Raw genomic sequence first — 72,089 nt, 5'->3', positions numbered from 1 at the left:
TCTCCAGCTCCATCACACTGAGCACCGGCGCTCCCCAGGGTTGCGAGCTCGGCCTGCTGCTGCTAATGTTACTGCCGTGTGACTGCACAACTAGGTCCATTTCAAACCAAATCATTCAGTTTGCTGACGACATGGTCGTGGTTGGTCTCGTCGGCAATGACGATGAGATGGCATATAGAGAGGGGTTAGAGCGGCTGGTAGAATGGTGCCAGCACGACATCTTGAGCTTCATCATAGACAAGACCAAAGAGGTAATTGTGGGCTTTAGCACCCTGTTCTAAACAATCTTTACTGGAGCACCCTTGTGAGCATCCTGACCAGCTGCATCACTGTCTGTTATGGGAATTGTAAGGCAATCGACCGCAAGTCCTTACAAAGGATTGCGCGGACTGGAGAAAGGGTCACCGGGGTCTCTCTCATCCACCCATCAGAGACGTTTGTCAGAAGCACTGCATACACAAGGCCTTGAGCATTGTCAATGATCCCTCCAGCAATCTCTTTGACCCGTCCCCTTCCTTCAGTCTGGAGGTATCATAGCATTAAGACAAGAACTGTTAGAGCAGGAAACAGCTTCTTTCCCCAGGCTATAAAACTACTGAACTCCCAGCCACCACGCAGATCTCTTGGTGCATGAAGTGCTGGTAGCACTATACTGTGTATTATTCATTTGTTTTGTAAACACACCTCATTATTTGTTAATTTATTTGTGGCAATATCACTTTATGTGTCACGTATGTGAATTATTTCTATTGCGTTGTACACCTTCGTCCAGAGGAGTGTTGTTTGGTTTGGTGCTATACACGTGTGTAGTTTGATGACAATAAACTTGAACTTGCACTTGAACCTGAACATGCTATTAAATACTAACAAATCAGTATATTATGACCTATTGCAATTAATCTTTGTTTTTAATTATGTTTATTGTCATGGTGGTCTGCCTGAACTTACATTCATTAATCATGTTATCGCTAACTGTCAAAGCACTTGTGACAGCCCTTCCCAATAAAATAAGCTTCAACGTGTAGAATTCTGTAAGCAAGTGCCACCTTCTGTCAAGAAATGAAATCCAGGAAATTAATTTTAAGCATAATTAGGTGAAGGCAGCCCAGTGGCAGCAAGGTGATTAAACCCAGTGGATTGCTTACTGGAGAACAGCTCGATTGCCCGAAGACCAGAGAAAAAGGCAATAAAGGAAAACAAAGTTGCATGTTTTTTTTAAACAAAGGTTCCATGTGATTCTATAAAGTGATACATGGAAACCATATAGATACAATGCCTGCAAGAAAGAATTGGACTCGATGAATGAATACAGGCAGTCCCTGGGTTACAAACGAGTTCCATTCCTGACTCCATCTTTAAGTCGGATTTGTACGTAAGTCGGAACAGGTATATCCGGTATTTTTTAGCGTCAGTTAGTCAAACGTTTGTCTTAGTATATAGTATATATTTTACCTTTCTATGCATAAAACACTTAAGAAACGTATGTATTTCAATAATTAAACCACTGCGTTGCTTAGTAATAATTGTAGCTTTCATCGGGGTGAGGCCTTTCACATGCTCCATTATTCTCACTTTATCCTTTAAAATTGTTCTGATTGTTGACCAACTGTAGTCTAACGCTTTTCCAATGACTGGTGGTGTTTCACCTCTTCCTGATGGCTTTATTATTTCCATTTCATTTTCAATCGCGATCGTTTTCCATCAACGGAACAGAAAGCTGCAGATTCAGCAGCAGCCACAGGTCCTCTACTGCCCTGGGTCCTAAAGTCCACCAGCACTGAGCTGGTTAAATGGGACAAGTGGGAACAGTGCTGACTGGAAAAGTGGGGGGGGGGGGGGTCGGGGTGAATCTTGATAAGAAATATTTAAGCCAAACACTCAACACACTGTTACGGCATCGACTTAAAATGGTGGACAGTATCATGATCCAATTTAAAATGGCAGATGGCGTTCTCCTCCCTCCGTTCGTAGGTTGGACATTCATAACTCGGGGCCTGCCTGCACTTCTTCGGCCCCAGTGCCTGCCCCCAAGCTGCTGAGTACCCTTGTTGGAGCCTGGATATTGGATGATCCAGGAACACACAAGGATATGAAGGCCTTTGTAGCACTAATGCCGGTCAACATGAACCACACCGTTTGCTAACTAACTGTTCAGTAATCCCAACGGTGCATCATAGATGATTTTCCCTCACTCCCTTGAAACGGAATGGGAGGCCCAGTTCCCACACACCTCCCCACTCACTGGGGTCCTGCTTCTCTTTTCACCGCCTGAAGCACTGCTTTTATTCCAATAGACCTGGGTTTTAAAACTACGTTAAAACTCTCTTAGAATTGTGTAGCCTTTCAGGTAAATGAGGCACACAGCTCAGACCTCATGTGTATGCTGGTGAGAGAGTGATTTCCATACATGCATCTGGAAATTGCATCCAAAAAGGACACTTGCCCTGGTAGTTGAGGAGACTCCAAACACAGGTACCCATTGTGTTATTTCCCTGTCCATCACCCTAGCCCTCAGTATCCCAGGAAACGGAATAACAGGGGCACCTTCTCCTTGCAAAGAGTGGCACCTATTGGGAATTACCTGTCAGAAGTAGTGGATGAGAGGGACACACTGGCAACACTTAAAAGCCATCTAGATCAATACACTATGTGCACAGGCGAGGTTTAATTAACTACAGGCCATAAGGGGGATGGGACAGACTCACTGTCATGTTCTGTGGTTACAATATTTCCATCTGTAGGGCTTCTCCTCAACACGGATGGCATGTTATGTAGCACTAGATGTTAATATCCCTCATTTGCCCTCCTGAGACATGCTGCCTGGACTCTGCGGGGTAGCCAAGTGGTGGCATCTTCTGGGTTATCAAGTGGGCGCCCCCTTTCCTCAGTGTTTTGCTGAACCTCCAGAGGGTTCAGCAGCGAACCCTGGCATCCCGGGCTCATCCCCTAGATGCCACTCACTCACTCAGGGGCCCAGATGGAATCCTTTCTCGTCATCCAGAGCCACTGACTACCCTTTTCAGCAGCTCTGGAGAGGTCTTCGACTGCTTGTCGGTGTGTCTCCCCTCGCACTCCCAGCTCCCGGAGTAGCCTTGATGTTGATGTGGCTACAAATCCTCTGCAGCCTTGCTTTCCAGCCACGTCGCTGCACATCGGCTGCAAGCTCAGTGTACCTCGGCTTCTTGAGCTTGTAGGCCTCCTCCACTGCCTCCTCCCACTTGGTGTTTATTTTAGACAGTGACTCAATAGAACAGAATGACACAAATGTGGTTTTCGCTTGATTACAAACATGAGCAACACTGATACAAGTTTATAGATGTGATAAGGCATTATAGTTGCACCGGGAGTAAATGTTTAAGCAAATACATCAAAAGGGATGAAATGCTTGCTCAGATTCATTTCGCTGTAACGAGAGGAAGTTCTTGATGCAGAAAGCATTTGAATCCATGAAAGTGGGCCAGCAAGAATGCTATCAGTTTAAGGATTTGTTACGGTAACAAATGCAACAGTCTCAGTATAATTCCATAAAATACAAATTCATCAAATAAACCAGAATTTTGGTTGAATAATCCAGAAAACAAAATCAAATTCCCACCCCAGCTTTGAGATTTTGAATTCATTGTTTAAAAAGTTAATTATCTGCAAAAGTCACAATAATGTTGCTGGATCGAATACGCAAATAGTTCATAAGTTTTCTTTGACAAAATAAATCAGAGGCGGAGTCATATAACCACACAAACAGACCATTCGGCCCACAGTGTGAATTCCTGTCTTCAAATACCTGTCTATACTAATCTCATGTTTCAGTACTCTACCCATAGCTGCAGTGTTTCTAAATAACTCTTCTCTTAAATATTGTAGAATGCGCCACCACCTTTTAGACGATGTTTTCCAGATTTCAACCGCCCTTCTTTCTCAAATCCCCTCTAAGCATTAAACCTTTGCCGAATGGTTACAGACACCTCAGCTAGAGGAAAGCTTTCTCACCATCCTTGTAGCTCATCTTTCGTATGCCTGTCAGGTTCCTCCACTCTGAGGAAACAAACTTCGTCCTCATGACTGCCATCGGCCAACTCACAAATCATACAGCCTGGATTTAAATTCATACTGCTGAGTTAACAGCAAGTTCCCAGCACCAACTCCTGCAATATATCATTGGTCATAGGCTTCCCATCATAAAAAATAACATGCACATTTACCTTAGATTGTTACTCGTTAGCTGTGCAGTGAGTCAAATGGAATGTCCAACACTGCTAAGTAACATGGGATGGGCACCAAAATCCATAGCCAACTTTGAGAAACTAAGAGAAAACAGTGTTCCACAAATGGAAGAGTTGACTCACGTAGGATTCAGTTCCAGGAGTGCCTGTTTCTTCCCACTATCTCTCTCCCTGACAGCCCTCATAAGCCCTCACTCAACCTCAAAGCTAAGGTCACTGCACAGGTTGATAGGATAGTTAAGACGGCCTATGGGATGCTAGGCTTCATTAACAGGGGGATTGAGTTCAAGAGTAGAGAGGTCATGTTGCAACTCTACAAATCTCTGGTGAGACCGCGCTTAGAGTATTGTGTTCAATTCTGGTCACCTCATTATAGGAAGGATGTGGAAGCTAAGGAGAGGGTGCAGAGGAGATTTACCAGGATGTTGCCTGGTTTGGAGAACAAGTCATAGGAAGCAAAGTTAGCAGAGCTGGGACTTTTCTCCTTGGAGCGTAGAAGAATGAGAGGGGACTTGATAGAGACTCTCAAGATTATGAGAGGCATAGATAGGGTGGATAGTCAGTACTTGTTTCCCAGGGCACCAATAGCAAACACCAGAGGGCATACGTACAAAATTAAGGGAGGGAAGTTTAGGGGAGACATCAGGGGTATGTTGTTTCGTTTTTTTTTGGTTTTTTTATACACAGAGGGTTGTGAGTGCCTGGAATGACTTGTCAGGGATGGTGGTGGAGGCTAAAACATTAGGGGTATTTAAGAGCCTCTTGGACAGGCACATAGATGAAAGAAAAATGGAGGGTTATGGGGTAGTCTGGGCTTAGTACTTTTTTTAAGGATTATATGGGTCTGAAGGGCTGAAGGGTCTGTACTGTGCTGTAGTGCTCTATGGTTCTATGTCTACTCATTTACAGAAACCAGGAATAATTAGGAGTAGGGAAGCTGGTGATGATTTCCATTGAACTTAGTAATGCAAAACAATTAAAGATGTTTTCAATTCAGGTAGAGATGAGGCAAGCTGAGCTACTGCAAGCAGATAAACTGTCCATCCATATACCTTTCTAATTAATACATCATAATAGCAAACACAGGAGTGTATCACCCATCTGGTCTAACTAAGTTGTGTAGTACACTTGCTTGTTTATATGTATAGAATTGAATAAATACATCCCAGTAAACTCCTAAGGTCACACATTGGTCTATGCATTTCAAATTTTGTTTATGGTGTTCAATCTTAAATGATTTGACTTTGCATGATCGAATTCAAATCAAACCCATCCCCTGACAGGAAAACTAATTTCTCATTTTAAATTGGTCTACAAAATATAATTAACAGATGAGATTTTCCCCAGTCTCAAACATAAAAAAGTACATAGTATACCAGCATAGAATTTGATTTATGCAATGAGGTGGAACAAATGGAAACAAAAAGAAAATCAAACAGCGACTGAGTTCCAAAATTACACTATGGTGGGTTAAAGATAATAGGAAGTAGGGTGATAAGATAAATGGAATAGCCAAGTACCGGTCAATGATATGTTGTCCATAAACAAACTTCTCTTGCACCATTAATACAATATATGGTACCACAATGAGGGCAATGCTTTCCAGACAATGTCAGGTCACACTGCTTGCCAGTTTCATCATCTTACTTTCCTTCACCACTCTACCTGCCTCTCCACCCCTCTGTCTCTTCATTTTCTTCTGCAAGTATTAATTCTTATTTCTTATTGTTTTCAGGGTATGCCATGAAGTTCCTCTGCAGATTGGCTTATACTATGACAATATCTCAAGCCATACAAGTCTTCGTATTATCTGATGTAAAGTGTCCTACTAAAATCTCTACTGCACAGATTATTACCAGCTGATAAGTTGTTTATTTCCATCACTCACTGAGATCAAGCATTTCTACAGAACTGGACTGGGAAAGACTTCAACAAGGGGAAATAGTTACAAGATAAGAGAAAGGTCATTTAAAATCAACGCGCAAAGAAAGTTCTTCTCTCATTCTCTGCTCCAGATGATGGTGAAGGTCAGATCATTAGATATCCTTAAGGTGGTGAACATTTGGAAGTTTGAAGATCCAGGGACTGAGACAGAAGCTGAAGCCAGCATTGATTAGCCATGATAATAATGCATGGTAAGGCAGGCTTGAGGGGCTTGGTGGCCAACTCCTATTCCTGTTTTTTGTGTGTTTGTATACATCGGCCACAAACCTGAGATGAATGGAATGTTTCTTCCAAAGATTAACACATTAATATAATGTCATTTGAACTTTAAACTACTGAGGAGAGTAGGAACTGTAATTAATTCCCTGTTGACACTTGATTAATCATAAACCATGATCTAGTAATGTCTGATTCACTAACCTATAGACACTTGGCTGCTTTCTCTTTAATCCTGTGAGCCTCTTTCAGCTCCTAAACACAACTTAACAAAGAAAATGTAATCTTGCTGCATAATTGTGGCAAAAGAGAGCCACTGACAAACTCAGAATTCATTGCACATCCCTAATTGCCCTGGGGAAAGTGATGGTCAGCCATGTCCTTGAAACAATGTAGTGGTAGCAGCACAACTAATTCGCTAACTTCACCATTTCAAAGGACATTAAAGTTAGGGCAAATCTGAAGTCACTCTAGGCAGACCAGGTAAGGACCTCAGATTCCCACCCCAAAAGATGCTAGTCAGCCAGATAAGCTTTTACATGCAGCAGATGTATTTTTCCAATTTCCATATTATTAACTGAATTTACATTTATAGTTGCTATGGTGAGATGTGAATTCATATCATCGGATCGTTAGTCCTAGCCTCTGGATTGCTAGTCTGGTAATTTAACTGCTGCACTACTTCCATACCCATTGCAATGGCCTGAAATCACTGCTGTACGTTTGATCAAGAATTGACTTATTCAGTGCAATTTGAATGAAATAGAGGTATTATTTTAATTTTAGTTTACAGGTATAGATGAGTTTCCACATCAACTGCAAGTACGTTTTATCTCATACTTTCATAGGAATGAAGAGCACATAAATGGCCTATTAAAACAATTTTGGGTTCCGGTCCACATTAAAGAACTATCTGTAGTTTCGTTCCATTCTATTTCTTAGCTATGTCATGCAGAAATGAACAAAGAAAAACAATGGAATATAGAATCAGAAGTGGTAGAATGCAATTCAGCAAGTCATGCAGGATCCTTGCAGAACATGAACCTGACAAAACTGGTATACTGTTCTTGCCTCTGAATACCACAGAAGCATTAATCAGAGAGGCTACAGAGAAAACAAATATGGCCAATTCTTAATATGAAGTCATGAAAAACTTCAGATAATTTCGGGCTCTATGGTCTAGAAAACAGAGTAAAAGAATACTAGGAGCACAAAACAAATAATCAATGAGCTGATTTTAAAAAAGGATTTTAAATATATCTAGAAAACCAACAGTAAAGGATACATATTTAAATTAATATGGATCTCAAACCACAAATTCAAGATTCAAGATTCAAAAACTTTGTCATTCTAACCGTATATCAGCTCAGCAGGGCAGAATGAGACAGCATTTCCCAGGAGCAGTGTAATCATAACATAACAAACACAACACTAAATAATAAACATAACAATAAATAGTAAAACACAACAGCCACATGTCTGTTAAAAACAAGTTATAAGTGTCCAGTGCAAGTTAAAAGTGTCCAAAGCAGAGTCAGGTAGAGCAGCTGTTTAGCAGTCTGACTGCCTGTGGGAGGAAGCTGTTTAGTAGCCTTGTGGTTTTAGTTTTGATGCCCCTGTAACGTTTACCTGATGGCAGAAGAACAAACAGTTCATGAAGAGGGTATGAGGGATCTTTAATGATGTACTGTGTCTTCTGGAGGCATGGACTCTGAAAGAGGTCTTGGCCAGAAGGTAGGGAGACCCCAATAACCTTCTCTGCTTCCCTAACCACCCTCTGCAAGGCTTTTTTGTCGGCAGCACTGCAGCTGGAGTACCAGGTTGTGATGCAAAAGGTCAGCACACTCTCAACCACGCCTCTGTAGAATGTAGTTAAGATGTTCGTGGGGAGTGATCCTTGCTTAAGCTTCCTCAAAAAGTGTAATCTCTGCTGGGCTCGTTTCATAATCCCAGTGGTGTTCCTGGACCAGGAGAGATTGTCCAAGATCTGCACCCCAAGGAACTTGATGTTTTCCACTCTCTCCACTGTGGAGCCGCTGATGCTGAGGGGTGTGTGCTATCTGCACCCCAAGGAACTTGATGTTTTCCACTCTCTCCACTGTGGAGCCGCTGATGCTGAGGGGTGTGTGCTCAGGCTGAGACCGTCTGAAATCGACGATCATCATCATTCTTTGCTATAAACAAAATTTAGAATGAGAAGCTGGCTGATGGAAGCAAAATACTATGGATATTCTAAATACTGTAATGGGAGCTAGCCATGTTTCCCTTTTGTCTTTGAAGTTATTTGCTGACAGCAACTTTGCAAAATCTTTAAACCATTGGGGGTAATGAAAAATCTCCAATCTATTCACCTTGGCTGAAGTTCCTTTAAAGATCATCCTAATTTTAAAATAGTAATCTTCCCTTGTACAATATCACTAGCATTCAAACAAGACAAGGAGTTACCTGAAAATAATAATGAACAGTGAAGTGATATCACAACTTTAATCATGCTAAGATTTCATGAATGCACAATGAAGTAAAATAACATGTGGCAAGATGAAATCAGCACATTGAAAATTAAAGTAATATTTTCACAAAATTATTGTATCGTAATGAAGCAAAACTCAATGAATCATAATGGTGATGATGTAAAACCTACAGATATTAACACACTGGGAAGCACGATACAATGGCCCTGAATCAACATGAGTGAGAGCCATTTCCCCCGTTTTGTTTTCACCCTTATTCTACTCAAAAAATATCGGCATTACAAGTTGTTGGAAGTTCATAATTACAGCATGATTTGAGATTTGATTATGGAAAATAAGGAAATAAATATTGATAAATAAGAAAAAGCAATATTGAAAGAAGCAGTGGGAAAAGCTCGAGCAGGAGGCCCACCGTTAGTCAGGGTCCCAGCTCTCTACGTGATACACAAGCTGTCATCCATGTTGCAAGCTCCCCCTCTCCACACAACTGATGAATCCAAAGGAATGGCAGAGGCTGAAACAGTTTGGCACCAGCGGCATTGCAGGCGTTGCCAGTCAGCGTTGAACTCAACCTTACGGACTCAAGCTCCGGATTTTACCACGGCTTTTCTCTTGAAGCCTTTCCCATAAGTGGGTATAGCCCCAAGGCACCAGAGGTTTGAGATCAGATTTTTCCTTCTCTTAAATGAGCTGCCAACCATAGATGATGAGCCCATCTGCCTAAAGGTGCCAGTAACCCATTTTTGCCCTTTGGCCTGTCAGTAGAAACAGTTCTTCCAGTCTTAGTAGCTGAGTCACATATTAAGGCCAGGAGCTGAAAGTGATTGTCAGAGGTTATTTGAAACACACGCCATTGGGAGCATTTACTAAGTAGTGGGAGCTTATCCCCGCCATGAGGTTATATAGCTCCTTATAGGCTTAAGGAACCATACGAGAAAAAAAAGGAGGAAAAACAATCTATTTTTAAAGTCACAACAATTTACTACCTGTAGAAATGAGGTAACATTTGAGGTAGAGAGATAGATGGGCATTTCAGGAGCAAAATCTCCCATTAACACAAGTGCTACGGCTGTCAAATACCAGCCTTCTGCCTCTGATAGGCCAGTACTAAACAATATGAGGAGAATAATGCTCAGCATTTTCAGGTCATCTGTTTTGTAACAGAGTCCGCTGTGGATAACTCAAGACATTTTAAGAAGTAGAATAAAAACATTGAATTAAGCAACATAAACAACAATGAATTGAAAGTTTCAGAGAACCACCCAACATGGCAAGTCATCTGGTGGGACTGAATAAATCAGTGTTTGCCACTATAATCCACAATCATGTCTCCGAGGTGTAGCTTAGGCATCAGAACCTAGGTGTCTGCTAAAAGTGCCTGCAACTACCAGGCAGCATCCCTGTAACTATTGCCTGAAACCTGACTGAATCTCCAAGCAGACTATTGAGTTGCTACCATGGAGCAATAATAATCATTCCCTTTTGTAACAACACCCGGAAAATCAAACTCAAGTTCAGGACGTAGGATGCGCCTGATTGAGGACAGGCTCTTCTCTCTCCTAGTTTTGTCTTATGATTTATCAGTTATTCTTCTACTTCTGACATGCAAATGGCTTCTAAGAGAAGAGAATCCTTTTCACAATGTATTCTCATATAACAATGCTTCTTAATTGTTTCCTTGCATTGTAAATTCTGCTGGTACCAGCAGTGTGTTCCTGGACCCAGGGCACAAAGGAAAAGCAAACGGAAAAGGAGTCTAAACAGAAGTCCAAAATTCAACTTGACTTTCACGTCTGCCACAGAAAAGAATACCAGTTTTAAAAGGATCTTGAAATTAAAATGAATAGCAGAACATGGTGGAAAAGCTTAGCAGCTGTGTCAGGAGAAACAGTTAATATTTCAGGTCTGGGTCCTTTCATGAGAACTGGGTAAGAGAAAGAAGAACTTAGTTTATAGCAGAGAAAGTGGGAAAGCTGGGTGGCAGGATGAGGGGAATTTCTCTGATAGGGTGAAAATGATAACTTTGTTGTCCAAAAATGACCATTAAGACCAAATGAAGATTCTTTGTAATGTGTTTCTGATATTGTATAATCTGCATGACTGAAACATTCCAGGCAAACCAGACTAGACAATGAGGAGAACAAAGGGACGGCCAGTTTCCATGCAAGCAAGACACAAAGGTGGCAAATTATTTGAAGTTGGACCATTCAGCATTGAATCCTGCAAGTTGCACTTTGCCCAGATGAGGTGCTGTCTCTTGGGCTTGCATTGGACATCATTGTTACAGCGCAGGAGGTCAGCGTGGTGTTGGAGTGGTGCAGTGAATTGGCTGGGGTTCATGGTTACTTCTGCTGACCGAACACAGCTATTCTGCAAAGTGATCACTCAATCTACGTTTGGCAGAGGAAGCCACATTGTGAACACTGGGTGCAATATGCAAGATTGAGAAAGGTGGAAGATTGGTCCCTGCACGGTGTTACGTGAAGAGGTGAGAAGACAGGCATTGCTCCTCCTGTGGTTGCTTGGGGAAGTGCCCACAATGCACAACGGAAGGCGGAGCTGGAAAGGGAGGCCAGAGAGCCACAACAGGACTGATCATTTTGAAATGCTGGGAGTGGGATGAGAATGTGTCAGGTGGTGGAATCTTAATGAAATCCCGCCAGACTCCAACACTTTGGCTCGAACCTCTTCTACCACTGCAAGGAGGCCCAATGCGAGCTCAAGGAATGACATCTCATCTACTGTCTGGGCACAGTGAAAGCTGCCGGACTCAGTATCAAACCCTCCAACTTTCAATCATGTACCTTCTCTCTTGTTTTCTTCCAACCCCTCCCCCCGATACAGCCTGGCCTGATGCCCGAGTAATACATATTATACATTAGCAACACAATAAACAAAGAAGCTTTCCTGCCATGTTACATGATTTAGTTTCAATCAGTCTGGGAAATCCCTCTTCCAGCTATCTGCCTTCCTTCCACACCTCTCTACCTTAACCAAAAACATAAACTGCTTCTCTTTTTGCAGATGCTGCCTTACCTGCTGCCTATTTCCAGAACTTTTCATTTTTATTCCAGTAAAGAATAAGATGGGGTGAAGGTTTTATTTTAAAATTTTAAATCCTAGCATACTGAAATTCAAATTCTATTACAAACTGCACTGAGAAAACCAAGCCTTGAACCACTGAAGCACCTGCCCTGCAGACTTGAAGGTGAATTTGCAAATTCAAGAATATGAGGAAGTAATGAGCAATAAAAACAGCCACAGATACCAGCTGGATCTTTGTAGGTTTTTCTGCTTGTTCTAAGTTTCTGTTTTATTTTCAGTGGTGTCAACCCAGAAATTAGTGCCTTGGATAATTGAGCCCTGTCATATTGCCAATAAATTTGTAGAATAAAAGTAATTGAACTGCACCTGGCTTCCAAATTTGGGTCATTTTGAGCCAGCAGAATTGAAATTCTATACTAAAATTGAAGTCTGATAGCTGCCTACCCACTCATCTAGCAAATGGAAATAGTGAAAGGAAGCACTTTCAACTTAGAACGATACCCACAACTAAAGGAATCTTGGCATTAATTGGCAAAAATATTATGCTTTGGAACTCAGTATCTCCCTATGGGGATGAGGGCACAGTTTCAACTTCTTTCAAAATAAGCACACAGACATGTTTTCCTAAATAGTTTCCTTCTGTTTTTGCTTCATAATCACTTCCTCATCACATATCTCCCTCCATTATTCTTCCTGTCTCTGTTGACATCTGTGACCTTTTAAAGCTCAAAGTACATTTTTTAATCAAAGTACATATACCTTATATAGAGCCCTGAGATTTGTCCCCTTACAGGCAGCCATGGAATAAAGGATCCCAATAAAATCCATTAAAAATGAAACACTGTCCAAACACCTAGTGTTCAGAGAGAGAAAAAAAGCAAAGCTCACAATGAAACCAAGCATTCTGCATTCAGAACTAAAGCTCACAACACTAGGCACCACTGCAGCTGATCCAGAAGTCCACTTGCTTCAGACCACAGTCAGTTCAGAGATCCCATTCACTAATGCTATTGCACATATCTATTTTTATTGAACTACTTGTTATAATTCATCTCCTCCTCTCTGCTTTCTCCTATACACCTTTCTGATATCCACACAAAAGGAAGGATGTGGTTTCAGTGAAGAGAAGGCAGGGGAGATTCACCACAATGTTGCCTAGATTGGAGGACTTTAGCTATAGGCGGAGTTTGGCTTCCTTGGAACAAAGGTGGCTGAGAAGTGACCTAAAATTGTAAGAGGCACTGATAGGGTAAGATCAGAATCTTTTCCCCTTGGTGGAGGCATCAAAAACAAAAGGTGAGAGAGGAGAGGAAGGAGTTTAATGTGCAAGGCAAATTTATTTTTAAACAGTGTAGTTGGTACCTGGAACTCAGTATCAGAGGAGGAAGATACAATGACTATATGTATGAGATGTCTAGATAGGCACTACAATAGGGAAATCACAGAAGAATATGGTCCCTAATCAGGCAGATATGATGAACATAGATGGGCAAATAGGTCAGCATGGGGCCTGGTCTTGTGCTATGCAACATGTTACTATTAGTTAGTTAGTTTCAATTTTAGCACATGATAAGCCTAATGATTAAGCTGCCAGACTGTCTAGTACACTTCCTAATGCTAACATAGATGATTGCCCAACCTATTAAGCCAATGTTATGGTAAAACCATTCGACATTACCTATGTAGAGTCATAAAGTTAAGCTCAACTTTTCCCTGCCTACCTGGGCTAGTTCCAAGTGCCTACATTACCCCTCTAGACCCATACAATCTAAGCCGTTACTATGCATGTACTTGATCAATTATTTTTTAAATGTTGCAGCTGTACCCAATTCAATCACCTTCTCTGGCAATTCATTCCATATACCCACCACCTTGTGAAGCAAATCTTTCCCCTCAAATTGGCTTTAATATACTTCTCCCTCGCTCCATTCCTTTCTCACAATCCCACATTATTTTATATATATGGTCACTTCACAGTCCCCCATGGTCAAGGGGAAATAGTCCCATCCTATTCAGCCTCTCCTCATGACTCAAGCTCTCCAGTCTCGGCAACATCCTTGTGAAACTTTCCTGCACACTTTCCAGCTCAATGTTGTCCTAGAGGTTAGATGGCCAGACCTGCACACAATACATCATATCTGTGATCTCACCAACACCTTGTGCAGTTGTAACTTAACATTCTAACTCTCATACCCAACTTTGCCCTACCAATGATAGCAAATGTGCCAAACACATGTTCACCACTCTACTGTCCATGTAACCACCATCAAGGAACAATGTACATACAACACCAAGATTGTCCGTTCTACAAAATTCTCCAGGGCTCTGCCATTTACTTTGCAGATTCAGTTCCAGTTTAACTTGCAAAACTACAACATTAAGAAGCAAGATTCTTTAACATCATTTCCTGTATAAGAGAACAAAATAATTGTTCCTCCAGATCCAATGTAGTACAGAAAATTCCACAAAAAATAAAGAACATAATAATAATAATAATAATAAACACACAATAAATATAAATCCATAAGATTGCTTATATATTGTACATCGACTGATTGTATACCCATAGAATGACTCTAGATTTATGTAAGTTGACTGGCAGGAAATTATATACTAGTGGTGAAGTTAGTGGATGGAGGTGTTGATCAGCCTCACTTATTGGGGAAAGAAACTGTTTTTGAGTCCAATGGCCCTGGCATGGATGCTATATAGCCTCCTCTCTGATGGGAGTGGGACAAACGGTCCATGAGCTGGACTGGGTATGGCTGGTGCCAGTGATGCGTTGGTCAGTTTTGACTACCCATTGTTGAGCCTTCCTGTCCATCACAATGCAGTTTCCATACAAGCAGTGGTGCAACTTGTTAGGATGCTCTCTACTGTGCATTTGTAGAGTGACATGAGAATGGATGCGCGAAGTCCTGCTTCTCGGAAAGCAGGGGAGTTGGTGAGCTTTCTTGACTGTTTAGGATATGTTCTGGAACCATGAGAGTTTGTGTGAGGTATGCACTTGCAGTGTCCACTGGTGTGCTGCCGATGTAAGAGGGTGTGTGTGATTGGTGTAGGTCCTCCTGAAGTTGACAACCACCTTCTTTGTCTTGTTGATGTAAAGGAAGAGGTTACTTGTCTGGTGTCAGGCTTCAAACTCTTCTGCCTCCTCTCTGTAGGCCATCTCATCATTGTTGGTGGTGAGTGTGTAATTGGCGAACGGAACAATGAGATTGCTCGGGTGCTTGGCCATGCAGTCGGGTGTGAGCAGCAGTGGGTTCAGCACACAAGCCTGGGGTCACCCGTGTTGGGGATGACAGGGAGGGAGGAGCAGACGTTAGGAAGGCCAACACACAGTTGCATTTCGACTGAGGAGCAGCTGTTTGTTTACAAAGGCTCTGGGGATAATCGTGTTGAATGCTGACCTGAACTCCGGAAACAGCATTCTGATGTAGGTGTCCTTGTTTTCTCAGTGTGCCAGGGCCAGCTGTGTTATAGAGTGGTTCTGTCAGTAAGCAGAAGTGCTTCATGTGGCAGGAATGGAGCTTTTGATATGTGCCATTATCAGCCGTTCAAAGCACTTCATCGACATTGGCGTCAGTGTCACTTACTCCCAGAGGTGTAGAGTTCTTTGCTGCAGAGATGATGGTGGCTGATTTGACGCATGTGGAGACAGCAGCCTGGATTAGTGTTGTGGAAACATCCGTGAAATGGGCAGTGAGCTGGTGTGCTCACTTCCTGAGTACTCAATCTGGGATGTTGTCTGGTCCACCCACCTTATGGGGTTTAACTCTCTGTAGAGTCTTACCCTCAGTGGCTGCTCTCCTGGGAGAGGGCTTTCGTGGCTGGTGTTTTGTTGTATGCCTCGAAGCGTGCAGGAAAGTTGTTTAGAGGTTCAGGGAGGTACAGTTGACGCTGCTTATCCTTGTATAATCAGTAATGCCCTAGATACCCAGTCACATACGCCAGGGACCGTTATCAGACAGGTGTTCCTGATTTTTTTTTGTGCATAGACAGTCTTTGCCTTCTTGACACCTAAACGAGGTATCTCCTGGCTGCTCTGTCACCAGACTTGAAGGCAATATCCTGGGCCTTTAGTAGGGAGTGCACCATTGAGTTTAGCCAGGGCTTCTGTTTGGGGTGGGAGATGACCATTCTTGAGGTACAAAGCTATCAACGCATTTTGTGTTGTCCATTTTACCTGCCATGGGAGATTTCAGTGATCATTTAGTAGCAGTGTATATTCTACCTCATACCAATATCAAATAGGCTCCAGATGATCTGAGCACATTTTGATGACTTCCCCATCATTTTAAGGGATTTTAATTAGGCCAGCTTGAAAAGGTCGCCAATTATTACCAGAGAAAGCAGCCCACTATTACATCAAGAATGTCTACCATGCTATTCCACACCCACACTTCCAAAAGTCCGATCACTTAACTGTACTTCTACTCCCTGAATAAAGGCAGACACTGAAGGCCGCACCAGTAGTCAGGACCAAGAAGGTTTGGACAAGGGAAGCACAAGAGCGGCTACAGGACTGCTTTGAATCTGTGGACTGGACTGTATTCAGGGATTCATCTTCGAATCTGGATGAGTGTGCTGCAGTTGTTACCGACTTCATTAAAACCTGTGTGGAGGAGTGTGTGCCTATGAAAACTTGCTGTACATTCTCAAACCAAAAGCCATGGGTGAACCAGGAGGTTTGTACACTGCTGAGGGCCAGATACGTGACATTTAAGTCTGGCGACCCAGGTCTGTACAAGAAAGCCAGGTATGACTTTATATGGGCATTTATAAGGCATTTGACAAGGTTCCGCATGGAAGGCTGCTTAAGAAGGTTCAGTCGCTCGGCATTCAGGAAGAGGTAGTAAACGGAATTAGATATTTGCTTTGTGGGAGACGCCAGAAAGTGGCTTCAATCTCTCACTGCTGTGGTCGGAAATTCCCACCTGCTTCAAAAGGATAACAATCATACCAGTGCCCAAGAAAAGGAGAGTGAGCTGCTTTAAGATGATCACCCAGTAGCACTCCCATCTATGGTGATGAAATGCTTTTAGAGGTTGGTCATGGCTAGAATCAACTCCTGCCTCAGCAAAGGCCTGGACCCACTGCAATTTGCCTTTCGCCATAATAGGTCTATGATGGACATGGTCTCATTGGTTCTTCACATGGCCTTGGGTCACCAGGACAAAACAGACATACATGCCAGGATGGTTTTGTATAGCTCAGTATTTAACACCCTCATTCTTACAGTCCTGATTGAAAAGCTACAGAACCTGGGTCTTTGTACCTCCCTCTGAAACTGGACCCTTGGCTTCCTAACTGGAAGACCACAATCTGTGCGGATTGGTAGCAACATCTCCACTTTGCTGACAATCAATACTGACACACCAAGGGATGTGCCCACTGCTCTACTCTCTCTACACCCATGACTGTGTGGATAGGCGCAGCTCAAATGCCATCTAAAATGTTGCTAATGATACAACAGTTGTTGGCAGAATCTCAAATGGTGACAAGAGAGCGTATGGGAGCAAGATATACAGCCAGTGGAGAGGTCTTACAGAAACAGTCTTAACGTCAGTAAGACCAAAGAGCTGATTGTGAACTTCAGAAAAGTAAGGCAAGAGAACAAGAACCAATCCTCAGAGGGATCAGAAGTGGAGAAAGTGAGCAATTTCAAGTTCCTGGGTGTCATTATCTTGGAGGAGCTAACCTGGTCCTAACATATCAATGTAGCTATATTTTGGTGGAAGTTTGAGGAGATTTGGTTTTTTATCCATAGCACATGAAAACTTCTACAGATGAACTGTGGAGAACATTCTGACTGGTTGCATCACTGTTTGGCATTGGGTGGGGGTGGGGGAGACTACGGCACAGGATTGAAGCAAACTGCAGAGAGTTGTAAAATTAGTCAACTCCATCATGGGTACTAGTATCGAAGGCATCTTCAAGGAGCAGTGCTTCAGAAAGGTGTTGTCCAATATTAGGGATTCCCACCTCCCAGGACATGCCCTTTTCTCATTGTTACCAGGAGGATGAAGGTACAGAAGTCTGAAGGCACAAACTCATCACTTCAGGAACAGCTTTATCCTCTCTGCCATACAGTTCCTAAATTGACATTGAATCCATGAACACTACCTCACTACATTTTTTAAAATTTGTTTTTGCATTACATATTTTAACTATTTAAAATACATTACTGTAATTCATTTTTCCTATATTTATCACATACTGCATTGTACTGCTGCCACAACTTCACGACGTATGCCAGTAACATTAAACCTGATTATGATTAAGTTGATAACAGATGAGGTATATTCCTCGAGGTCTGTGTCTACTCCACTTGTGGCAGCCTCCTTGAACATCTGCCACTTGGGCCACTCAAAACAATCCTGAAGCATAAAGACTGCCTCATTAGGTCACACAGTGATGGTCCTCTTGGCTGGTTTCTCCATTGTCAGCAGTGGTCGATATGCTGAGATTATCATTATGGAGATGAGGTCAGAGAGGCCAAGGGAAGGTTTTGTAAGTACCGTGTCTATTTGTACCCCAGTAGCCATGGTAACATGTTGGTGGAATTTGGGCAAAATGTCCTGCAGGTTAACATGATTGAAATCTCCGGGCTGCCTGTTTTGTAGGGACCCAAGATCCCAAGATACTGTAAAGATCTCCCATGGGGTGGGGGGGGGGGGGGGAGATGTACGCATTGGTGATGAATACAACTGTAAATGCCCTTTGCAGGTAATGTGGCTGCAATTTAATTGTAAGTTGCTCCATTTCCCCAGAACAATGACTGCTAACTACAGATGAGTTTGTGCACCAACCGTTGTTAACGTACACACAGATTCCACCTTCTTTGGATTTCCTTGACAGGGGGTTCCTGTCTGTGTGGAACAGTTGAAACACAGAGTCAGGCATTTTGTTGTTTAACTACAGTGCCACAAAGGCAGTCAACCCCCTTGGAAGTTTTCATGTTTTATTGTTTTAGTACATTGAATCACAGTGGATTTAATTTGGCCTTTTTTGACACAGATCAATAGAAAAAGACTCTTTCGAGTCAATGTGAAAACAGATCCCTACAAAGTGATCTATATTAACTACAAATATAAACTACAAAATAATTGATTGCTCAAGTATTCATCCCCTTTAATATGACAAACAAAATCATCACTAGTGCACCCTTTGGTTTTAGAAGTCACGTAAGTAGTTAAATGGAGAGCACCATGTGCAGTCAAGCTGTTACAGTTGATTATAGTAAAAATACATCTGTATTGGGAAAGTCCAACTGCTGGTAAGTCAATATCCTGGCAAAAGCTAGACCATGAAGACAATAGAACACTCCAAGCAACTTTGTGAAAAGATTATTGAAAAGCACAAGTCGAGAGATGGATACAAGAAAATTACTAAGCCACTGCATAGCCCTTGGAGTACAGCCAAGTCAATAATCAAGAAAAGGATAGAATATAAGCACAGCTGTAAACCTGCCTAGAACAAGCCGTCCCCAAAAACTGTGTAACCATACAAGAAAGGGACTAGTGAGGAAGGTCACCAATAGACCCATGACAACTCTGGAGGAGTTACAAGCTTCAGTGGCTGAGATGGGAGAGACTGTGCATACAACAACTGTTACCCGGGTGCTTCACCAGTTGCAACTTTCTGGAAGACAGACAAAGAGAAAGCCATTGTTGAAAAAGACTCATATGAAATCTCAGCTAGAGTTTGCCAGAAGGCATGTGGAAGTGCCTTAAGTCAGCTGGAAAAAAGTACTGTGGGGTCTGATGAAAACAAAATTGAGCCTTTAAGGCCATCAGACTAAACACTATGTTTGGCACATTATCAAAATCACACCATCCCTACCATGAAGCATGATGGTGGCTGCATCATGCTGTGGGGATGCTTCACTGCAGCAGGCCCTAGAAGGCTTGAGGAGAGGGTAAAATGAATGCAGCAAAATACTGGGAAATCCTGGAGGAAAACAACAAATTTAATGCCCTGGAGTGGCCAAGTCAGAGTCTAGACCTCAATCCAATTGAGAAGTTGTGGCTGGACTTGAAAAGGGCTGATCAGAAACAATCACCATGCAATCTGACAGAGCTTGAACAGTTTTGTGAAGAAGAATGAGGAAAAATTGCAGCGTTCTTTTTTGCAAAGCTGATAGAGACCTACCCACACAGACTCAAGGCTGTAATTGATGCCAAAGGTGCATCTACTAAATACTGACTCAAAGGGGGTTGAGTAATTATGCAATCAATTATGTTGTGTTTTATATTTGTAACTAATTTAGATCACTTTGTAGAGATCTGTTTTCACTTTTGAGTTGTTTTCGGTTGATCAAAAAAAGTCAAATTAAATCCATTGTGATTCAGTGTTGTAAAACAATAAAACATGAAAACCTCCAAAGGGGGGTGTGAATACTTTTTATAAGCATTGTACATTCCAGTGAAAACAAGAATGCAGCAGCTTCTCATCTCTTTCTGTACATTCATTCTCAGTCTCAATGAGTCTAGTTTATTATTCAGCGTGCGGACATTGGTCAGGAAACGGGATGGTACTGTCGGTCTGGTCTCAGCCTCACCAGCGCCCCAGCTCTCTTGTCACGTCTGCTCCCTCTCACACCACCACATCTGGCCCTTCTTCAGCAGAGCCACGTAGGCCAGGTCACTGTCACTGGGTCTGCGCCAGCCGTAGAGGTGAGGAATTAGTTGGATTCCTATTTTCTCAGCAATGTTCTCCAAAAGCATGCAAGAAAACAACATTTTGTTAGGGTTTTGTAAACTGGTTGGATTTCAGCTGCTCCTGTTTGCAAGGACACTTGCCATGAATGCAACAATGTTAACTCTGCAATAAACTGGAAGCCTATCCAGCAACAACTGGAGGGGCAAGCAATATAGTAATAACTTGAAATGTGACCCTTTCATTAGCACAATATCCTCAGACCCCACCATCACTCTTAAGTATCATTAAACATTAAAGTTCTGATGAAACTATAATGTTTTGCTAACACTATTTGCTTATCAATTTCTCTCATTTTTCCACTGGTCATGTGTTTTACTTTCAAAGATTGCAGCTTCCTTGATCAGAATTGCTATTGTAAACTTGTGAATCTCAAAAGCATGCTGGACCTAGGATTGTTCAATCCTCAGAAAGGGTTTTACGTCATTTTGTTTGCTGCAGGATTAAGAATATGACTAAAATTCTAAAGTTAATTTAATTATTTGCTTCAGCCCTTCAACAAAGGAGGATTTTCTTTACAAAAACTGGCACAAATGATATATGCCGGAAACAGATTGCCAGTGCTGAACTAACTGATGAAGGCAATGTCAACATCTTCAATAAATTATAGCTTTCAACATGCAGAACAAAATGGCAACTTTCCATTATGCTCCATTAGAATTGTTAAAATAGAGCTCAATGCATCAATGCATTAAAGGACTTATGTTACTGTGAGCAAAATATTAAAAATACAGAGACACTCAAATGAATTTGTTGTGTTTAAATTATTAGCAACTTAGTATAAATGATCTTGTGCACATTGATGCAGATTCATTTAATAGCCTTAACTTTGTCTGAAATGGATGGATGCATATACACAGTACACACACACACTCACTTCTTCCTCTTCGGTTGTCCATCGGAATCCGATGACAACCTCCACTCCTTTAACGGTGAGATCATTGCTGACTATACAGTCCTATCCTGGACCCACAAGTTTCATTCATGTGGGACATGTATACATGGCAGTGGTGATGGTGGTAATAACCATGCATTTCTCCTGCTGTCTTCTGGTTGTTCTCTCCATCTCCAGAATATGAACCCCACCTCTACACAGCTGTCACCAAGTGTTACGGTCAGCAGCAATATCCTCCAGGCCCTCAGGTCTGTTCTTGCACTTCCTTAAAGCATTCTTCAACACACACACACAAACACACACGAGAAGGCCCATGAAAGCTATCAGGCCAAAACATCTATCAATCACCAAAGTAATACAGGAGAATCAGAAGTTATTAGAATACGTGGATGATCCTTTTTTCTTTTGGTTTAAAAAATATTTGTTAGTTATCAATTAGTTAGTTATCAACTAGGGCTAATTTGCAAAGTCATAACTTTTGACATTCAGCTATCAACTGGGTTATTCATTTACTTGATAAAATGATCTAATTCAGTACATTACCTCTACTGGGATAATGAAGTAACAATTATTTTGTTCTCCTTTACACTTGTGAACAGGAAATGACAAAGCAATCCTGAATCTTGACTCTAAAAAGTTTCCCTGAGCTTGTGACTTGGGCTTCCTGCCATGCATTTAAACATACAAATTTTGTGCAACGGTAGCTCGCTCATCTCATCATTCAATAAGATGTTAGATGATCAGTTGTTAACTTCAACTCAACATTTCCAACTACCCTCAGTAACCTTTGACATCAATAATTATCTACGTCTGCCTTACAAATATTCAAAGACTTTGCTTCTACCATCCTTTGAGGAATAGAAGGACCCCGGGGGGGGGGGGGTGGGGGGAAGAGAGGAGAGGATGTTTCATCATATCAGAAGTGGATACACAGTAAACCCCAGGTTCGAAATTCTCCTGCAAGAGGGTATACTCTCTTCACGTACATGCTGCCAAAACATCTCAAAAATCTCCTTTATTTCAATCAGATCATCTATTACTTTTATAAGGTGTAGTGGGTGCAAATCCAAATTGCTGAATATTTTCACATAAAATGAGGTGCTTATTGATCGTTTGAATTAACTATTCAAATCAAAATTAAGCATACAAGTAAAGAAATAAGAGATTGAAGGCAGGAATGTCATTCAGAAAGATTCACTAAATTCAAAATAACAAATAAAAAAAGGACACAGCACTTAATATTGTGTGTCTAAAACTGTGCCTAAAAATGAATCTAGAAATGTGGATGTTACAGATCAAGTTCCTGGGTGTTACTGAAGAGTGACCTTTTTCAGTTGGCAGCCAGTGACTAGTGGTGTTCCACAAGCGTCAGTGTTGGATCTGCTACCTTTTACATTATATGTTAATGATCAGGATGACAGAATTTATAGCTTTGTGGCCAAGCTTGCAGATGATCCAAATATAAGTGGAGGGGCAGGCAGTGTTGAGCAAGTAGAGAGTCTGCAGAAAGACTTGGACAGGTTGGTAGAATGGGCAGAGGGAATACAGTGCAGGGAAGGGTATGGTTGTGCAATTTGGTAGTAGGAGTAAAGCCACAGACTATTTTCTAAATGGGTAGAGATTTCAGAAATCAAAGGTCCAAAAGGCTTGGCAGTGGTAACGTAGGGTTACTTACAGGTTGAGTCACTAGTAAGGAAGGCAAATATAACCATATAACAATCACAGCACGGAAACAGGCCATCTTGGCCCTCCTAGTCCGTGCCAAACACTTAATCTCACCTAGTCCCACCTACCCGCACTCAGCCCATAACCCTCCACTCCTTTCCTGTCCATATACCTATCCAATTTTACCTTAAATGACACAACTGAACTGGCCTCTACTACTTCTACAGGAAGCTCATTCCACACAGCTATCACTCTGAGTAAAGAAATACCCCATCGTGTTTCCCTTAAACTTCTGCCCCCTAACTCTCAAATCATGTCCTCTCATTTGAATCTCTCCTACTCTCAATGGAAACAGCCTATTCACGTCAACTCTATCTATCCCTCTCAAAATTTTAAATACCTCGATCAAATCCCCATTCAACCTTCTACGCTCCAATGAATAGAGACCTAACTTGTTCAATCTTTCTCTGTAACCTAAGTGCTGAAACCCAGGTAACATCCTAGTAAATCGTCTCTGCACCCTCTCTAATTTATTGATATCTTTCCTATAATTCGGTGACCAGAACTGTACACAATATTCCAAATTTGGTCTTACCAATGCCTTGTACAATTTTAACATTACATCCCAACTTCTGTACTCAATGCTTTGACTTATAAAGGCCAGCGTTCCAAAAGCCTTCTTCACCACCCTATCTACATGAGACTCCACCTTCAGGGAACTATGCACTGTTATTCCTAGATCTCTCTGTTTCACTGCATTCCTCAATGCCCTACCATTTACCCTGTATGTTCTATTTGGATTATTCCTGCCAAAATGTGGAACCTCACACTTCTCAGCATTAAACTCCATCTGCCAACGTTCAGCCCATTCTTCTAACCGGCATAAATCTCCTTGCAAGCTTTGAAAACCCACCTCATTATCCACAACACCTCCTACCTTAGTATCATCGGCATACTTACTAATCCAATTTACCACCCCATCATCCAGATCATTTATGTATATTACAAACAACATTGGGCCCAAAACAGATCCCTGAGGCACCCCGCTAGTCACCGGCCTCCATCCCGATAAACAATTATCCACCACTACTCTCTGGCATCTCCCATCTAGCCACTGTTGAATCCATTTTATTACTCCAGCATTAATACCTAACGACTGAACCTTCTTAACTAACCTTCCATGTGAAACTTTGTCAAAGGCTTTGCTGAAGTCCATATAGACTACATCCACTGCCTTACCCTCGTCAACATTCCTCGTAACTTCAAAAAATTCAATAAGGTTTGTCAAACATGACCTTCCACGCACAAATCCATGCTGGCTACTCCTAATCAGATCCTGTCTATCCAGATAATTATTAATACTATCTCTAAGAATACTTTCCATTAATTTACCCACCACTGATGTCAAACTGCCAGGTTTATAATTGCTAGGCTTACTTCTAGAACCCTTTTTAAACAATGGAACCTCATGAGCAATACGCCAATCCTCCGGCACAATCCCCGTTTCTAAAGACATCTTAAAGATCTCCGTCAGAGCTCCTGCTATTTCTACACAAACTTCCCTCAAGGTCCTGGGGAATATCCTGTCAGGACCCGGAGATTTATCCAATTTTAAATTTCTTAAAAGCACCAGCACTTCCACCTCTTTAATTGTCATAGGTTCCATAACTTCCTTACTTGTTTCCCACACCTTACACAATTCAATATCCTTCTCCTTAGTGAATACTGAAGAGAAGAAATCGTTCAAAATCTCTCCCATTTCCCTCGGCTCCACACATAGCTGACCACTCTGATTCTCTAAGGGGCCAATTTTATCCCTCACAATCCTCTTGCTTTTAATATAACTGTAGAAACCTTTCGGATTTACTTTCACCTTATTTGCCAAACCAACCTCGTATCTTCTTTTAGCTTTTCTAATCTCTTTCTTAAGATTCCTTTTACATTCTTTATATTCCTCGAGCAATTCCTTTACTCCATGCTGCCTATATCTATTGTAGACATCCCTCTTTTTCTGAACCAAATTTCTAATATCCCTTGAAAACCATGGTGCTTTCAAACCTTTAACCTTTTCTTTCAACCTAACAGGAACATAAAGATTCTGTACCCTCATAATTTCACCCTTAAATGACCTCCATTTCTCTATTACATCCTTCCCATAAAACAACTTGACCCAATCCACTCCCTCTAAATCTCTTCGCATCTCCTCAAAGTTAGCCTTTCTCCAATCAAAAATCTCAACTCTAGGTCCTGTCCTGTCCTTCTCCATAATTATATTGAAGCTAATGCTATTGTGATCACTGGAACCGAAGTGCTCCCCAACACATACATCTGTCAGCTGACCTATCGCATTCCCTAACAGGAGATGCAACACTGCCCCATCTCTAGTCGGAACTTCTATGTATTGTTGCAAAAAACTATCCTGCACACATTTCACAAACTCTAAACCATCCAGCCCTTTTACAGAATGAGCTTCCCAGTCTATGTGTGGAAAATTAAAATCTCCCACAATCACCACCTTGTGTTTACTACAAATATCTGCTATCTCCTTACACATTTGCTCTTCCAACTCACGCTCCCCATTAGGTGGCCTATAATACACTCCTATCAGTGTTACTACACCTTTCCCATTCCTTAATTCCACCCAAATAGCCTCCCTAGAGGAGCTCTCTAATCTATCCTTCCAAAGCACCGCCAAAAGATTTTCTCGGACAAGCAATGCAACACCTCCTCCTCTGGCCCCTCCTACTCTATCACACCTGAAGCAACTAAATCCAGGAATATTTAGTTGCCAATCACACCCTTCCTGCAATCATGTTTCACTAATAGCTACAACATCATAGTTCCAGGTATCAATCCACGGTTTAAGCTCATCCACCTTTCTTACAATGCTCCTAGCATTAAAATAGATACATTTAAGATACTCTCCACCCCCTCCTCTCTTTTCATCCCTAACAATGCATTCAAATTTAATATCCTTTTCTTACTTCTCATCTACATCTTCGGGCTGAGCGCATCCCTTCTCCATCACCTGCCTTTCCTCCCTCACACACTATTTACTTGCTCTATTGGTGAACTAACCTCCTCTCCCATGGTTTCCTCAAATTGATTCCCCCCCCCATCTTACTAGTTTAAAGTCTGCCCTGTAGCACTAGCAAACCTCCCCGCTAGGATATTGGTCCCCCCAGGATTCAAGTGTAACCCGTCCTTCTTGAACAGGTCACGCCTGCCCCAGAAGAGGTCCCAAATGCAATGTTAATATTTATTTTGAGAGTACTGTAGTATTAAAGCAAAGATGTAATACTGAGGAATTATAAGGTATTGGTCAGGTCACAGATGGAGTAGTGAGAGCAGTTTGATGCCCCTTATCTGAAGAAAAATGTGCAGATGTTGGAAAAGGTCCTGAGGAAGTTTATGTAATTGATCCCAGAAATTGATGGGTTAACATATGAGGAGTGTTAAATGTCTCTGGGCCTGTACTTCATAAGAAAAAGGGCAAATTTCATTGGAACATATTGAATATTAAAAAGCCTGGATCAACCGAACATGGAGTGAATGTTTCGCAGTGGACCAAAGGGCACAACTTCAGAATAGTACGTTCCTTTAGAACAGAAACAAAAAGGAATTTCTTTAGCCAGGTGGTGGTGCATCTATTGAATTTGCCATAAATGCTGTGGAAGACAAGTCATTGGGCATATTTAAAGTAAACGTAGATAGATAGTTAAGGGTATCAAAGGTTACGTGGAGCAGATTCAATGGGCTGAATGAAATAATTCTGCTATGTCTTATGGTCCATACCTGCATTCCATACTAAAACAAGGGTTCTAAGTTTATTACAAAACATATTTCTGATTTACAACATATAAGAGAGCACATGTATCAAACATCAATCTACATCATGGAGATGCAAAACAATCTTACAACAGCTGGATGGAATTGGCCTAATGGAAGAAGCTCTTTGTTACACCGTTGCAATAATTGCGCAGTTCTCTCTCCTATTTATTTATTTAGAGATACAGCACAGAATGGGCCCTTCCAGCCCTGTGAGCTGCACCACCCAGCGACTCACCTTCAGAACCCTAGCCAAACCCAATGACCAATTAACCCACTGACCGGCACAGCTTCATCATGTGGGAGAAAAGCCACACACTCACGGGAAGACTCACAAACTTCTACCAGGTGGCATCAGACTCAAACTCCCACCTCCCACACCCCGAGCCGTTACAGCGTTGCACTAACCATTACGCTAAGGAGGCTTTTCAAACGAATCAATGTAACCACAGCTGCAGAACAAACTCTTCTCAGCCGTATAAAGAATAAAGAACTTGATTAAGTTATTCATACTGAGCTGAGGGTAGAGTAGCATCCTATTCACCTGGACAGAAGTGCCAATTTCAACTTAGTCCAGCTGTTCTTGTTATTTAATTGGATTTTAAAAATCTAATTTGTAAACTCAAACAGAATTTTACATATAGACTCTTCAAATGATTAAAAAAATTAATATCCTTCTGAACTTCATTTAAATATCATTTAATGTCTGGAGATGGAATCTCAGTATTCACCTTCAAAACCCTGGGCATTATTTGTGGTAGAGTTATCAAGAGCACTTGGATCCACAGGTCCTCAAACTGCAGCCTTGGGGATGGTAAACATGGTTACATCAAGCAGTATCCAACCCAACATTTCAGATCACCGATTTTTCCACCGGCACTGGAAAATTATTAAATCTAACAACCTTTCAAAAGCAGGGAACAGAGGGTTCCAAGTAGGTTTTGCAGTCGGCAAAACAAAGTTAAAATTAAGTGGTACAGAAATAGAATGATAAGGGAAGTAACCAACATGATGAGTCTGGGGAAGATTAAATGGAAATTGTTGGATCATGACCAACAGTTGATTGAGAAGGGGCACTTGCTCCAAGGGATTGTAAACATTAGGAACTTTTTTCTGTCCACCTCTGTAACATAGCCTTCCTGGCAGCACTGGGACAGCATGAGACTGCTGCTGATTTAATATACAACCATTGTAAAGCAAACATTCAGATTTAGACGTACAAAAAAGCTGGATAATGTTGAGCAGCATCCATTGAAAGAAGCAGTCAACGCTGATGAAGTGAGTCCTGACGAAGGGTCTTGGCCCGAAACGTTGACTGCTTCTTTCTATGGATGCTGCCTGACCTGCTGATTTCATCCAGCTTTTTTGTACGTCTTGATTTGACCACAGCATCTGCAGGATACTTTGTGTTAAACATTCAGATTTGCTTTTAATCCGTGATTTACACAGTGCATCTCTGTACACAAAACACATTACTGTATCTCCTGGTAACTGCAGAAGAAACTTCTTAGCTCCTAAATCACGAGAGTTTTTACAATTACAGTTCTTTCTTTTTGCTACCACTGTCCATTGATTTTGAAATACTTGTTCATAGCTGAGGGAATTTCCTCAAGAAGGATTTCCCAAGATCACATGCCTCTGCATTGTCATCAGGTGAGTGAGGAAAACCCTGTACCTGTGGCTTGGAGTACTCCACTCCCACTGTGAGGATTACATTTCAGGATAACATTTGCAGGATTATCTGCTCTGAACCACAGTATACATCATCACTAGCACACAAGGAATCAAAAACAAACATCTGTCTTCCTCACCACCAGGGAAAAACGCAGGAAATAGCTGTTGGTTTGAAATAAAGATTTGAGTTAGCCTTAGTGAAAGAAGTCAGAATGACCAATGGCATGCGAATTCTTCTCACCATGGAATCTGTCATTCTCCATTTTGCATCAATCTATAACCTACAGTGCTGCCAATCTTTCCAATGAGCACCACTCTGGGTGGGTATCCAGGATAAGCCCTCTTCTTGTTACTACCATCAGGAAGTGGTGCAGGTGCCCAAAGACCCACATTAAATGATTTAGATGCAGCTTCTTCCCCTCCACCATCAGATTTCTGAACGGTCCGTGAAAACTACCTGTTTTCTAAGCTGCATAAAGAGACATAGAAAACCTACAGTACAATACAGGCCCTTCAGCCCACAATGCTGTACTGGACATGTACTTACTTTAGAAATTGTCTTGGGTTCCCATAATCCTCTATTTTTATAAGCTCCATGTACCTATGCAGGAGTCTCGTAAAAGACCCTATCGTATCTGCCTCCAACAGCGTCACTGGCAGCCCATTCCACGTACTCACCACTCTCTGCGTAAAAAACTTACCCCTGACATCTCCTCTGTACCTACTTCCAATCACCTTAAACCTGTGTCCTCTTGTGTTAGCCAGTTCAGCCCTGGGAAAAAGCCTCTGACTATCAACATAATCAATGCCTCTCATTATCTTATACACCTCTATCAGGTCACCTCTCATCCTCTACCTCTCCAAGGAGAAAAGGCCGACTTCACTCAACCTATTCTCATAAGGCATGCTCCCCAATCCAGGAAACATCCTTGTAAATCTCTTCTGCACCCTTTCTATAGTTTCCACATCCTTCCTATAGTGAGGTGACCAGAAAAATACTCCAAGTGGGGTCTGACCAGGGTCCTATATAGCTGTAACATTACCTCTCAGCTCTTTAACTCAATCCCATGGTTGATGAAGGCCAATGCACTGTATGTCTTCTTAACCAGTCAACCTGCGCAGCAGCTTTGAGTGTCCTATGGACTTGGACCCCAAGATCCCTCTGATACTTCACACTGCCAAGAATCTTACCATTAATATTATGTTCTGCCATCATATTTCACCTACCAAAATGAACCACCTCACACTTACCTAGGTTGAACTCCATCTGCCACTTCTCGGCCCAGTTTTGCACCCTATCGATATCCCGCTGAAACCTCTGACAACCCTCCACACCATCCACAACACCCCAACCTTTGTGTCATCAGCAAATTTACTAACTCATCCCTCCACTTGCTCATCCAGGTCATTTATAAAAATCACAAAGAGTAGGGGTCCCAGAACAGATCCTTGAGGGTCACCACTGGTCATCAACCTCCATGCAGAATATGATTCATCTACAACCACTCTTTGGCTTCTGTGGGCAAGCCAGTTCTGGATCCACAAAACAATGTCCCCTTGGATCCCATGCCTCCTTATTTTCTCAATAAACCTTGCATGAGGTATCTTATCAAATGCCTTGTTGAAGTCCATATACACTAAACCTACTGCTGTACCTTCATCAATGCGTTCTAGTCACATCCTCAAAAAATTCAATCAGGCCCGTAAGGCACAGCCTGCCTTTGACAAAAGCATGCTGACTATTCCTAATCATATTATGCCTCTCCAAATGTTCATAAATCCTGCCTCTCAGGATCTTCTCCATCATCTAACCAACCACTGAGACAAGACTCACTGGTCTATAATTTCCTGGGCTATCTCTACCCCCTTTCTTGAATAATGGAACAACATCTGCAACACTCCAATCCTCCGGAACCTCTCCCATTCCCGTTAATGATGAAAAGATCATTGCCAGAGGCTCAGCAATATCTTTCCGCACCTCCCACAGTAGCCTGGGGTACATCTCGTCCAGGCCCAGCGACTTATCCAACTTGATGCTCTTTCTTAATGTCTATATGCTCTTATATAAATAAGCTTTTATTATAAAATAAATAAGCTTTTATTTATTTTTGTAATTTAGTGATAATAAACCCATTTCAAATCTGATTAATTATTTATTTCAATAGATCTACACTGAACCAGTTCAACAGCGTGATTCAGTGACATGACATGAAAGCTATTATTTCAATAGATCAATGCAAATCCCCCTTAGCAGCCTTTGGTTCAGTGATGTTATTGGGTGCAAATTAAAAGACTCCAATTTCAATACATCAATACTTCAGAGATTAAATATTTTCGCATTAAGACATTTTTCAACTAACGTTTATTTCATGTGGATGATAATATTTAAAAAGAAGCCATTCTATAGAAATACAAAAGGTATCCTTCAACCATAATTTAAGAATCTGCTGTTGAACAATTGTACAGTGGGGAAATTTCATATACAAGACTTTATAAAAGATTAGGTATATAAAGAGTTTTAAAAATTGGCTCTATATGGAACAGAAAATTTCAAGACAATTTCTTAACTTTAGAGGAAATATAAACTGTAAATGGAAAACAAGACTAATTTAGTAAAATATTAGTATTTAATTTTTAGAAAATGCACATATTTAAATAGGATACTCCTAAAATATTTGCCTAAATTATGTATTTGAATCAACTATAAAATGAGAATTCAATTATCATAATTTTGTCAGTAATTTCAATCTAATAAATACTAGCAGTGCTGTAAATTAAATCATAAAATGCAATCACTTTGAATGTTTATAACTATCCCCAACTGATCAGTAAAATCACATTATGTAATAACTTATGAAACATATACATCATGAGTAAAGCCCTCCCAACCATTGAGCACATCTACATGAGATGTTGTCACAGAAAAGCAGTAGCCATCAAAGATCCTCACTACCCTGGCCATACTCTTTTCTTGTTGTTGCCATCAGGTCGAAGGTACAAGAGCCTCAGGACACGCAACACCAGGTTCTAGAACAGTTACCACCCCCTCAACCATCAGACTCTACAACAAAAGGGGCTAACCACACTCATCTACTGAGATGTTCCCACAACTAATGATCTTATTTCAAGGACTCTTTATCTTGTTATTTCATGCTCTCATTATTTATTGCTCTAATTTATATTTGAATTTGTACATTTTGTTGTCTTCTATGCTCTTCCTCTTTCATTGACCCTGTTTACGGTTACTGCTCTATAGATTTGCTGATTATGCCAGAAGGAAAATGATTATCAGGTGACATGTGTGACATGGTGACATGTATGTGCTCTGGCAATAAATTTTACTTTGACTTTGATAAAGGTTTGTTCCTTCCAAATAAATAAAGGGAAATAATATGTTTATGTTTTAACAAAAAATAGTGGGCAAATGTGTATTATGATTCACAGGCTACACCCAAATACTTTGCATAATTTTGAAATTACTTTTCACTGGCAAGTAGAAACACTAACAGCTCACAATTCAACTGCGTTGAAAATATTCTTAAAGCAGTGTCGGAATTAACGAAAGCGTATTCCCCAGTTAGTGACTGTTAACTGGGATCAACCTAAGTTGTGTGCAATGGGAAGGAAGAATAGTTCTGCTATGCATGCTTAAAGGACGTAAAAGTTTCCTTTTCCTGACCTCGACACGCTCACCAATAGTTTCCATGTCTCAGGATTTGTTCCCTTCCAGCAATGAATTCACTCCTGACTCAGTGGTATCCAGTCATTCTAGTTTGTCATATCCACTCTTCTTGTATCTGATTGTATCCATGGAAGCAAAGCGATAGACTCCATTTCAAAGTATTAACCATCTCTTTGCCTTCACAGATGATGCTTGGTCCGCTGAATTCCTCTTGCATTTAAGTTTTCTTGCTTCAGATGCCAGCATCTGCAGTCTCTTCTGTCTCGTGATTATTTCATTCTGTTTTTGCCTCGAGGACACTATCATCATTAACCGTTACTCACCTCACAGTCACACTCAGGATTAGACCCAACTCCTTATACAATTTTCACAACCATGGGGAGAAACAAAGGATGTTCTAGTTTCAATAAAATACAAATGTGGACCCTACATAGTAATAAAAGCAGAGAAGTCACTAAAGTAAGTCACTCTGAAAAAAATCTTCATGTGTGCATCAACATTTTGCTTACAAAACTACCAAGCCATTGCAAGGGTCTATTTGACTCAAACAAAATAATCATTCCACCAGGAGATCCCAACATGGGGTCCATGGACCCCCTCAGTTAATTGTAATGCTTCACGGCATTAAAAAAAATGGTTGGGAACCCCTGCTCTACGCAATCAAAAACTCACTCTGAATGTAAATTATCCACTTCTTCCTTGTCTGCTGGCTGAGTCATGCAACGTACTGTAGCAAATGACAGTGTAACAACAACTATTTCATTTTCCAGCCTCAATGCATCTACAAAAATTAAAACAAAAGTTAAAAACAGAAAATGCTGACAAGACTCAGCAGGTTAACTCAAAGTTTGAAAACATTTAACTAATTGAAAAGATCAGTCCCTCGCTGCATTTGTGGATTTTGAGTCACTGTCAATACTCAGAAATCTAGCAGCAAATGGACAGCACGTTATAAAGCCAACCAAACTTTCCGCTGAAGCCTGAACTGAACAATCTCTCAGTTTTAGCAGACTGCATATTTATATCCTAAAACTTTATAAGATTTATAAATTTATATTAACTTTTGTCAGTTGTGAAGAGATGACTGCATGATACTGCACAATATACTAATCTTATACTTTAAAAGCAACTTTTCACTATACTCCTCCATCTCCATTACAACATAGGAGATAAAGGGTTAAAAATTTATCTGTGTTTGAAGCAGGCCAGAGAATAGACTAAAAGTAGTTCAAAATTTCTTATCATCCATCAGACAGGTTGCCTGATTAGACACAACATCAAAGCAAGTTGGATTCCTCCTCAGAAGCGTTAAGACTTAATCAGTGTCTCCATTAGCAACTTTACTTGTGTTAGCTCCACATAAAGATGCACTGCCATTAAACATCTGCAAAACATGATAATTTCTGCACTGAATAAACCACATAACCACCTGGGTTTTAGAGCAACAAAAGCATGTTGGGGGAACTCAGCTGGTCGAGCAGCATCTGTTGGGGCAGGTGAGGGGGTATCAGAGAAGGCATTGAATTTTTGATGTTTTAAGTCAAAAACCTGCATCAGAACAAAGAGTGAGGAAGGAAGATAGCCAGTATAAAGAAGAAAGGTCAGAAATGGTGAAGCCCCGACCAGCTGGTGATTGATAGACCGTGGATGATGGACAGAAACAGCTAGGTAAGGAAGGGATGGAACTGGAAGCAGGAGGAAGGTTGATGAGAGATGAAGGCAAGCACAGAAAAAGGCAGATGCCTTGGAGATGGGATGCGGTGGGGGCGGGAGGGGGGGAAGATGGAGTTTTGAAGGGTGTCAGGATAGACAGAATCCTATCAATGCTGTAATCTAAGTGAAGAGGATGTTAATAGGACCAATTAGGTGAGAGACAGACAGACTAAACCAGATTTTCTTTTTGGACGGGAGCAGATCTATTGGGTAAAATGTGTGGGTAGTGGGTAGATGGAACTAGGACAGGGACGGGGACAAAAGTGGATGATGGGAGGACAGCAGCGCCTAGTTGGGAAAGCATACAAAAACGTGAGGACCAGAAGTGGATCAGGGGGAGCACGGGATGCAGCAAAATTTATCCAATATTGGAAAATTCAAAGAATTCACCTTTGTCTATACTCCAAAGAAAGTATCTGGGGATAAGTAATTATATTTTTGTATCCCATTTTTCTCATTAAGATACAATATTGTGCTGTAAAATAAAAAAATGAGTCTAGCTTTGACACTAATTAAAAACAGAAAAGTATACAATGCATTATTGACTCAACAACAGTACATCAATATTCCAATTTTCTCCCCATCTCCCACAATAATTATAGCTTGAATGAGAATACAAATTACTGTCATGTTTCTGATGCAGGTCTATATAATGTTTACAGCAAGCTAAAGGACAGAGTATAATGATCTCCTCCAAGTCTAGATTCAATTCACATACACGTTGAGATAAAAAGATAAATATTCAATATACTGACTTCTCTTCTAATGCTCAGATACATAATATTTGCAATCATTGCCTCTATTTCTCTCCTTATTCTCTTAATAAGAGAACTAGCAAAATCCTAGAATTTAAAACCTGCGAAACAGATAATGGTGGATTCACCATTAGAGGATCAAGTACATATACAATAGACCAATTTAAGGATTATTGCAAATTGTAGGCAAATCTAACCATGTCAAATTTATTCTTTTCAAAGTTTTAATTGGAATAAATTATTTAACTTGCCTTTCTAATATTCACTTAGCTGTCTACAAAGGGTACCGATGACAAATCTAAAGATTTTTACTTTGGTCAAATTGTTGAAATAACTTTGGTGGAAGAATGGTGAAGAAATCTATAGTAAAATATGTAAATCAAAATGTAAACCAGCAAGCAGCATTTTCCTAAATGCCCTAGGAAAATATGAAGAAAGTAATGATGGAAGACCAGCTGTGAACTTCACCTGTAGACAGCTGACACTTTGCAAGATTCTTTGAAAACATCAGTCATAAAGTCATAATTTTTTGGACAAGGGTTTTGACTTCTCAACTGCAATTCATTTATAAGTATTTTAACTTGATGTATTTTTACATTTACAAATAAACCTCAGCAGGAAGTTCACTCATGATAACAGAATGGTAAGTACTGCCTCATGATTGTAAAGAGCTAGCTGTTGCTATGTTTCTCCAGTTACTAGCAGCTGACAGTAATTACCATGATGAAAATCACCAATGGTTAGTAAAAAGCTTATCTGTCCTCCTAAAATAAAAGTTGCACCCACAGTAATGTCCAAAATCTTTATGCAAATACCCACCCAATTGAAACAATAAGAGTATTATTTATTTTTGGACTAAGGACATCACAATTATTATCTATCTCTAGCTGAGAAGGCATTGATGAGTGAACATCTTGAAGCACCAGGCTTTATGGTGAAAGTTCTCTCACCTTGCCATTAGGATTTGAAAGATTCAACTTAGAAGTTCGTAACACACATATTAAATGTGAATATTTCATTTCTGTGTTTGCCCAACCATAACATTAAACTTGTCAGTTTAAAAAAATTGTCTAGACATATTGCACATAGTTCATTCACGAAGATTCTCTAGCAACATATAAAATGTCATTTATCGAGGAATTATTGCATTTTAACATCCCAAAGACTTGATCATTTATCTCAAAAGAATAATCAGTACAATGGCTGAAGAACAGTCAACAATCTAAAAGCCATTAATGAAAGTAACTGCTCTCCACTTAGTGAGCAACTCCTGGACTGCGATGGGAATCACCTATGTCCACCGTGATGTTAATGTACAAAGGATTATGATCTTGTGATATCACATTGTAGGAGCAGGTGTTCAAACCATCTTTCCTCCATCTTTGGGAGACTTCACTCAGAAGCTTCATTCTGCAAAAGGGATCAGAGGCAGTACAGCTTATGATTAATAGAATAAATTTAAAATTAGTAATAAACATAAATTAACGGTCTAGTTAGTGATCTGGTACCATAATTATCAACATGCAACCTGGGTCCAGGAAGTTGATAAAACATAATCAAATATACAAATGACATCCTAACCTCCCTCTGAAACTGGATCCTCGACTTCTGCAGCGGGAGACCACAGTGTGCGGTATTAAAATCAACATCTCTTCGCTGACAACATTGCGCACCTCAAAGATGCATGCTTAGCCCAGTACTCTACTCTCTCTACACCCATGACTGTGTGGCACCGAACAGCTCAAACATCACCTATAAATGTGTTAATGATATAACTATTCTTGGCAGAATTAAAAACAAGGACAGTAAGGGTGGGGAGAGCCAGCCATGGATAACTAAGGAAATAAAGGAAGGCATCAAACTAAAAGCTCATGTGTATAAAGTTGCCAAGAGCAGTGGGAAACTGTAAGAGTGGGAACACTTTAAAAAGCTACAAAAAAAAAACCACTAAGCGTGCAATAAAGGGAAGATAGATTATGAAAATAAACCAGCACAAAATATAAAAACAGATAGTAAATTTTTTATAATTATATAAAGCAGAAAAGAGTGGCCAAAGTGTACATAGGTCCCTTGGAGGCGGAACTGATTTTGGGTAATGAGGAAATGGTTGAGGCTTTGACAATAGACCATAGACAATAGGTGCAGAAGTAGACCATTCGGCCCCTCGAGTCTGCACCGCCATTCTGAGATCATGGCTGATCATTCACTATCAATACCCAGTCCCTGCCTTGTCCCCATATCCCTTGATTCCCCTATCCATCAGATATCTATCTAGCTCCTTCTTGAAAGCATCCAGAGAATTGGCCTCCACCGTCTTCCGAGGTAGTGCATTCCACAGCTGCACAACTCTCTGGGAGAAGAAGCTCTTCCTCAACTCTGTTTTAAATACTGACCTCTTATTCTCAATCCATGCCCTCTGGTACTGGACTCTCCCAACATCTGGAACATATTTCCTGCCTCAAACCTATCAAATCCTTTAATTATCTTAAACGTTTCAATCAGATCCTCTCTCAATCTCTTCAATTCCAGCGTGTACAAGCCCAATCTCTCCAATCTCTCTGCGTAAGACAGCCCTGCCATCCCAGGAATCAACCTAGTGAATCTACGCTGCACTTCCTCAACTGCCAGAATGTTCTTCCTTAAACCTGGAGACCAAAACTGTACACAATATTCCAGGTGTGGTCTCACCAGGGCCCTGTACAAATGCAAAAGAACATCCTTGCTCTTGTATTCAATTCCCCTTGTAACAAAGGCCAACATTCCATTTGCCCTCTTCACTGCCTGTTGCACTTGCTCATTCACCTTCATTGACTGGTGAACTAGGACTCCTAGGTCTCTTTGCATTTCTCCCTTACCTAACTCTACACCGTTCAGACAATACTCTGCCCTCTTGTTCCTGCTTCCAAAGTGGATAACTTCACATTTATTGTTCCTGCTTCCAAAGTGGATAACTTCACACTTCACATTATTTGATTGGCTATTTATCGGTTTCACGGTGGAGAACACGTTTAACATGCTGAAGTTAGATGGTATGTTTGTGATGGGAGGTAAGGACCTCAATGCAATAGCTGTTACTAAAGAGGCAATGCTAAGCAAACTTGTGGGCCTAAAGATAGACAAGTCCCCTGATCCTGATGGAATGCATCCCAGGGTACTGAAAGAAATGGCGGAAGTTTAGCTCATAATTTATCAAAATTCTCTGGACCCTGCGCAGGTCCCAACAGATTGGAAGAAGGCAAATATCATGCCACTGTTCAAAAAAGGATGTAGGCAAAAGGCAGGTAACTATAGGCCAGTTAGTTTAACATCTGTAACTGGGAAAATGCTTGAAGAATTTAAAGAATTCTTCAATTAATTCTTGAAGAGAATAAGAAATAAAGAATTAAAAAAGAAATGGTGAGGCATCTGTAAAGAACTGGATCCATCAGGCAGACGCAGCATGAATTCAGCAAAGGCAAACTTACTGGAGCTCTTTGAGGATATAACAAGCGCAATGGATGGAGGGGAATAGATGGGCATTATTCACTTGGATTTCAAGAAAGCATTCCATAACATGCCACGTAAAAGACTTGTCCATAAGATAAGGATGCATAGAATTGGGGGTGATGTATTAGCATGGATAGAGGATTAGAAATAGAAAGCAGAGAATTGGGATACATGGGTGTTTCTCTGGTTGGCAATCAATGGTGAGCGGTGTGTCACAGGGGTCAGTGCTGGGCCCACAATTGTTCACAATATACATTAACGATCTGGAAGAGGGGACCAAGTGTAATTTATCCAAGTTTGCTGATGACACTAAATTGAGTGGAAAAGCAAATTGCGCACATACGGAGAGTCTGCAGAGAGATATGGATAGGTTAAGTGAGTGGTCAAGGGTCTGGCAGATGGAGTACAATGTTGGTAAATGAGAGCTCATTTACTTTGGAAGGAAAAATGGAAGATCAGATTATTACTTAAATGGTAAAAGATTGCAGCATGCTGCTGTGCAGAAGGACTTGGGAGTGCTTGTGCATAAATCGCAAAAGGTTGGTTTGCAAGTGCAGCAGGCTATCAAGAAGGTAAATGGGACATTGGCCTTCATTGCTAGAGGGATTGAATTTAAGAACAGGGAGGTTATGCTACAACCACACCTGGATTACTGTGAGCAGTTCTGGTCTCCTTACTTGAGGAAGGATATACTGGCTTTGGAGGCAGTGCAGAGAAGGTTCACCAGGTTGATTCCAGAGATAAGGAAGTTAGACAATGAGGAGAGATTGCATCACCTGGGACAGTGCTCACCGGAATTCAGAACGATGAGGGGAGATCTTGTAGAAACATATAAAATTATGAAAGGGATAGATAAAAAAGAGGCAGGGAAGTTTTTTCCACTGGTAGGTGAGATAGAACTAGGGAATATAGCCTCAAGATTTGGGGGAGTAAGCTTAAGACAGAGATGAGGAAGAACTGCTTTTCCCAGAGAGTGGTGAATCTGTGGAATTCTCTGCCCAATGAAGCAGTGGAGGCTACCTCAGTAAATACATTTAAAACAAGGTTGGATAGATGTTTGCATAGTAGGGGAATTAAAGGTTATGGGGGAAAAAGGCAGGTAGGTGGAGATGAGTCCATGATCTGATCAGCCATGATCTTATTGAATGGCAGAGCAGGCTTGATGGGCCAGATGGCGTACTCCTACACGAGCAAGATGTATCAGCTGGTTGAGTAGTGCTGCAACACAATCTTGCATTCAATGTAATAACAAGGAATTGGTTGAGAGCTTCCGGAAGGGGAAGTCGAGGGAATACACACAAGTCCTCACTAAGGGATCACTGGAAAGGGTGAACAGTTTCAAGTATCTGGGTGTCAACATCTCTGAAGATTTATCCTGGGTCCAACATATTGATACAGTTACAAAGAAGGCACAACAGTGGCTAGACTTCATTCAGAGTTTGAGGAGATTTGGTATAACAGTAAGACTCTCGCAAACTTCTACAGATGTACAGTGGAGAGCATTCTAACTGGTTGGAATCATTGCCTGGTATGGAGGGGCCACTGCACAGGATCGGAAAAAGCTGAGCAAAATTGTGAACTTAGCCAGCTCCATCATGGACACTAACCTCCCCATCACAGAGGACGCGTTCAAAAGGCAATGCCTCAAAAAGACATTAGAGGTCCCATCACCCAGGACCTGCCCTCTTCTCATTGCTACCATCAAGGAGGTGATACAGGAGCCTGAAGACACACACTCAACCTTTCAGGAACAGCTTCTTCCCTTCTGCCATCAGATTTCAGTATGGACAATGAATCCAGGAACACTACCACATTATTTTTCCCCTCTTGTTTTTGCACTACTCATTTTTTTTTAATGTATTGCAGTTTTTTTTATTATTATGTATTACAACATTCTGCAGCCACAAAACAAAACAGCATCTCCCAGTAGATTAGAATTACATTCCAACCTACCTATCACGATTGACCTCATTTCCTTCGTCTCTTGTGTGGAAAGTCATCGTGTATCTGGCAATTTCACTAGGGGGGCGCACAAATTTCATTTTTTGCAGTTGAACTCTATGGAAGAAATTTATTATTATCACAAGGTGCACAAGCATCACAAATTAAATGGTATTCAAGGCACAGATGTTACTTTCTAATGTCCTATTTCCCTCGGAGTCAAAATCTGATCAACTTCCACACAAATTTTGTCTCTCCTCACAATTTCTACAGTCCAATCCAGTCCTCCTCCTTTACTGCCTCGCCATCCAGAAATAGATCCACATCACTACTGGTGAAATTCTGTCTGCAGGGAACCCAGTGGAGAAGTGTGTGGTCTTTGAGATCAGCTCCCCTCATACACCAAAGAGGCAATAGTAGCGCAAACATAGGCATATATTTAAGGGCAAGGCATACCCATGATTCAGTTCAATGGCAATGGGCAAATAGCTTGAAGAGATACCTGAAGATAATATAATTTCTCGAAGTTTCTATAAAAGCTTTCTGGTAAGTTCCAAATGCATTTTGGAAACAATACAATCTGCAGCTATAAACAGCCAGAACCTGGCACACTGTAGCTTTAAATTTCCTCTAAGCTTATTCTATCCACGTGCCTATCTAAATATCTTTTAAACAGTGCAATAGCCCCGCCTCTACCATTAATTCTACTGCCTCTTCCTTCTTGCATTGCTGTCGCTCTTATAAATCTTATAGTTCACAATGGTTTTCATAACCTACAATTTGTAACTTTACAAAAACAATTAGTAACCTTGATTAATTCACACACTGCTGCATAAAATTAAACGATATAGCAAGATGTGAAAGGATAATAGGTTGAGCACCCATTATCCCAAAATCGCAAGCCCAAAAACCTCTGAAATTCAATTTTTTTTTCCCGAGCACTGAACAGACGTCACAAATGGAAACTTCCACAAGGTGCTGGGAAGGTTCCCAAGCAATGCGCAGGTCTCTCTCTGTGCACCACAGACAGGTCTGAGAAGTGACCTCACGTACTCTGAGTGCCAGTTTGTTTTCAGCAGTCATCATAGCTGGACCTTTGTGTTATTCACAGTAATGACCATGTGTTCTGAGCTTATTCTCCGCTGCGTGCTGTGTAAATATTAGTTGAAAATGCCAAAAAGGCTTACACTATTGGGTAATAATGAAAAGAAAAAGATGAAGTATTTATAACACAGTAAGTCAAGTTGTTGGAAAAACTTGGCAGCGGTGTGATTGTGAAACATCTGTCAGAGGAGTAGGGTGCAGGAACAACCATCATCTAAGAAACAGGAGGACAAGCTTAAATTTCTATTCTGAGAGCAATGAAAAATAGAAAAGCACTACAATGACAATATCGATCATGTATTGAAAGAGTGAATTTGCCAGTGTCATAGTGAACATATGCCACTTAACAGTGTGCTGATCATGAAACAAGCAAAATTCTATCACGGTGAGCTGTAAATTGAAGGTAATTGTCAATTTAACTGGCTGGTAGCAGAAGATTTTTAAAGATTTGTGGTGACAAAGTGTCTGTTGATCACAAAGCTGCAGAGAAAGTCATTTGTGAGTTTGCTTAGATTATTGTCAGAACAAGTGTATTATGCCAATGAGATATTATTGACAAACTCATTCGTAAGGCCAGTGATGTTGTTGGGGTGGAACTGGACTCTCTGACGGTGGTGTCTGAAAAGAGGATGCTGTCCGAGTTGCATGCCATCTTGGACAATGACTCCCATCCACTCCATAATGTACTGGTTAGGCACAGGAGTACATTCAGCCAGAGACTCATTCCACCGAGATACAACACTGAGCGTCATAGGAAGTCATTCCTGCCTGTGGCCATCAAACTTCACAACTCCTCCTTTGGAGTGTCAGACACCCTAAGCCAATAGGCTGGTCCTGGACTTATTTCCACTTGGCATTATTTACTTGTTATTATTTAATTATTTATGGTTTTATTTTGCTATATTTCTACACTATTCTTGGTTGGTGCAACTGTAACAAAACCCAATTTCCCTCGGGATCAATAAAGTATGTCTGTCTGTCTGCCTGCCCCAGGAGGATACTGACTACAGCTGATGAGAAAGCTTCTACAGGAGGCATATAAGTTGGGTAGCACATAAATTCAGAGTCAGGAATGATGGTGACTGTGCACACTATTGTTCTAGGCATAAAATTATTTAAAATATTGTACGATACTACCTTCAGGGTATATGCTATAAGTACATATTCCATAAGCGCACATCCCATCCCCAAGTTACCTCGTTATAAAGATGCAAATATTCAAAAATCCGAAAAATCCAAAATCTGGAACACTTTCAGCCTCAAGCATTTCAGATAAGGGGTTCTCAACCTGTATTGGTAATTCATAGTCAATATGGCTGAGTCTGACAAACATTTTAAACAATGCTTTGCACTTGTGAAGTCTTAGCAAATACGTGATTATTGATTCAGGAGCAAAGCTTGATTAATGCTACCCAGGGGAAGGCTTTCTTTAAAGATTTAAGTAGGCTGCAGTTAACAGACGTGATCTAGGAATTTGATTTTAGCTTTGCAAATACACACTCAGTGGTCACTTCACTGGTGTACCTGTATACCTGCTTGTTAATGCAAACATCTAATCAGCCGATCGTGTGGCAGCAATACAATATATAAAAGCATAACTATAAGGACAAGAGGTTCATTTGTTGTTCAGTCAAACATAAGAATAAAAGAAGAAATGTGATCTAAGTGACGTTGACCGTGGATTCATTGTTGGCGCCAAATGGGGCGGTTTGAGTAACTCAAACTGCTGATCACCTGGGATTTTTTTTTATAAAGAGTTTGCAGAGAATGGTCTGCAAAACAACAAAAACATCGAGGGAGTGGCAGTTCTGTGGGCAATAAACACCTTGTAAATGAGAGCGGTCAGAGGAGAATGGTTCAAGCTGACAGGAAGATGACAACAACTCAAATAACCAGACGTTACAACTGTGGTATGCAGAAGAGCACCTCTGAAAATACAACACATCGAATCTATAAGTGGATGGGCTACAGTCGCAGATGACAATGAACATACACTCAGCGGCCAGTTTATTAGGTACAGGAACTACTTAATACAGTGCCCACTGAGTACACACACACACACACACACACAATTGAAGTACACAGAACAATCAAAACTGTCATTGATATGCTGTTAAAAAAATTAACCAAGTATCTGCTCTGTTTCCAACTCTATAGAGAGAGTTGCCTACCTTATCCGAAGATCATCGTCTTCTCCACCCCAGCCCCAGTAACGGTTGGAAAACCCATTGACTTGCTTGAACTGCTCCGTAGTCAAAGCTGTTGCTCCACCAAAATAACCAGCATACCGAATCCTTGTTATTTGGGCACAGGAGGGGGAAGAGATTATAAAAAGCATTTATAAACTTGTCTCTTAAAAAAAAATCAGTTAATAGTACTGGACCAGAAATGAGACAAATTTGCAGGATGAATATTGAAACAATTATTACTTTTACTTTATTTATTATTATTTTCTTTTTTTTTCTCTGCTAGATTATGTATTGCATTGAACAGCTGCTGCTAAGTTAACATATTTCACGTCACATGCCGGTGATAATAAACCTGATTCTGACTGGCTCTAAGAAATCTCTGTTTAAAAACCTATAGTATAGGTTATAGCCTAAAGTTATTGGTCGATGCATTACAATAATATGCTGGTTCATTAAAGATCAACAAATGAAAATATGAAAGCTTTCCTTAAGAAACCAGAAGTTTCTAAAGTAATAAATTAGAGCATGTGATTCAATTTCTGGGCAGCCATAAGCAATAAAAGAAAATAAACCTTTGTCACTAATTTAACAGCTATGGGAAGTACAACAGATACAATAGGCAGATGATAATAAAATATTTTTCCGCAATAAGAAGCTTATACTACAGCTGGAATCAGTATTTTCAAGGATGTCCTGGAAAGCAGGGCACAAAATATTTATTTGCAACTTTGCTCTGAATGCAAAAGCAGTATCGCAAGTGAACTTTAACTACTCCACCGCCACCCCGATCTGATGACAGACATATCTTGCTGAATATTGCTATTTCTCAAAGTGCACAACATATAAGGAAACCTTTTTTAAGAAATAGTCAAAATAAGTATATAGGTGATTAATTTTGGCCAGGATAGCAGAGAGAATGCTCCTGGTCTTTGGAATTATGACAATTACATCCACCTCCACTAAACAGGAGACAGAGTACTGATTTAGTATCAATTCTGCACTCAAACAATAGCCTACTTCATTGTTCTCAACAGCTTTCAGTAAAACTTCACTCAAATTATTACCAAAGTCAAAGCTAATATTTTATCTACACCACCCTTTTGAAAACTGGTAATTTACGGAACTGGATTTATTCTAACGACAGTACCTCTCAACTCTACACTGAACTTACCAACAAATAAACACCATTCTTTAAAAGTATGGAGAAATTAATGAGATTGAATGGCAGTAAGTTCTCGGATGTGCTTTGCCCAAGCGTTTTTTTAGGAGATACTGCAGCACTGGTCATCATCCTTTAAAATTATATTATTTCTAGGACTAATTCCCCTATACAAATGTAACTCCATTATTTGAGGAGGGAGACAGCAAACAATGTTGTCCAGTTTGCCTGATTTGGTCGGGAAAATAAGAGAATCCATTGTAAAAGAAGTGGTAATGGGGCAAGTGCAAAATAATATTAAGTCCAAACCAAAATGAATCAAACAGGAAAAATGAAAAGGAAACTTGCTGGAACTAAGTGGTTTTAAAATATACCTTTCCTCCATACAATTTCTGCTTGGCCTGCTGAGCGCCCCCTGCAAATTATTTGTTATCATAGATAGTGCTTTGGTTAACAGACAGACTCAAAGCAAAGGGGGGAGAAAAACAGCTTATTTAGGTTATGAAGCTGCTATTATTGGAGTATAAAAGTTGCAACTTGCTTTTTGCTAGAGAATGAAATCCTAAGAATGTAGAAGAAAATGTTGTGTTAATAAGAGGAAGCTAAGAGATGTAAATTATGTAATCTGAGTTTGCTATTTGCTATGCATGTACCCAAGTTAGCAGGAGAATGAAATATTAAGAATGTAGAAGACAATGGTGTGTTATTGAAAGGTAGCTAAGAGATGTAGATTAAAACATGATTAAGTTACGAAATATTAAGAATGTAGAAGACAATGGTGGGTTAATGAGAGGTAGCTAAGAGATGTAGATTAGAACATGATTAAGTCAATGGGTAGAAACAATAGTGGCGGATGTACTTGTGGTACGCAACTGTAGACCGATTGCATATACTAATGCAACTAAACCAGGAGATTGCTATAAAACATGCTATGTCCAAGGATCGATGGGCAATCAGCGACTAGCTCAATGACTGTCTCAGCTTTGATTTGCAAATTAAAGTTTAACCCTTCTTGAAGAATCTTCTGCGTCTCCTAATCATTTGTGGGGCACAAGAAACCACGACACTACCAGAGCTTTGTCATAGGGATTGGTGCTGGGGCACCAGCTGTTCACAACCTATAAACAAACAATTAAGAAAAGCAACTGGTGCCATCTTTTACAACAAAAGGATGAGTACAGATATCATCCTCCAATTAAACGCAGATCTTGGCAGGGCACTTTAGGGATACAATCTTGATTCCCAACGTAAGGCTGGGTACATATGAAAGCAAAGGGAGCAGTGTAAATTCACCAGATTATCACAGATGTGCTCAAAGGAGAGACTAGACAGATGAGGTCTTTAATTTGGAGTGTAGCAGACAGAGAGCTGACACCAAAATGTCAAAATTCTTAAGGGGTTTGGCGAGAGTACTTATGGAGCTTAAGTTTCCCTAATTGGACATCCACAGAGGATGCAACTAAAATTACTTCTTGTGTAAATAAAAGTTTAAAAATCAACAGATGCTGGAATCCTGAGTTTCCCCAAATCAGCATGAAGCTCATTCAGATTTTTATATGGCAGAACATGCAATTTTTCATTTAGACTCCCATTCAGCCATCAGCTGGTATAACAGCAATTTCACCCACCTGTATCCAGTAGCATTCCGACCCACTACGAGGTGCTTTGGCACGTTGTCACAGAGGTACAGGTTGAAGTCATTCTCCGGTACAAGATCAACATCATGAAAAATGAAACAGTCCCACTTGCGCTCCTTTAGTGCTTCCAGGAAACCCACATTCAACAGCTTGGCTCGATTAAATTTACTATTACCAGCCTGATGGAATAAAAGACAGTCAACATGCACCAGCTGTCCAGGGTCCTTTGGGGGGAAAAAAAATGTGCCTCCTATATTTGTACCAAGTCAGTTCCTAGCATGCTTCTTATAAATATTGAAAATTGAACCAATGTCAAACTTTGTTAAAGGCTTTTGCTGAGATTTGATTTTTTTTTATATACAGGCATGTTTTTATAGAATTGATTGTTGAATAATAATTTTAGTTATATAGGCGCATTTTCAAATTAATTGCGCAATAAACCCTAATCAGGTTGTGAAATCCTTATTAAAATCTTCAGACAATTTATGTTGTAAGCATCCATGCAACTGGCGTTGATGGAACAGATTTTAAAAATCCAATGCTCTTTACCAAAGTTTATAAATATGTTATCAAGGTGACATTTGAAAAGAGCTGTTGATAAGAGAATAGTATAAATAAAATATGAATCATATGAAGACACCAAATGTCTGTTGGGGGGGGGGGGGGGGGAGGAAGAGGAATAAAGGAATGTAAATGTAAAGAAGCAAAGTTAGCCAAACTGTAGGTGTCAGAAATAAAGGGCAAACAAAGTTTCAACCTATTTCAAAAACACAAGTCAACAGCCATACAGAAGGGAAAAGCATTCTTCAATTAAGAATTGCATTTTCTAGATATACATTTTATCAAGAAAAATTAGTTATAAATTAATTTATGACCAAACAATAAAATGTGCCCATCAAGATCAAATTAATTATAATTCAAAGGTTTAATTGATATTTAAATTTAAGGGTCAATGTCCTGCTTTCTCAGTACTCTTTAGTTACTAAGTACCTGATTAATAATATATATCCCATAATCCAGAAGCTGCCGTTGTAGGAATGGATGGAGATGCTCAAGTAAATACAAGAGATGTCTTTCCCGATTCCTGTACGGAATCAATATGGCAACACGTTGAAGCGGGTGGCACTCTTGGGGTGCAAACATCCCTTTCTGTACTTCTGGATTTTTCTTCTGAACTTGTGCCAAGGTGAGTTTTACGTCAAATTTTAGCTTTGTTGCACCACCTAAAAGATAGAATAAGATATTATTTTGTTTATCCTGTTATTTAATAACTACAACTACAATAATCATTCTCTCAACTACATTGATCATTCTTAATTTTGATGGACAAATTGCACAAATGCAACAGTTTTTAAATTAAGAACAATAATTTATAAAGACTTTTAAATTTCAACAGAAATTATATTAAAAAAATCTGTCACAGTTTGCCATAAACACAAGAAATTCTGCAGATCACACAGAAAATGCTGGAGGAACTCAGCAGGCCAGGCAGCATCTATGGAAAACAGTACAGTTGACGTTTCAGGCCAAAACCCTTTGGCAAAACTGGTTTATATTCTGTTTGGGTAGCCTCCAACCTAATGACATGAACATTGATTTCTCAAACTTTCAGTAATGCCTCTACCCCTCCCTTCACCATTTCCCATCCCCTAGTCCCTCTCTCATATTATCTCCTTGCCCCCACCCATCACCTCCCTCTGGTGCTCCTTCCCTTCCTCCTTCTTCTTTCTTCCATCGCCTTCTGCCTCTTTCACTAATCAACTTCCAAGCTCTTTGCTTCATTCCTTCCCCTCCAAGTTTCACCTATCTCCAGGTATTTCTCTCTCCCCTTCCTTCACCTTTCAAATCTACTCCTCAACATTTTTCCCTTCAGCCCTGCCCAAAGGGTTTCAGCCCCAAACGTCAACTGTACTTTTTTCCATAGGCGCTGCCTGGTCTGCTGAGTTCCTCCACCATTTGGGGTGTGTTGCTCAGATTTCCAGCACCTGCAGGGTTTCTCTTGTTTGAGATTCTGCAGATACTGGAAATTCAGAGCAACACACACAACAGTGCCAATGGAATTCAGCAGGTCAGCCAACACAATACTTTACAGTACCATTGATCCAGAATTCAGAATCAGGTTTAATATCTCTGCACTCAACAAAGTTGTCCACCACTCTTCTATACTCAGACTCTTGAACCCGGCTGATGCAGCCCACAACTGCCGAATCATCCAAAGGCGTTTGCAGGTGGCAGGGACCCAGGGATTGCTGGGAGGCACAGCTCAAAGAGCCAGGAGGGCCTATTCTGAACTACAGCTCAACAAAAAATAAATACAATTTATGGAAAGGAGTAAACAGTCAACATTTTGGGCCAAGATTCTTCAACAGGAATACACTTTTGCCATTATTTTGCCTCTTCACTGATACTAGGAACACCTGCAGGGTCTGCGTGATCACACCCAACAGGACTTTTCAAGGAAGCACAAGTGGACCATTCAGTCCATAGAGACTCTTCTCAGCTAATCTGCAGCTCAATTCCATTTATGCACTTTTGACCCAATAAAAACCTGTTGACCTTGATTTTCAAAATCACAAATGCCTCAGCAGGTACCAACGAAATGTCAGGTTCGTCACTCACCCTGGAGACAACCATAAAAAATATTGGCTGACACCCAAGGTGAAAACTTTCAGATGAAATTGCTAGAGTACCAATGCCATCGAAACACACAAAGGTGGTGCAAAAGTTCATTTAATCAAAGAAAGAGCAGTGTGCATATCCAGTGTTCTAGCCAATATTTATTCCCAAACAATAAAATAAAATCACTGAAATAGTTTACTCCCCAAACGGTAATAGCTGGGATAATGACCAGGTTATTTTCAAATTGTTATAGGGATGTTTCACATAATCAAATTGGCTACAGGGTTTCCTACATTACAAGGGTAGAACAACTTGAAAAGGACTTGCAAAGCATTTTCAGTGCCCACCTGCAGGTAATGGCTATCATTTTTCTTATCTCAATTATGCCAATCAAATGCATCCATTGAGAACTATTTCAGGTTAAATGAATACCATATTTCAGCCTTACCTCAAGAAAAAATGAATGTAATAACAACAACTTCTCCATTTCACAATAGCCTGCCCTATAAATGAGTTCCCATGAGTTTATTTTATAAACATACATTTCCAAGACAAAATTATTCCCAAGTACTTGTAAATTCTTACTCCCTTCTCTTAATTAAAAGTTTCCTTAAACTTACGTAGATATGGTGTTAGAAATGGGCACAATGGCAAATGTGATGCAGTTGGAGTTAATTTTGGTGTGCAAGGTGGACACACTGATGCCCTCTGTTCTTCACTCCGGTTTGTCATCTTCCAAAATCTAGGTATCACAGGTTGGTGCTGAATTTCCTTTACCAGCTCCTGCACATTATTGGTTGCCAGCCAAGTAACAATAGAGCTAAGACTAACAATAATTAACAGAAGCTTTAATTTTTGAAGAAAACTTTGAGCTGCAAACTTGTAAGCCATTGTACTATGACAAAAGAGCAGTAGAGGCAGTGGATCAAAGACAATTGAAGCAACAACTTGTGACAAGGGAGTATTGTGGAATCATTATAAGAATTCTCTCCATCTTCATTTGGTTCTGTCTAGGCCATATTTCATACTGATAATCATTGAACCTGTAAGAGGAAAGAAAAGTAGTCAATTGAGATATTACATATTAATTACAGCAAAATAATTTCAAAAAGATACCTATTAATGCAAAATGGGTGCCAACGTACAGAATAAGGCATCCCATCACAAGAGCTAAATCTTTGTAATTTACCCAAGACTAGTAATTTGTATAGAATTGATCTTTGTGTTTCAGGACATAAAATAATTCATAAAATAATTTTGTTTAGTTGCATGCAATAATGGGAAAAACAAAAATCAAAATCCAGGATGTGATCCTTATCTCCAATAGTGACATGCATGTTCTCTCTGCAGGATCACACTGCCTGTAAAGTCGGTGTGGACTTTGCCTGCAAAATTATTACATTATTGCAAGTTAAACAATTTTAGGCAATCTTGAAAAATATAAGGTGTATATTCAATGGTGATTTATTTGATATTAATACACATTTAGATTTATTTTATTTCGGAAAGAAGATGAGATGAATTGCACCAAAATAAGAGTAACTAGGCACCCATCCGGTAAAAAGCAAAGTCCACATCTATTATAATTACAATTCAAAGTACATTTATTATCAGCCTCAGGTCATCACACAGCAGAGCAAACTGTCATGGAGCTCACAGACATGAACCCCAGCACAACCGGAGCAGGCCCGTAACCTTGCCCTCAGTGCAGTAAAGAGTGGAACAAATGCCCTGGAGCAACGTGCAGAAATGGCCTGACCCTCACCTTCAGTCCCTACACCTGGCCTTTTCAATCCATCTGGCCTGGCATTTAAATCGTCCAAACGTCAGGTCCTTCCTTGTTCCAAGACCTGGGCCGTGTCGCATTGATACGTTCGAGTCCTGGATCCCAACACCGTGTACCAGCCCTTTGGACTGATCAGACCTCGCTATTGGTTTAGGTGGACAGGCTCCAAAGCTCCTCCGTCTCAATCTCGCTCTGACTTCTCCTCGAACATGCCTCGACCTTACAATGCACCCACCCACCAAGACCCTCAAGTCAGCCTCAGCTTTGTTCACTTTTTCATTTCCCAAAATTTCTTTTACAGAAAAAGTGCTTTTAATAATTTAGTTGTATTTCTTGCTTTAGGAACCACCAGAGAGTCGTCACTCGTCTTCAGAAGCGTCGATCTTAAACTGAAAAACAATACACTATCAGCCTCTCCTCTAGTCTCCTATATTTTAGGTTGAGGTTGATACGAACATTAGTATAATATAGTGGTAGCAAATGTTGCTACATTAAATTGCTCCTTTCTCCAAAAATTAACAGCATGAACAGATCAATTCCAAACTTGTAACGTGGAAGTTTATAAAAGCCTCAGATAACAAACTCAATCTATAAATAGTGTGTGGAAACTACGATGGCAGAGTTATTTTTCTTCCATTCTCCACTTAGTGCAAACTCAAGGGCAGGTCACCGCCATACTTCATCAGTAACATGACCGCAGCTTGATGCTCAGCCCATAGAGGAGGAATAGGCATTGGAACAGATATTTTTGCTGGTCTCATCTGTGCTAGCATACACACATCCAGTCAGCCAGTCTTGAGCTTGCACCTTACATTTGCTTTAAAAGTATCAACATCAGAAATGAGAGAAGCTCAATAACACTTGATTGACAGAGGTCTTTTCACAATGTTGTGATAAGATGCTGGACTAATAATAAAAGTCCTCCATGCATCTGGATGTGTTTTTTTTGCCAAATCCCAGAGCCTGTCTGATGATTGGCATAGATCATTTCCACAGGGATCCACGATTCCCTTGTCCATTTGTTCTTCACTTTTTTTTATTAAACAAAATATACTTTATTCAAAAATAAAATTATATACAATAAACCATACAATGACTTTCAATCCTTTACAATTGCTATCTTTACATTTTCACACTTGTGACAGCAAAAGCCTCAAGTCCTCACGCATGACAATGTTTAAGCAGTTTCTGTTTTTTGTGAATATGTGGCTCACTGCACTGAAGCCTCTTTCAACAATGTAGAATGGAAAAGCAATAACGAGCAGTTTGGCTCTTCTCCAAAGACCAGGAAACTTTGTATGATAGTGTAGCCTGTATCATAAAAGGTGATATTTTTGAAAAGCATTTTTGCTTCATCATTCTGAATTGCAATGATTTCTTTGTACAAGCTCTCTTCCTATTCTCCCACCTTGAAAAGATACGGGTTAATTACCCAGTCCGGAATTTCCAGATCGTTCAAATCCTTAAATTGATTCTGAAAATCCTTCTTCAATGGCAGCAAGTGTAAACCGTACTAGTGTAAATTACGTCTGTGAAACAGAGTGCCATACTTCCTGTTCAGGGAAACTGTGAGAACATTCTTTTGCCAATGTTTTGTTTATCTATTTCCGATTTTCTAATAAAAGTGGACAGTGCACTTTTTGCCTGGATTAAGCTGTAATCCTCACTGTGCAGTTTCATATTTAGAATGTTCATTTTGTTGTACAGATTGGTTATGTATGCCACATTTTCACACTGAACTTCAATCTTGTTTCCCAAGATCTTACTGATTTTGAGCAAAAATTCAACCACAGAGTCAAAAAGATGAATGAAGGAAGGCCAGAGCAGACGGCAGAACCTACGCTTCCTGGGTCTGCCAGAATCTATCGAAGGCCGGCATCCTACTGAATTCTTTTCCCACTACGCTGTGTAAGATCTTCAGGAAGGAGACCCTCCCTTCCCCACCGAAGATTGATAGAGCCCACCGTTCACTAGCAGCTAAACCAGCTCCAGCACAGAGACCACGCCCGGTTATTCTTTGCCTCCACCGCTACAAGATTAAAGACCTCCTGGTTAGAGAGGCCCGGTGGAGAGGGAAGCTAGAATACCGCGGCCAACAGATTCGGGTTGCGGAAGACTTCTCTCCTGAAGTTTTGAGCCTGCGAGCTGAGAATAGAGAAGTCATACAACCGAGGACTCAGGCCTTCCCTACTATATCCTGCACGGCTCCGCATCACACTTCCCAGCGGTGATAAGAAGTGGCTACGCTTGGTTGACGAAGCACGGAACTACATCAATAGTCTTCCCACTGCATGAAACTCTTCATAAAATACTCTTCTGTTTGCAGTGCTACACTTTATTCTTCTGAATTCTCAAATGATAACATTTTGGTGGAGAATTTTTTAAACAGCTTAAATATCCCCATGCTCTCTCCTGATTTCAAAATGAGACTGAACGAGCCAATATCATTAGAGGAAATATTCTCAGCCATTTTGTCACCGCAAACTGGTAAATCTCTAGGACCCGACAGGTTTCCTGTAGAATTCTTTAAATAATTTTTGTCACTGCTCTTACCTCAATTAAGCTTGGTTCTATCTGATCCGTTTTAACAAAGTAAATTGCCAGCATCATTTAATGAGGCATGCATCATTCTTCTAGTGAAGAGAAGCAAAGATCCAACAGAGTGCTCGTCATACAGGCCAATCTCTCTGTTGAATGTCGATGTCAAAATTTTAGCTAAAGTTTTGGCCTGTAGACTGGAGAACATCCTACCCTCAATTATTCCTGAAGACCAAACTGGCTTTGTCAAAAAACGCCTCCCCTCTTTTAAATTACGCCACCTCTTCAATATTTTATACTCACCTTCAGTTGGGATCCCTGAATGTGTCATTTCCTTAGACGCAGAGAAAGCGTTCGAAAATGTGCTGCTTTAGAAAAACTCGATTTCGGCCAAGTTTTATCACATGGATTAAATTGCTATATTTGCATCCCACCGCCTCTGTTTTAACCAACTCTCAGCAATCCCATCCTTTCAACCTCAAATGTGAAATCCGTCAAGGGTGACCTTTAGTCCTTTACTTTTTGATCTGGACATAGAGCCACTGGCGATTGCATTCCGTAGTTCTGCTGACCTGACAGGGATGGGGGGGGAGGGGGGTAGTTGAGCACAAAGTTTCCCTTTATGCTGAAGAGCTTTTACTTTTTATATCAAACCTGATCACCTCCTTACTGATGTTCTCACTCCTTGACAAATTTAGCCAGTTTTCTGGATACAAACTTAACTTACACAAGAGCAAACTTTTTCCAATAAGTAGAGAAGCACAAACATTAAAGATTCATAACCTCCCTTTTAAGGCAGTAAATAACCAATTTATTTATCGTGGCATTAGAGTAACAAGGAAATATAAGTGTTTTTTTTGGAGAAAACTTCATTAATTTGTTAAATAAAACAAAACAGAGCCAGAGCCCTGTCCATGTCCCTGATGGGCCGAATTAATGTTCTCAAAATGAACATCCTTCCTAAATTTTTATACCTTTTTCAATCCATATTAATTTTCATTCCTAAAGCCTTTTTTGACTTGCTGGACTCAGTCATATTGTCCTATTTATGGAAGGGCGATATGACTGGCTTGTATCTTTCAAGTCCAATTCTACATAATCATCATAATCCGAAGGTAGAGCATTCCTATGAAACCATTTGTAATCCAAAATGTCGTAAAGCGAAGAAGCAATTACCATTAATTTAAATGGGAAAAATTTTTCAGTGTTCCTAGACCCAAACAAAACCTACCAAATCAAAGCAAGTAACACATAAAACCTAAAATAACACTAGCATATAGTAAAAGCAGGAATGATATGATAAATTTACAAGTAGAAATATTGTAGGTATGGTGTAGTTTATGGTGTAGTTTCACTCATCAAACTTGGGAAGGCAGCGAGCCAAAATCGATTTGGAGAAAAAAAATTGGCATGTACACATATACGTATGTACGTACGTGTGTGGGCACATACACACACACATATACGCATGCACAAACAACTGCCCGCACAAGGCTTCACGGTCATTGTAGTCTTTCTCGGGGTAAACACACATATAAAGTGGGCATCTTTTTTTCGTAATAACTAAAATCCTCTTTGGTTAGTGAAAATAGTTACTAACGCAAGTCTTTTGTAACAGCGAGTTGTCATAAAGCGAACATTCGAAAAGCAGGGGCCAGCTGTAATGAAATCCTCAGAAAGAGGCGACACAGAATCGGAAGGTGTAAAATCATTGTGGGTAGAGCTAACAAACTGCAAGGGTAAAAAGACCCTGGTAGGAATTATATCCGGACCTCTTAACAGTAGCAAAGATGAAGACTACAAATTACAATGGGAGCTAGAAAATGCACATCAAAAGGGCAGTGTTACAAAAGTCAGGCGAGATTTAAATATGCAGGTAGATTGGGAAAATCAGGTTGGTGCTGGATACCTAAAGGGAAAATTTGTAGAATGCCTGAAAGATATTTTTTTTTACATCTGGTCCCCACGTCCCTCCCCACAGAACTCCCACCTGGCACTTATCCCTGCAAGCACAAAGGTTACAACTGTCCCCACACCTCCCCCCTTACCACCATTCTGGGCCCCAGGCAGTCCTTCCAGGTGAGGCAACACTTCACCTGCGAGTCTGCTGGAGTTGTCTATTGCATCCGGTGCTCCGGTGCGGCCTCCTCTACATCGGCGAGACCCAACGCAGATTAGGGGACCGCTTCGTCAAGCACCTACGTTCTGTCCGTCACAATAGACAGGACTTCCTGGTTGCCACCCACTTCAATTCTGTCTCTCATTCCCATCTAGGTATGTCCACACATGGCCTCCTCTACTGTCATGATGAGACCAAACTCAGGTTGGAGGAGCAACACCTCATCTACCGTCTGGGTAGCCTCCAGCTTGGTGGTATGAACATTGAATTCTCCAATTTCTGGTAATTCCCTCCCCCTCCCCTTATCCCAGGTCCCTCTCTGCCCCTCTCCCCTTTCAACTTTCTGCTTCCTTATCTCTACAGTTCTTTCATGCTTATCCCCTCCCCTCCCCCCTTTATCTTTCCTCTGATTGGTTTTCCACCTGGCTCCGCTAGGCCCTACCCCCTCCCTTATCTCTATTACTGGGCTTCGGCCCTCTCTTCCCCTCCATTCCTGATGAAGGGTCTCGGCCCAAAACGTTGGCTGCTCTTTTCTCACGGATGCTGCCTGACCTGCTGAGTTCTTCAAGCGTTGTGTACGTATTCTTTGATCCACAGCATCTGCAGTTGTATTTTTATGTTTTTTTTAGAGCAGTTTATGGTTGAGCCCACTAGGGGATTAGCTATTCTGGATTAGGTGTTCTGCAGTGAACTGGAATTGATTAGAGAGTTTAAGGTAAAAGAACCCTTAGGGTAAGTGATAGTGACATGATAGATTTAACCCTGTAATTTGAGAAGGAGAAGCTATAGTCAGATGTATCAGTATTACAGTGCAGTAAAGGGAATGACAGAGGTGTGAGAGAGGAGCTGCCCAAAGATGATTGGAAGGAACACCAGCAGAGACTGGGAACCTTTTAAAAACAAACCACAGAAAGCAACTAAAAAAGTCATTAAGAAGGAAAAGACAGAATATGAAGCTATCCAATAATATTAAAGAGGTTATCAGAAGTTTCTTGGAAATATAACAAGTAAAAGAGAGTTGAGAGTAGATATCAAATTGCTGGAAAGCGGTGCTGGAGAGGTAGTAATGTGGGACAAGAAAATGGCGGACAAACTGAGCACGTATTTTGCATCATTCTTCCCTACGGAAGATGCTAGCAGCGTGCTGAAAGTTCAAAAGTGACATGTGGCAGAAGTGAATGAAGTTACCACTACTTGGGAGAAGGTACTTGGGAAACAAAGGTCTGAAGATAGATAACTCACCCAGACCAGAAGGTCTACACCCCATTGTTCTGAAAGAGATGGCTTGAGAGATTTTTAGAAGCACTAGTGATAATCTTTCAAGAATCAAAAGATTCTGACATGGTTCCAGAGGACTGGAAAATTGCAAAAGTCACTCCACTCTTCAAGAAGGGTGAGAAACAGAAGAAAGGAAATTACAGGCCAGTTAGTCACATCTTAGTGGTTGGGCAGATATTGGAGTCATTTATGAAGGATGTGATTTTGGGGTACTTGGAGGCACATGATATAATAAGCTGAAGTTTGCATGGCTCCCTTAAGGCTGCTTTACAAATTAAGAGCCCATGGTACTACAGGAAAGACACTAGCAAGGTCACAGCATTGGCTGATTGGTAGGAGACAAACAGAGGAAATAAAGGGAACCTTTTCTGGTTGGCTGTCAGTGACTAGTGGTGTTCCACAGCGGCCCATGCTGGGACCGCTTCTTTTTGGATGATGGCAATTGTGACTTTGTGGCTTAGTTTGTGGACGATACAAAGACAGGTGGAGGGGCAGGTAGTATTGAGGAAGCAGGGATACTGCAGAGGACGCAGACAGATTAGGAGAATGGGCACAGTGTCGGGAAGTGTGTGGTCATGCACTTTGGCAGAAGAAATAAAAGGGTAGACTATTTTCTAAAAAGAGAAACTTGAAAAATCTTTGGGGTAAACGGACTTGGGAGACCTCATGCAGGATTCCCTATTGGTTAATTTTCAGGTTGAGTTAGTAGAAAGGAATGATTGTTAGCGTTCATTTCAGAAAACAAGAAAATAAAAACAAGGATGTAATGTTGAAGCATTCAAGGTGTCACAGAGTATTGGAGGGACCTGCTGAAGGGTTTCAGCCCGAAATGTCAACTGTACTTTTTCCCGTAGATGCTGCCTGGCCTGCTGAGTTCCTCAAGCATTTTGTGTCTGTTGCTCAGATTTTCAGCAACTTCAGATTTTCTCTTGTTTGTGACTTGGATTATTGTGAACAGTTCTGAGCACATTGTCTAAGAAAGGAAGTGCTGACATTGGAGAGGGTTCAAACGAGGTTCATGAAAATTACTCCGGGAATAAAAGACTTATATGAGGAGCCTTTGACAGCTCTGGCCCTGTATACAATGAAATTCAGAAGAATGAGGAAAGATCTCATTGAAATCTATCGAATGTTGAAAGAAGTGGATATGGAGAGGGTGTTTCCCATGGTAGGAGGGTCTACGACCACAGGACTCAGCCTCATGGTAGAGGGACGTTCATTTAAAATGGAGGTGAGGAGGAATTTCTTTAGCCAGAGAGTAGCTGTAAGAGCACCATATTCTGTGTCGTACATTTATTATGCTATTATGGTAACTAGTCACATTAGCGGAGGAGGGGGTGTTAGGGAATAAGTTAAATATTCATGCTTTATTCATAGCAGTTTGTGGCGGGCATCATACCTTCGTTCCACTGAGAACACGCTTAATATTGCTTAATTGTATGTTTGCTAATTGCTACTAAAGAATCAAAATAAGGAATTTGACTCTTTGGAGTAATCATTGGAGCTGTGGGCATGATACACAAGTATAACAACTCTGTCTGGGGTCACAATATGCTACATTTTGTCAAAGATTTTAGTAGTTATACCAAATAAACATCAGCATTCACACCAACCTAGAGCAGCTTGGGGCCAATATGAATTTTTCTTTGTTGTTCACACTGTGAATTTGTATTTGAAAACACAGTTTTGTTCACACTTCAACCTGAAAACACAGTTCTGAAGTGGTAAAAGTTGCTGTGTCTAATTTGCTGGCTGTGAAAGCTGCAGTGGTGGCTGCCTAAAGTGTTCTGTTTGAAAAGCTGAAGAATAGAAATAACTGAAATGCTCCCATTACTGAAAAGCTGAAATGAAACTGGCACTGTATTGTTTCATTTTCACACTTGGAAGACAAGATAATTTCCATTAGCAGCAGTGAACTTGAAGCTGAGGGAGCAACTAAGCAAACGCACAATATTGAAGGCAAGTTCCCTGGGGCAAAGGAAAATATTTACGAAGTCAAAGTGCAAGCTGTACCACATACAAAGACAATGAGTTACAGGATGATGTACAAGCTGCAAACTGCATGTCTAACATGCCTGTATCACGTTCTGTTGCTAGCAGTTCGATGTCCCACGTGTTTGATACCACATCAGTACGTGCTAAAATGGAGGTTGATTCAGCCGAGTTGCACACAAGGCAACAGACAGAAATAAGCCTGACTTGTATTGGAGTATAAAAATATTATGGAGTATAAAACTTGTATCGTTTGCTGTGTAACTAGTCAGTCTGCTATGCATGTACCCAATTTAGTAGAATGAAGTCTTAGAAATGTAGAAGACAATAGTATGTTAATGAGAGGTAGCTAAAGAAATGTTATCTGCTATGCATGTACCCAAGATGAAATGCTAGGAATGTAGAAGACAATGGTGTGTTAATATATGTTAATGAAAGGTAGCTAAGAGATGTAGTCAGCTTTGAAGTTTGCTATTTGCTATGCATGTATCCAATTGAATGTAGAAGACAATGGTGTGGTAATGAGAGGTAGCAAAGAGATGTTTTGCTTTAAACTCCTTTGCTGTGTAACCAAAACTATGTAGTCAGCCTTGATGTAGATTATGTAGTTTGAACTTGCTGTTTGCTATGCATGTACCCAATTTAGTAGGAGAATGAAATCTTAAGAATGTAGAAGATGGTGTGTTGGTGAGAGACAGCTGGGAGATGTGGATTGGAACATGATTAAGTCAATGGGACGTACATGTGAAACTGGACCAGGATTTTGCTATAAAAAATGCTGTGTCCAAGGATCGGTGGGCAATCAGCGACTAGCTCACTGACTGTCTCAGCTTTGATTTGCAAATTAAAGTTTAACCCTTCTTGAAGAATCTTCTGCGTCTCCTGGTCATTTGTGAGGCACGAAAAACCTCGACACTTGGAGGAAAAGTCGGAACAGTTTTGGGGGAAATCAGGAAGAACTTGCTATAGTAAGAATCCTAAAATGTCGGCCAGCGAGCGGAAGAAACAATTGCTGATAGCAAAAGTGTGATGTGTGGGGGAAGGGTGACCTGAGTGCTAGGTGGCCGAAGTGTTGTCTCTGCAGATCTGAGCCTGCAGTGCCCAAGGCAATGGTCACGTGCGGGTCGACCTAGGCCGGGGGTCGGCAACCCGCGGCTCCGGAGCCACATGTGGCTCTTTTACGTCTGTGCTGCGGCTCCCTGTTGCTTTGAGAAATAATTGGTTGTGGCGACCCTTTTCCTGGCACATCCGAACCGACTCACAATTAGATAGCCTACGGGGGTTTGCGAGCACAGAGCTTTGGAGCCTCTGCGCCACGGGGGGCAGGTTGAGGGAGGCTTAAAAGTGAGGCTGAAGATTTCGAATAAAGTTTTTTCCTTCGACTGCAGTTACCGACTCCGTGTCGTAATTTTAGCGCTGCGTGTAGCACACCGCTACATGGTCAGTATTTAATTAAAATGTATTTTATGTTAGTTTGTTAGTTTTTGAAATGTAAATCTAAATTTGAAGATTATGGTGATCTTGTACAATCTAAATAAGACGTTGTGGCGACCCATTTCCTGACACATCCGAACCGGCTCACAATTAGCCAGCGTTCAGGCTAAGGGAGATAGCCTACGGGGGTTTGTGAGTACGTGTCTTTTGCAGCATCCGCGCCCATGGGGGGCGGGTTGAGGGAGGCTTAAAAGCAAGGCTGTTTAGTTCGAATAAAGCTATCTTTGACTGCAGTTTACTGACTGCGTGTAGCACACCGCTACAACGTGTTTTTATCGCTGGCTGTCCAGAGGGGAGGTGCTGAAACGCTTTGTCACGTGTCTGGAAGAAGTGAAAACTTTCCTGGGCAGCAAAGGGCTCACCTTTCCTGAGCTGGAACAGCCAGAGTGGCTGGAAAAGCTACACTTCATGGTAGACATGACAGCGCACCTGAACACGCTGAACACAGCTCTTCAACGGGGTAAGGACGTACAGCCCTGCACATGTTGGAGGATGTTTTGGCATTCGAGCGCAAGTTGACGTTGCTTGCCAGAGATTTACAGAAAGGCACATTGTCTCACTTCCCCAATTTGAGAGAGTTCAAACAAGGTCACGACTTGATAAATTTGGAGTATTTACATTCTGCAATCATCGCAATGCAAACATCGTTTGGGAAACGCTTCTGTGAGTTCAGAGAGGAAAAAAACACATTATCCTTCCTGGTCACTCCCCTAAGCATCAATCCATCCCTACTGAATACGACTGCATTGTCAGGTGTGAGTCAACCTGAACAAGTATGATAAATATTTTAATTGCCTATTATTTTACGTATATTCATATGTTTTCATTGTTCAGTGAAATAGTCCTTTTATTTTTCAGGTTGACAGCTGGCTGACGTTATTTTTGGTTTGCTGCTGGCGGCAAATTTAAGTTTGGCGTTTTTCATAAATACAAGAAGGACTCAAATAGACGTTGAGTATTTTACTTAAAAGTAACCTTCAACCCAACGTCTTTTTTTCGGAGTTCAAAATGTTTTTGTTGCATACAGAAATGTAATTTCGTTTTCTCTGCAGGAGTTCATCAATTTCATAAATGCAACACATTATAGTTTGTTTATACATAGCATAAAGGCAAAACAAAACGTTGTATGCAGTGTTATTTCATTTTAAATGTCAAACGGGTTTTGCGGCTCCCAGTGTTTTCTTTTCTGTGGGAAACGGGTCCAAGTGGCTCTTTCAGTGGTAAAGGTTGCTGACCCCTGACCTAGGCAAAGGATCGACCCAGGTAGTGGTGGACAGTACTGACCAGGGTATAAAAGAATGACACACCGTTGCGAGGCCTCTGGGATTTGGGCTCCCCACAGTTTAGGTCATGACTGATGCTGTGGACCGACTGGAACGGAGTGCTGCAGTTAAACAGGCTCACTCAGCTGCGCTTCCGAGATAAGCAACTTAGCAATAAAGCATGTTGTGTGCAGCACTGCACGTGCAAGGCTCATTTCCATTGGATCTTTTGGCACAGCAACTATGAAGGAAGATGGAGGAGCTTAAGATGCAGGAAGAAATTGTAGCCAAGATAACACAAGTTAAAGTGTTAATGGCTGCAAGTGTTCCAGCAGCTGGAGGTAATCGCCATGGCCTACACGGCAAAGGATCTTTCTTGGCGGCCTACTAAATTAGATGATGCAAAAGCCCTTTAAAAGTATTGCCTTTTTCTTAAAGGTTGTTGCAGCGCTATGGGAGATGTGCAGGGCATTCATGAGTTGCCCGTGCTTGCTAATATGAAAACTGTCATAAAAAATTTGTCCAATGAACTTTGGAAAGAATGGAGATCGGCAGTGTATGAATTGCAAGAAAGGCAAAACCATTCAGTTACTTTCACTGACATAGTTGATGTAACCCTTCCACCGCAAGCCTATAATGAGTTAGCTATAAAGGCTGATTTATACTTGTGCGTACAGGCTACGCCATAGCCCTGATTTTCACTTCTGCGTCACTCTACGCCGCAGTGAGCATGTGTTGGTGTGCGCCAAAACGCTAGTTGGCAGTGGGGTTTCTATGCCACAGTGTTGAGTTTCTTTGTAAGAGACATGGACGAGGAAACGCATTTCAAACATTTTGCATGTCGGCAGGGAGATTTTACGATTTGGTTCATCTATTTTGCATCGGTGTACAGACATGGCGGAGAAGAAGCAATGGAAATGCGATGCTACCAAGTGGACCAATCACAGTTGTTGCAGTTTGCGTCGTCGTGATGCATCAGTTTTTTGGGAAGGTGCACGTCACCCTACAGCGTAGGGTACAGTATAGGTACGGAGTAGGGTACGTGGTACCTACAGCATAGATGCGACACACAAATATAAATCAGCCTTTACTGTGAATACAGGCTCACAGCAACATAACACAACAATGCATGGGAATAACGATGGAAAGGTCATTTCCACTAAATAAACACTTCTAGGGTAAATATGATCTGGGTAAACACAACCAGAAAATTTGAATTGTATCTTCCAAGGAAAACCAAAAGCAATTACTATATAATCACTGACACAACCATGCAAATTTACCATTCACCAAGAAACAGCAGATTTTACTCATACCAGTACAAACTTAGATCAGAATTTTATTGATGAAAGTTTTCAAATTATAACAAAGACAATTATACTATATAATACAAATTAAAGAAAAGGCCCATCACATTATGTAAGTCTATATTGTCCACGTAATCGTGGAGCAATCAATTCCGTTTACTTCACTTCAGTTACTCACAATACTGAAACAGCTTTGCACCAAAGAACCTGCATCAGGAACCAAGCATTCATGGATTTCCAAGGGAAAAAACATCAAATTTTCTTCAACATACTGTGCTAATGAGCTAACTAAAAGTTACCTGCAGTCTCTGTGAGACCATTCTCCCACAGCAGTATCTGTCCTTCCCAACAGGTTCTGTGAGCAACACACCATGTTCTTTATCTGTTTCCATTCTCCTTCTTTCTCTTGCTTCCATCACAAGCTCTCTAGAAAATGGCTCCTGATTTTATTCCCGCACTCTCTCCAAAACACAAAATCCTATTGGCTAATTCCACAAGCCTAACTTAATCAACTAAATTTTTAACTTAAACAGCAAAACAAAAGTACCCGAGTGTATAATGTAATTAGACCATAAGACATTGGAGCAGAATTAGGCCATTCAGCCCATCAAGTCTGCTCTGCCATTCCATCACAGCTAATCCCGGATCCTACTCAACCCTGCCTTCAACACCTGCCTTCTTATTGTATACTTAGATGCCCTGACTGATCAGGAAACGATCAACTTCCACCTTAAATATACTCACAGACTTGGCCTCCACCAGCCTGTGGCACAGCATTCCACAGATTTACTGCTCTCTGGCTTAAAAAATTCCTCCTTCCCACTGTTCTAAAGGTTTGCCCCTCAATTTTGAGGCTGCACCCTCTAGTACTGGAAATAGTTTATTACTTCTGAGTAAATAGCAGAGAAAGAAAGATGATAATTTTCATTTACTATACAATACTAAGACAAAAACCAGAGAAAAAGGAAATGATAATCCTTACACAGGCACATTAAAGAAGAGTTTCTTTTTGGCAGATTTCATTGCTTTCTCTTTAAAAAGCTTATGGGAAAAAGGTAATTCACAATCAGAGCTATTCTGGAGCTCAGATTAAAGTGCGTGGTTGAAGGCATTTTTCCCCTGATTAAGACATTGCAGGTTGCTTAAAAGAATCATTGTAAGCATATACTACATTCTCAGATGATTTGACAGCTTAATCCTGAATAAGGTATCACAAATGGGAAAAGGAACACCTATTGCATTTTGAGAAAATCGGCAGAAAATAAAATAGTACAAGTAGTATAATAAAACCCAACAGCATAACTTTATTAATAAAATATTGCATGGTCTTAAACCAGGGTATTACATTGCTTTAATCGAAAGGCAAGTGAAGACCCAGTGTTTGGGAAACCATACAAATCTAGATCAACAGCACTAATTAAAGGCATGAACAAAACTGGATCACAAACTCATCCTCCGACTGGACGACAAGGTTGCAGATTCAAAACAAGCCACAAACGAAGCAAACATTGTAGCAAGAGCCGCCCTGTTATCTAATGGCCTCATATGGCCATTATGCTTTCGTAGATCAAGGAAGCTCAGCAGTGTTCTGCACAGAGAGCCTCTTGACAAAGCTCAAACTCACAGGCAAAAGGAACGCGTGTTCCCTGACGAACCACGGGTCTAGAGAATGTTGTAACTATGTCGTTTGAGGATTGGAAATGGCTGGCTTGGATAGTGAAAGCTATTGTGAACAGCTTAACATCCATACAGCTGTACACAAAAGGAACATTCCTCGTCAGAAAGTTTCACCTGAAGTGTGCTCATTTGCCAGAAATTGATTCAAAAGTTGATGTTGATAGGGGTGAAAGTGCCCAAGGCATCTGAGCTACTGCAAGTGATTTGCAGTGTTACTGATGGACCCTATGCAGTCAGAACAATGCCAGCTTGGACCATTGAAAGGAGACCATGATGGTAGAAGAGACAATGCTCAGCCAAAGGTTTTGCACTTTGTGTTTGGATGTGATTTGGCAGCAGCAATTCAGGACAGATTTGCCTTAGTGCAGTCAAGATGGACAACCTGGTCTGGCAGAAGAAGACAATCCAGGATAGACTGCATTAAAAGGGTACGTGTGTAAGTGTTGAGATCTCATGTCTCCTGTGTTTTAGTAACAAGTAGTTGTCATTACTCTAGTATAATAATTAGAGAGCTGGAACGTAGGAGCCAGTTACGCGTTTATTCTGGTGACCACACACATTAGCAGGGAAGTGGTAGAGTCGAAAGGAATAAGTGTTCAGGCTTATTTTGTGGCAGTTTGTAGCTTGGGACTGCAGAGGTCATATCTTTGCTGACCACTGGCATTCTGCTCAATAATGCTTGCGTATGTTTGCTAATTCCTACTAAAGGATCAGAATAAAGAATTTGACACTTTGGACCAATCACTGAAGCTGTGGGTGTGTCACACAAGTATAACAACTCCATCTGGGGTCACAGGCTGGTGGCAATTGTCTTGTTTTGATCAATTTTTGCCACTACAGTGGTGAATCTGTGTAATTTGTTGCCAGAGGCAGCTGTAGAGGCTACGTTACTGAGTATATTTAAGGCAGAGGGTGATAGATTCTTCATTAGTCAGGGCAGGAGGGGATACGGGGAGAAGGTAAGAGTTTGAGGCTGACAGGGAAATAGCCATGATGAAATGGGGGAGCAAACATGATGGGCCAAATGGCCTGATTCAGTTCCTATATCTTATGGTCTAATTATGAGTTAAAACAGGACCAGTCTTAGCCACTACAAAATAAAATAACTGAAAATGGATTTATGATTAAACCCCAAAACCATGAAATTATTGATATTTTAGAATAAATGACCTAATAAAATTTAAAATTCTGGAAAACAATCTTATGAATTACCAAACTAAATTTCTGCAAATTTGAGATATTAAGTACCATCCTATTGCTGAGAAATTTATTAATCATTCACACACAGGAATAATTTCCACTGTCGCAACCCAACTTATTTTTCATAATCTTCAGTTTCAAAACAACATCCGCCATTGCCTTTAATTGCCAATTTTTCTGTATAATCTCTTCAAAACAGCCATCATTCCCCATTTTAACTCCTTGAATCTACTTTCTGTTCCATGGATAGCATATCACAGTCTGTAGCTTTTAGTGTTACAGTACCCACCTCCTCCACTATTACCAGCTCATCTTAATCTGATTCCTTTGCAAGGTTATTTCTAGTTTGAATCTTAGCTAAGTTATTTTCTATAATGGCACCACCCTGTGGTGTATTACAGGGCCTTCAGACTCTTCAGATTACCCAAGAGTCCTTTACACCATCTTTTGACATTTGAACATGAGGGATACAAGTAATAGTAGGGCACTTGCCTATTCAAGCTTGCAACATCATCACCAAGATCATGATCAGTTTCTAGTACAATCACCATATCACTCAATCCCATTAATATTGCAGAAGGTATCGAATTCTGGTTTGAATGAAGATGACTGCTAAGCCTTGATAGCCTTTGCAGTCCCTTGGCTTCACAATTATTCATGGTCAACATTTACCGTAAGACATAGAAGCAGAATTAGGCTACTTGGCCTACTGTGTCTGTTCTGCTATTTCATCATAGCTGATCCATTTCCCTCTCAAACCCATCCTCTTGCATTCTCCCCATAACCTTTCATGCTCTGGCCAGTCAAGATCCTATCACCCATTGCCTCCAATGCATGCAGTGACTGGCCTCCAGAAGTGGGATTTCCCTTCAGAGAGCCCAAGATGCGTGGGATTTGCGAGCAGGGATGCTAGGCTAGTTTCCCTGCTGAGTGTTTCTGTGATTCAATTGCTTGATACTCCGGTCAAGGGCTGAAAACCTACTTCAAAGTGGTACAGTATTCCTGAGCTAACTCCTACTTTTGAGCAATCTTGTTAGTGAACCCAGACACAACACAGCTGTTTATAGCATCATCAATACTGCCTGTTTCAGTTTCTATAAAAACTAACCACCACTATTTTGACTCAGTGCTCCTCATAGTACTTTTACTGAAACAATTATTTCATGATCAACACCCTTATCATCATCTCAGCCTCCACCTTCTGCAAAATCTCTTTACACCCTGAACTGCCCACATTCTCTCCTTATTCAGCTACATGTTGATTGGCTCCACCTGCCCCCACTGGGTCAATATAACTGCAATTTTCACCCTTCCACTCTGGTAATCTGTCCAACTCAGGTCTCCACTCTGAACGTGGGCTATGTGGCATTCGTCCAGCCCTGCCGCTCACATCAGCCAGATAACAGCCATGTAACACTGAACCAGGTCCTTCAACCAGAGTCTGTGCCAAGTATCAAGCACCTGTTTATGCAAATCCTGTTTTATTCACCTCCCATCAACTCTGTCCATATCCCACTGCTCAGCTACACACTTCCAACAGCTTAACAGCCCTGTGTTTTTTGGTATACAGGAAGAAACTGGAGCACCTGAAGGAAACAAACAGTGTCGTAATTCAGGGCTGAACCTAGGTTCCTGAAGCTGTGATGTAACAATTCCACAGCATTGTGCAACCCTTTAGTATAAACTCCCTTCTCTCAAAATCATCTCATCTTTGACTCCTTCCGATGACATAAACCCCCTTCACATACAAAAAGAAGTTAATTTCCTTTCCAAAATTCTTTTTCCAATGATTCATTCCCAACATTCACATTTCTGTATATTTCTCATTTTGGATCAGTGACCCAAAAATTATCTGTCCTCCTCTCTGTATGCTGTTTGGCCGGTTCAGTCTTCCCAATTTTTTTTTTTGCTTTTATTTTAAATTTACAGCATCTTTTTTAAACAAAATGTTTCAATGTATTCAAAAGACCATCTTATCCTTCCAACACACACAAAATGCTGGAGAAACACAGCAGGCCAGGCACTATCTATTGAAAAGAGTAAACAGTCGATGTTTTGGACCAAGACCCTCAATTTATCTTATCCTTATTTTAAAAAAGTTCTAAGAATAAACTGGGAAATTATAGGCTGGTGAGTATGATGGCCAGTGGGAAAATTATTGAAAGGTATCTAAGAGACAGGATATTTAAGTATCCGGATAAGACAGGGGCCTGATTAGGGATAGTCAATATGGCTGTGTGTGTGTGTGGGGCAGGTCATGACTTAACCAATATTTTGTTTTTTTGAGCTTATCAAGAAAGTTGATTAAGGAAAAGCAATGGATGTTATCTACAAGGACCTGAGTTACAGGGAAAGGTTTAATCAGTTAAGACTTCATTCCCTGGAGCATAGGAGAATAAGGGAAGATTTGATAAAGGTCTACAACATTATGATGGGTTGAGATATCGTAAATGCAGGCTTTTATCCCTCACTGAGGCTGGGTGAGACTGGAACTGGAGGTCATAGGTCAAGGATGAAAGGTGAAATGTTTAAGGGACACCGGGGTGGGAACTTCTTTACTCCGAGTGTGAATGTGCAACGAGCGGACAGCAGAAATGGTGGATGCAGATCACTTCCAACATTGGAGAGAAGTTTGGATAAGAACACTGATGGGAGGGGTATGGAGGGCAATGGTCTAGCTGCAGTTCAATGGGACTAGGTTTGACACAGACTAGATGGGCCAAAGCCCACTTCGATGCTGTAGTGCCCTGTGACTAATCTTCCTCCCTCACCTTAAACCTACATCCTCTAGTTTTTAATCAACTTGCACTCTAAGGGCACCATGAAGTCCTACCCTTATTTGGCTTCTCACAATGCAACCCCAGTTCCCTCCTTTCTTGTACAGATCTAGATATACAGCACTGTAAGATCCCGCGCCGTCAGTTACACCCTACTAATGAAAAATTTGCTTTGTACACCATCGATACTCAGTGGAACAGCGCATTGTCATACACAGGAAAATCAATGGCTGAACTCAGAATACAGTTAATGAGAAGTGTAGTGCAGGCAGGATATACAGTGAGGTAGATTATGAGAACAAGAGCCCATCGTATTGTAAAGTGAACCGCTCCATTGTCTTATGACAGTGGGACAGAAGCTGTCTTTGAACCTAGTGTTACTGGTCACCTCACTACAGGAAGGATGTGGACACTACTGAAAGAGTGCAGGGGAGGGTTACAAGGATGTTGCTTGAATTGGAGGGTGTACCTTATGAGAATAGGTTGAGTGAACTTGGCCTTTTCTCCTTGGAGCGACAGAGGATGAGAGGTGACGTGGTAGAGGTGTATAAAATGATGAGAGGAATTGATTGTATGGAGAGTCAGAGGCTTTTTCCCAGGGCTGAAATGGCTAACACGAGGGGGCTTGGAAGTAGGCACCGAGGGGATGTCAGGGGTAAGTTTTTCACAGAGAGTGATGAGTGTGTGGAATCTGCTACCAGCGACTGTGATAGAGATGGATACAATAGGGTCTTTGAAGAGACTCCTAGACAGGTACATGGAGCTTAGAGAAATAGAGGGCTATGCAGTAGGAAGATTCTATGCAGTTTCTAGCTTACATGGTCAGCACAACACCAAGGCCCTTCGGCCCACAACGTGCTGTAGATTTCTGTGTTTATACTGCTTTCGGAACTTTGCATCTCCTACAACACACAAGTCAGCAGGTCAGGCAGCACCTATGGAATTGAACAGATAGTTGACGTTTCAGGCCATCTTTTGCCTCTTCTGCCCGATTAGGGGAGAAACGTGTCCGGGATGGATGAGGTCGTCGCTTTGCCGGGGCGGCGAGAAGGCTTTAAATCTTTCAGCCACTGGTGAAGTGTCTCGACAAGATACGCCTCTTTATTTCTTTCCGTAGGTGCTACTTGACCTGCTGAGTTACTCCAGCATTTTGTGTTTGTCAAGCCTTTAACCGCCCATAAATTTCCATGGCACCTTCATTAATTATTTTTTTTTAGCAACCATCCTCCTTTTACAAATTTGTTATGTTTTTTTTCCCCATTTATTCCGAAATCCAGTCCTGCCCTGCTGTTTCTGATTTGGCCGCTGCATTGACAGTGTTCAGGAAGCAGTAAGCAATGTTTTAATCCAACTGGCAACATGACAAGCCTTTTCAACACCTTAAAAATACTTCACTTCAGCTTGTCGTGATGGATTAAATGTTTTTTTTACAAATCTCATTTTTCAATTTGAATACACTTTCTCTCTCTCTCTTTCCTGAAATGCCTGCCAGCATTCCCTGACAGGAAGTACTCCACTTGAGAAACACTGGAGACCCCCGGGAGTAGCGACGGACACCGCAGCAACACAAAATAAAAATGAACGAGGCAACATGTCTAACCGATTATGATAGAATCCCTGATACGCCACCAATACGCGCACAACAAGCCTCGATTACCTGTTACAACCAACACCGCCACAGACGGGTCAGTTATCCAATCGTCCACTCATCGCTACATACATTTAAATTCTAGCCCTCGCTTCCTCCCCTCCCTGAACGAAAGATGCATCCGTACAAAAACCCAAAACGACGCCACTCGCTCACCCGAAGCCATCCGGTGCCCGGCAGCGGCCGCTGGAAAGGGCAAGAAGCGAGCAGCAGCCGGAAAATGGCCTACGGCTGTGCGGCCTGCGCCGCTGCGTATCAGTCACTCCGCCCACACGGCGCTGCGGAGGGGGCGTGGGAAGCCATGCGCCCCGAGCGGAGGGAGGCCGCGTTCTCCCGAGCAAACTCCGAACACCAACTCGCGCACGTTGCCCCTCCGCTGGACGCTTTCAATTGTCCAGTGCGCATGTGAAACGAGCGCTCGAAGTAACGGCATTGAAAAGGCATTTGGATGAGTCGCTGAATTCGAAAAAAATTTGCGGGTTATGGGCCAAATACGGGAAAGCACGACTCGCTCAGGTGGGCATGTGAAGATTTTGACCCACCCCAAAATGTTGACTGCCTATTTCCATCGAAGCGACCTCACCTGCTGAATTCCTCCAGTGCTTTTTGTTTTGGTTAGCACCGACAAGCTGGATATAGCCTGTATCCATGTTATATCACTCTAGGATTGTGACTACATGCTCACTCATAATGAGCTTTCAAGCAGCATTATGAAGGACCCCACACACCCCTCATACAATCTCTTCTCCCTCCTGCAGTCTGGGAAAAGGCTCCAAAGCATTCGGGCTCTCACGACCAGACTATGTAACAGTTTCTTCCTCCAAGCTATCAGACTCCTCAATACCCAGAGTCTGGACTAACACCAACTTAGTGCCCTCCGCTGTGCCTATTGTCTTGTTTATTATTTATTGCGATGCCTGCACTGTTTTGTGCACTTTATGCAGTCCTGGGTAGGTCTGTAGTCTAGTGTAGTTTTTTTCTGTTTTTTTTAACGTAGTTCAGTGTAGTTTTCATATTGTTTCAAGTAGTACCATGGTCCTGAAAAACATTGTCTCATTTTTACTGTGTACTGAACCAGCAGTTATGATCAAAGTGACAATAGAAAGTGAGGTGACTTGACTTGAAATGTTCTGACAAAGAGCTTCAGATCAGTAACAGTGACTTTCCCTTTTCGTAGACGCTGTCTGGCCAGTTGAGTAATTCCAGAGTATTGGGTTTTTATATCAGATTTCTAGTACATGACTTTCTTTGTTTTTCTGAAACTTTTCATTCCTCAAACTCTGAGCGCTGAGTGTGTTTGTTCCTCAACCTCTTTCTCTGCAATATTCATTCGGCACCAAACAAGATCCACCTAATCTTCAAGAGGAATGGGCAACTGTTCATCCAAAGATCAGGAGGCATCTGAACCAAGATCATTCCAGCCCCAGACAAGACTGCATAGGTTCAGATACCAAGTCCAATGACCTTGTTAACTCATTCACTAAAGCAAATGAAAGAACAAGGTGAAATGGCATCAACCTATTGCCGCCCAACGACTATACCCAACAATAAAGGTTCACAACGAGGCCATGGGAAATATCATCCACTTGAAAATATCAAATCCATATCCATCATATGAATTTTTGAAGAGGTAACCAAGAGGAATGGTGAGGGCTTGGAGGCGGACATTTTCTATGTAGACTTTAGCAAGGCCTTTCACAAGGTCACACATGCAAAGCTAATGTGGATCAGATGGGATCCAGAGAGAGCTGGCTGACTTTGGTTTGATGGTGGGAACACGAGTGATGCAAGATTGGTTTTTCTTCAGATTGGAGGCCTGTGCCACATGGATGGGTGCTGTTGTATAGAAATGAGAATGTTCAAGATGTGTTTGGTAAGTTTACAGCTGATGCTAAAATATGTGGTAATGTATTGCAGACAGTGAAGAGGTTATCAAAAATTTAAAAAGCAGATCATGATCAGCTAGATAAATGGGCCAAGCAATGGAAATGGAGTTTAATTCAGATAAGTGCAGTGTTGCACTGTGAGATGTCAAACCAGGTTAGGA

The 72,089-nt window shown here is 41.0% G+C and overlaps 1 protein-coding gene across 2 annotated transcripts; it reads right to left on the bottom strand.

The window, feature by feature from the left end:
• Positions 1-31,010: 31,010 nt before the first annotated feature.
• On the bottom strand, positions 31,011-70,371 carry b4galt4 (UDP-Gal:betaGlcNAc beta 1,4- galactosyltransferase, polypeptide 4). 2 transcript variants are annotated; one of them, XM_059968084.1, is made up of 7 exons: positions 70,199-70,371; positions 49,585-50,007; positions 47,336-47,568; positions 46,337-46,524; positions 43,532-43,654; positions 40,269-40,373; positions 31,011-36,239 (listed from the first exon to the last, which is right to left on the bottom strand). In XM_059968084.1, exons 2-7 carry the CDS (start codon positions 49,853-49,855, stop codon positions 36,086-36,088), a joined length of 1,074 nt encoding a protein of 357 aa, XP_059824067.1. In that variant the 5' UTR covers positions 49,856-50,007; positions 70,199-70,371; the 3' UTR covers positions 31,011-36,085. The 2 variants fall into 2 exon arrangements, with proteins under 2 accessions (XP_059824067.1, XP_059824068.1); XM_059968085.1 differs by lacking the exon at positions 70,199-70,371 and adding an exon at positions 70,052-70,185.
• Between the last annotated feature and the right edge of the window lie 1,718 nt (positions 70,372-72,089).

The sequence above is a fragment of the Hypanus sabinus genome, chromosome 4 (assembly GCF_030144855.1).
Source record: "Hypanus sabinus isolate sHypSab1 chromosome 4, sHypSab1.hap1, whole genome shotgun sequence".
NCBI classification, from domain to species: domain Eukaryota; kingdom Metazoa; phylum Chordata; class Chondrichthyes; order Myliobatiformes; family Dasyatidae; genus Hypanus; species Hypanus sabinus.
This window is presented reverse-complemented; position numbering and strand designations above follow the sequence as displayed.

What these genes read in the sequence shown, in the direction of transcription:
- b4galt4 (XM_059968084.1), bottom strand. Translation starts at nt 49,855, where the DNA reads ATGGCTTACAAGTTTGCAGCTCAAAGTTTTCTTCAAAAATTAAAGCTT. An exon ending in ATTTCTAACACCATATCTAC is followed by an intron (nt 47,569 to 49,584) that starts GTAAGTTTAAGG and finishes TCTATCTTTTAG; the next exon opens with GTGGTGCAACAAAGCTAAAA. An exon ending in CGGAATGCTACTGGATACAG is followed by an intron (nt 43,655 to 46,336) that starts GTGGGTGAAATT and finishes CCAAATAACAAG; the next exon opens with GATTCGGTATGCTGGTTATT.